Source organism: Cornus florida, unplaced genomic scaffold, assembly GCF_030987335.1.
Source record: "Cornus florida cultivar Cherokee Brave unplaced genomic scaffold, ASM3098733v1 CherokeeBrave_3.0.0_Hap2_Chr09, whole genome shotgun sequence".
Classification (NCBI taxonomy): domain Eukaryota; kingdom Viridiplantae; phylum Streptophyta; class Magnoliopsida; order Cornales; family Cornaceae; genus Cornus; species Cornus florida.
The window spans coordinates 82,786,282-82,849,958 of record NW_026775579.1 but is presented as its reverse complement, the minus strand read 5'-3'; the positions used below and the strand labels follow the sequence as shown (position 1 = coordinate 82,849,958).

Genomic DNA, 63,677 nt, shown 5'->3' with positions numbered 1-63,677 from the left:
TTGCTTGAATTCACACAAGTCATTCGAGGGTTCTTGCTGGAATTATAGAACAGGAAGGAGCTTCTCACAGCAATTTCTGCTTTTCGAGTCAATTCATTGTTCTCTAGTGAAGAGCCTAAGAGGTTTGGCGTGCTTAAATTTTGGCATGTCATAGCTATGATGAGAAACACTTGCATTATCATATGATATTATCTTTACATCTGCAGGGTATTGATATAAACAGGTGAGATCTGATGTATGCCAGGGGGTGGTTCTCTTTTATACAATCCCACTTCTGTAAACTTGGTGGGTTGTGTGAAAGGAAAATCTACTTTTAAAACCCTAATTTCTATTCCAAAGATTCTGTGGTTGGACTCATTCCAAGTTTGGCCTCACCATTTTTCAGTATGCTACTACTTCACCATCAAAGTCGTTGGATGGAGAGGCTGACCTAAGCTTCATGTAACTTTACGATCCAACGGCTACAAGGGTGAGCTCACTCAGACTCATAGTAGACTCGCTCATGAGAATGTTACCTAACTTTTGATGTATCTTGTTTTCTTTCTTGAATTCTCATAGTAGACTTGCTCATAGTGAACATGTATCTTGTTCATTTCACAAGAGTGAAGAAAAATTAGATGGAAAGAAAATAGGAAAGGATGGAAGAGGCATCTCTTTATTTCTCTTGTTTGGTTGAGCAGAAAAGTAAGTAATGAGTCCAGCGGGAAGTGGTAAATTAAAAAAAGGTGTGTGAAAGCATGTTTTCCGTTATACACAACGAATATTCTTCTCCGTAAAGCAAATTGGTGGACTAGAGGGCCTTCAAGCCATCCTCATCCCTTCGTTCCATCTCCCTCTGTAAGCTTGCTCATAAAAGGAATATAATTGATTTTTTTTTTTTTTTTTTTTTTTTTTTTTTAAAGTCAAGACATTGAAAGATAAATGAGTTATATGTAGACTACACACAACCATTGGTAATATAATTGAATTCATCCCATAAAAAAGTAAATAATTGAGATCCATTTACTTTAATTTTTTCCCCTGATAAATAATAAATAATAAAAAATAAAAACTAACTTCAATTTTTTGGACACCCCACCCATTATATCTATCGTGTCTTGTGTTCAACTAAATAAAAGTATGAAAACATCATCCCTGTCCTACATGGAGGGAAAATACACACATGCATGCGTATATATAATTACATGCATGTTCTAAGAAATATATAAAACGCACAAAAGAAAAAATGGAGAAAAAAAACAAATGACAACCAATAATAAAGTATTGAGTATTCTTTCTCTTCTACTTTTTCACTTTTTCACGTTTACGCTATAATCTTGAATGAAATGATAATTATAATCCTAACTTTACAAGTAATTGATTATTACTTTTAAAATGATACAACTGTCCTAGTTGATTATTACTTTTTAAATGATAAAATTATTCTTTCAGATTTCATGTGCTAATACCTAATCTTTAATATTTAGGTCTTTTTTGACAAGAAAACTAAAAATATATATATGTTGAATAAATTGCCTAAAAGAGTGTATTTATTGAAGAAATTGTCTCTTTTGTCATGATTCAAAAAATTAAATAAAGTACCAAAAAAAACGATAATTTTTTATATTTTTATTTTTATCTCTATTGAATAAAGTATCTCTTTTGATAAGACAAAAAAAAAATATATATATATATATATATATATCAATTGAATAAATTATTTTTTTTTCGGGACCCATCAAAAATTACTAAAATAAAAAAGGTTACCTCTTTTGATAGGACTGAAAAAAGAAGAAGTTAACTTTGTTGACTAAATTATCTGTTTCTATTGTTAAAAAAAATAAAAATAAAAACTAATATAGAATAAATTTTCTCTTTTGACTACTAAAGATAAAATTACTAGTGCAGAATAAATAATTTCTCTGAGAGGACCTCAAAAAAATAAAAAAAATAAAAAGAAAGAAAGTATAGCATAGAAAATAATAGCAATGGAAGTAAATAAGGTATAAAAAAAAAATAAAAAAAAAGGTTAAAGTTATACAAAGAGTGGTTATGACATTATAAAATAAAGAATGATACATTAATAAATTCAAGGATGTTCCTGTCATTTCCTTAAAATAAAAAAAATGTAAGTGGAATGCAATTGAAGAAAAATGGAGTGCCAATATACATAACGTGGAATTACCCTCCTATGGCTCGAAACCTCCCCTTACTTTTTTCAATTTGTGCAAATAAGGATAAATCATAATTTTGGCAGTAAACTTACTAAATTAACTTTACTTTTATCATTAACAAAAAACGGAAGAAGAAAGGTAAAATGCAAAATGTCAAAATTATCCTTAATTTCATACGTTGTATATGATTTTTCTTCTCCGCCTTCAACCACCTTTATCTTTTATTCCATATCTATAAATAAACTCAACTATTTATAAAAGATTAAGACAACATTGCTTAACTAGTAAGGAATTACATGTCCTATACGTACACAAGGTTAAAATTTGAAGAAGAAAATATGTAAAAATAAATATTTGAAGATAAAAAATAAACAAGTACGTCCATACAAATGAAAATACTTGTAGAACCAAACTTCTTAATATTGCTTTGATGTTGCCTCCTCTAAATACAAGAATTATTATTTTTATCTAATTTTTCTCTATTTTTCATATATCATTTTTTATGATTTTTATCTATTTATACCAAAACTTTGTAACTGGTTCTTTTTCTTCTTTTTTTTTTTCCCTTCTTGAAGAGATTGGAATTGGATTGCTTAATTTTTGGTATCAACAGGTACTATGAAATTTCTTAGGGCTTGCTTATTCTGGGAGCTTTGTTTTAGAGAGAGAAAAATAATTTTAAGAGAGAGATTATATTTTCTTATAGAGGGAAAGTTCAAGGAATTGAAGGAAAATATATAGAATTAGAAAAGAATATTGGCAAGAAAGATTATGGTTATATATATATATTCATACTCCACTTTTCTCCAATTACACTTCATTTACCTTTTTCTTTTAAATGAAATGACAAGAATGCCCTTAATTTATTAATGCACCATCTATGTACATCCTTTAATTTATAATGTCATAACTACCCTTTATATAACTTTAACTTTTTTTATCATTCTTTACTATTTTTTTCCTTTCTTTTTGTTTTTCCCAAATTTCCTCTCAAATAAAATAATATATTATATAATAATAATTTTATTTTTGGCAATCAAAAGAGATAATTTATTCTTAACTTTTTTTCATCAAAAGAGGTAACTATTTTTTTTTTTTTTTGGGTAATTTTTTTATGGGTCCGTTCAAAAGAAATAATTTATTTTATAAAAACATATATATTTTTTTATCTTGACAAAAGAGATACTTTTTTCAATAAATATATATTTTTGGATTTTTTTTTTTTTTTTTCATGTCAAAAGAGATAGTTTTTTTAATGGTTACTTTTTTGGTGCAGTCAAAGAGGCAATTTATTCAACACAACACACACACACATATATATTTGGTCCTGTAAAAAAATACATATTCAATTTTTTTTTTTTTTTTTGGGTCTAGTCAAAAAGATCTAAAATATTAAATATTAGAAATAAGGAGAAAATTCTTGAAATGATAGTTATGTCATTTAAAAAGTAATAATTATTTATTTGTAAAGTTGAAGTTATAATTGCCATTTCATTTAAAATTAGAGTGCAAACGTTAAAAAGTAGAGTGCTGATATCATATCCCTAAATAATATTCTAAAAATTAAAAATAATGTATAGATTTCATAATCTCACATCACAAACCATATGAAATATGGTATCATAATAAATAAATAAATAAAATTATGTCTTCTTATTAACAAATTGCTAACGGCAACATAAAAATACTTTAGAGAAAGAAAAAAATATTAAAGAGAAAGATTTTCATGAATATGTCTTCAAGTATATCCAAACAAACCCATTCACTATTTAAATATGTACAAAATTAGTAGCGACATTCTTGTTACACAAAAAGGGTACTTATGGATTTAAAAAAATAAAGAAGCATCACCAAACGTATATTTTTTAACAGATTTACTCAATAGGGGCTATTTGCTCAAAAGATAGATAATATAAAGATTTATATGCACTTTTTTTTCCTAACAGGGATGTTTCTTTGCACATTTTTTATATAGCAAGTGAGTTTTTTACACTTAACCCTATAACAAATAATATATATATGTGTGTGTGTGTGTGTTTATATATAAATGAATAGAGTAATATGTTGTAGAATCACAATAATAATTAACACTTTTTTTATTCTATATTTGAATTTTTTTATAAAAAAATAAAAATGTTCAGTTAAATGGGCCACAAATAATATAGCTTATAAATTACACCTTTAATAACTATAAATATAATTTTTTATTTTAAAAAAAACGAATAATGCTACTTAAGGGAATGTCCTCTTCAATGCATTGAAGAACTCTCTCTTTTTAGCCATTAGGAATATCGGGACGCGAATTTGCTCCATTTCCCCTCTCACTGGAAACTGTCTATTGAGCATCCAATGGCTGAGATGCAGCCACATGTCATAATCTTGCCATGTCATTGCTGAGTCATGCCACGTCACTGCCAACTCAGCATATCACTAATAATTTTATTGAGTTACGTTATATGTTACCATACTTACAAATACTGCATACTTTATACATTATACACTATATCATATACAATATTATTTTATTTCCATATATATTTTTTTCTTCTCTTAAAATTCCAAATCTCTCCTAGAAGAAAACCCCTTATGTATGTACTCGCCTCTTCAGACAACGGCCGGCGATCAAAGGAAACCAACACTGAGAGTCACCTCATCCCCTACTCTCTCTGTTTTCTCTTTCTAGTACTGTAGCTGGGTATTCAATTCTTCACCCAATTAAACACTACACAAGGCATCAAATTTCATTTTTTGCCATGAACCCGATTTGTCGACGCCAGACTATGAATCCTTGAATCTATAAAATGTTCAGAACCAGATCCAAGGAACTCTCAACCCTTAATAAAATCCAAACATATTAAGCAACAATAATTCCAAAACCCATTTAAATTTTCAGACATTAAAGAAGTATAGACAAACCCCAACTCAGCAAAAATGAGAAAAAAGTTGGTCTGTAACTGGAAACATGAAAAGCAAACAGATCCATATGGCAATGAACTCTGTAATAGATCAGACGCAACTATTTGATTTATACAATTTTATGAATGAGATTTCTTTGTAAGGTTGGATTGGAGATAAGATACTACTCTCTTTTTGGTGTTGAAGAATTTGACATAAATTTTGTTAATTCGTTATTTTTTTTAGTGAATTAGCAAGTCATTTATAATATTCTTATGCCGTTTTAGAAAAATAACACCATAACGATTTTATAACTAACATCACAACTAAATTTTATATAGTGTAGAATCACATTTGTAATAAATATCATAACTTATTTCATTCAATGTAACTTAGATTTGTAAATTTAACCAAAGTCAAAGGAAAACGAACCATGTATTATTACTAATATCATAACGATTTCATAACTAATATCACAAGTAAATTTTATATAATGTAGGAATACATTATATAAACATTGATTATGTATCGGTACAGTTCAGTATCCAAATATAAATTTATTTGAGATTTTAATGTTTTGAAATAATTAACTAATTATATAGATTTTAGAGTTGTGGAAGTTAATTTTTTTAACGTGTTAGAAAAATATGTTGATGCTATATGCAATTCATACATGAGACATGTTTTAAAAAGTTGTGATAATAATAATTTGATCTCTCCAACTTTTGTGTTGTATGCTTTTACAAAAAGTAGGTGATGGAATATGCAAATCTTCCTACATATATGTTAAAAGTATTTGTGTTTTTTATTATTAATTTAGAAATTATGAAATTGAGTTGTCGAAGTTAATTTTTTTTAATCTGTGTTAGAAAAATATGTTGATGCTATATGCAATTCATACATGATACATTTTTAACCCATTTATCAACTCAGCAATTTACCCCTCATTGGACAGTTGCTAGTGAGAAGGCAGTGGAGACGATTTTTTTCCCTGAGATGGACATTAGTTTCCTACCACGTAATGCTTACGTTTTCTAAAGAAAAATAATAATAATCAAAATTGTAGTCATTCAATTGGGATTTCTTCAAATTTTCTTTCCTTATATTTCCCTATTTATTAACTATATATATAACAGAGACATAACATAACATCCCACACAATTCAAGAGAAATATCAAAAACAAAATGGCCTCCTCTTTGAGTGTCTCTTCCTCGTTGTTGCTTCCAATCTTCCTATCATTTCTATTCATCAACCACACACATGCTGCAACAAATGAGTTGATCACCAGCATCTGTTCCAGCACCACCAATCCTTCCCTGTGCGTGCAGTCTCTGAAATCCGATCCCCGGACAGCCAGTGCAGACCTCAAAGGCCTCGGAGCTATCTCCATTGACATAGCTCAATCCAACGCCAAATCCACCTTGAACATGATCGTCTCCCTCGTTAAACAGACGACTGATCCTAAATTGAAAGGACGATACGACACTTGTCGCGAGAACTATGATGATTCCGTTAGTGACTTTGATGAATGCAGGAAGTTCTTGAAGTCCGGTGACTATGCGAGCTTGAACACTTATGCGTCGTCCGCTTTGGACGGCCCGGATACTTGCAACGACGGCTTTGAAGGACCACCGGCTGAGCCACCGCAACTTCAGGCTGCAAATAAGAAGTTGGAAGGTCTTTGCAGCATCGTTTTGGCTATTTCTAATCGTTTGTGAAATTAGATTTTTTTTTGTTGAATGGGTAAGCCTGTGAAATTAGATTTGCTATCAATGTACCTCTTTTATTCTAATAAAGAATTAATTATTATCTATATCTATGCATTTTTAATTATTTTTGTATTGTTTTATACTACAATCAACTGTAATTTATAATCGTGGAAATCCTCTTTTTCTTCATTATCAAAAGGGATAAAAAGTCGTTGAATTTCTTCTCACATGAAAAATTATGTCTCGATATATGGTGAATATTTGCCAACATTAAACATGCAACAAAAAATTGTTAAAATGCACTCAAAACACTCATTTGTCTCTTGATATACTTAATATTACACATTTATTGGTTAATTCAATTATAATAATTAAAAAAATAAAATATTTTAAGAGTAGTGATATTTGCTTCAATTTGTTGCATTGAATTACGAGATGACCAATTAAAGTAGGTCTACAACAAATCAGTGAGAATCATTTTCCTAAAAATAATAATAATAATATAAGTCTCTTAATATGCTTAATATAATACTAACACGATTATTGGTTCATTAAAGGTTAATAATTAAAATTTTAATTCATAAAAATATAGTATAAAAATGTATATAAAAAATTAAAATTACTTACTACTTTTAATAGTAGTCCAGATATATTAATACAAGTGCATATGATGACGCCATTGGTGACCTTGACACAGTTCTTGCAAGCATTTAATGATTAATAAATATATTTTATATCTCCCAAATAAGGAAAATAAAAATAAAAAATGTGTGTAATTAAATTTACTCATCAGAAAATAAATGCTTGCAAATTTGATTATTTAATAAAGGAATTTTAATTTGCTCCAAACATCAAATTGGAATTAGGGATAACCATAACCTGATTTCGCAATTAGTCATTCAATTGGGCATTTATTCCCCTTTTTTTCCCATAATTAATCAATATTTATTCTAACCATCGTAATCTGATTTTAAGAATTTCATTGATTTATAAAATCTTAATGGTAGATACTCAATGGCATTTAACTATTATATATATATATATATATATATATATATATATTTTACCAATTAATTGGCATTTATTCTACCAAATGCATAGCAAAAATTCTTGCCAAACATTTAATATCTTACATTAGATTTCCCTCTTAAATAACTACTATATAAGAGAGGCATATATATATATATATATATATAACATCCCTCCCCATTCAAGAGAAATATCAAAAAGTTGATTGAAATATCAAGAGAAATGGCCTTTTCTTTGAGTGTCTCTTCCTTAACATTGCTTTCAATCTTCCTATCATTTCTATTCTTTAACCACTCACTTGCTGCATCAAATAAGTTGATCAACAGCATTTGTTCCAGCACTCACAATCCTTCCCTATGCGTGCAGTCTCTAAAATCGGATCCCCGGACCGCTAGTGCAGACCTCAAAGGCCTCGGAGGGATCTCCATTGACATAGCTCAATCCAATGCTAAGTCCACCTACAACATGATCCTCTCCCTCATCAAACGGACGACTGACCCTAAGTTGAAAGGTCGATACGACACTTGTCGTGAGAACTACGATGATTCCATTAGCGACCTTGATGAAAGCAGGCAGCTCTTGAAGTCCGGGGACTACGCAGGCTTAAATATTCATGCATCGGCTGCTCTGGACGGGGGTGAGACCTGTAACGATAACTTTGAAGGTCCACCAGCTGAACCAGCTCAACTGAAACAAGCAAATCAGAGGCTGGAGGATCTTTGTAGCATCATTTTGGTTATTTCCAATCGTTTGAAGTAAAATTAGGGTTTATTTTCAATGTACGTACTACTCATAGTGGCCTCATAAATAAACATGTTCACATAGTGCTTAAAGAATCAATAAATATCTATATTATAGTTGTGTTTTGTAGTCTTCTTCTTTTTGTTTCTTCTGTATATATTTATAAAGATCTTTTAGCATTGTTTTGGATATTTTCAAGCGTTTGTCAAAATTGAATTAGTTTTATTATATATGTACAGTGTACTGTTTACGCCTAATAAATCAACATGCTCACAAGTGCTAAAGATACGTTTTGTTTTAGGCATTTTGTTTTTAGCTAAAATAAAAACAGTGTTAAACAGACAACTGATCCTAAATTGAGAGGGCAATACGACACTTGTCACGAGAACTACGATGATTCCGTTAGTGACTTTGATGAATGCAGGAAGTTCTTGAAATCCGGCAGACTATGCAAGCTTAAACACTTATGCGTCGTCGGCTTTGGACGGCCCGAATACTTGCAACAACGGCTTTGAAGGACCACCGGCTGAACCACCGAAACTTCAAGCGGCAAATCAGAAGTTGGAAGGTTTTTGCAGCATCCTTTTGGCTATTTCTAATCGTTTGATGTCAAATTAGATTTGTTATCAATGTACCTCTTTTATTCTAATAAAGAGTTAATTATTATCTATATCTATGCATTTTTAATTACTTTTATATTGTTTTATATCAACTAAATTACAGTTCATTATCAAAACTGAGAAAAACTCGTTGAATTTTTCACACATGAAAAATTATGTCTCGTTATATAGTGAATATTTGCCAACATTAAACATGAAGCAAATTTTTTTTATTATTCAGAACTACCAATGTTAAAATGCACACTCAAAACACTCAATTGTCCCCGTAGATGTTTACAGAATTAGTAAATTTATATTGCATGGATACTCTATGACGACACTCTTTGGCTACATTATTTATTGTGGAGGTCCAATAAAATTAAAAATTTGTTATCAAATAAGAAATTTATATGATGGGCAGAAAATTATATCTACTTAAAAAATATATTTTATTTTTCTATTGACCTCTTCAAAAATTGAAATTAACCTATATAGACCTCCCAAATTACTTGGACCTCCCCTAAAATTGAAATTAACCTACACCGACTTCCCTTCTGTTACTCATCTCCTCTCTCTCACAGTCACACATACAAAAGGGTACTGCAGTCATTTACCATAACAACTTGAGGGTATTTCAATAAATTAGACAAATTTATTAGTGCATTATATTGCTTTTATTCAATAAAGTCAATTATTACGTATATTGCTGCACATGTAGAATGTTGGTAATAAAATATCAATATAGGAAATAATTGCTTCTATTGATATATATTAAAAATAAAGTTAATGGTATAACTATTGTTTCTTTTTTTCTTTTCTTTTTTTTTTTTTTTTTTGAAATGGTAAGCTTTGTATAAATAAAATAAAATAAGAATTTACAAGGACCCAAGGCAATACTATACTGCCATAGGCACTACCAGAAAGTTCCAAAAACACAATGAGATTGCTACAACTAACCAGAAGCCACTAGTGGCAGCAACAAACATCCCTAAATGTGACCAGTAATGACATCTTGCAGCAATCCAATCATACTAGCAATGTAACATTTCAATATAATAGCATTCCATCTTGCAGCTGACATCCAATATAGCAGCATTCCATCAAGGAAAACATCATATTAGCACCCAAACAAAACATAGTTTAATTGAAACCAAAAGCTTCATTCTGAGTAATGGCGGGGAGAAACATCAACAAATAACCCCAAACCTGAAAACCGAGTATGCAGAGGCCAATGTGGCTTAATCAGTGAAACACCAAGCATGTCCCCCAGCATAAGCACAACCATGAAGAAAAAGTTGAAGTAGATCATCTTGGCTCCCCAAGATCCTCAGCTCAGCACCATTCTTCTCCTTCTTAAATAGTTTCCGTAATCCTTATATTCTAAATCTATAATTAGTTTAATCCCAAAAATATCACTCTATATATATATTAAGTTATATGCATGGACATTATACTATATATATATATATATATATATATATATATATATATATTACGGTGTACAATATTACAAAATGTGCTCCTCCTGAACAAATTTTCTGGCTCCGTCCCTGGCTTTCAGTGATGAAAATCTTGCTCTCAAACAACTCTTGATATGACATATTAGTTGTTGAGGTGAAGAAGACCTATTCCTGAAGGCTCTTGAGTTTCTTTCAATCCAGATAGAATAAATGACTGCAGAGAGCAATAGCTTATGATCAGTAGTAACTTGATTTGCTGACCAATTGTGTGAACACCAGGCAATGAGTTCCTCGCAATTGTTTGGATGGATATAGGATCCAGCAACATGCTGAATGAACTCCCAAATGATGCAACTAAAACTACACTTGAAAAAGAGGTGATCCAAGGATTCAGAATCTGAGAGGCACAAGTAACAAGCATTAGTGTAATGCTTTTTCCTCATAAGCTTAGTGTACGCTGTGTACAATTTGCCCCTACAAGCCAGCCATGAAATAAGACTGTGCTTTGGAATCTGGTGTTTAAACCAAATGATGGAGGACTGAAATGTAGGATGGTGTGCTTGAATGAGTACTGCTTTGTTAGACCTGGGATCCATTCCACACAATCAGGATCAAGTGATGAAAGTGGTAAACTTTGAAGCTGAGATATGAAATCATTGGAACAAAAGAATTGGATATTCTGTAGTGTAGGTGGAACCATCCACTGAGTAGTGGAAATTAGGCTATCAATTTTGACATTGTTGTCCAGTTAAAGAATTTCCACCTCAGATAACTATTGTTTCTTGATATGCTAAATATTACACATTTATTGGTTAATTCAACTAAAATAATTAAAAAAATAAAATATTTTAAGCTAGTGATACTTGCACCAATTTGTTGCACTGAATTACGATATGGACCAATTAAAGTAAGTCCACAACAAATCAGTGCAAGAATCATTTTCCAAATAATAATAATAATAATATAAGTCTCTTAATATGCTTAATATAATAACACATTTATTGGTTCATTAAAGGTTAATAAATAAAAATTTAATACATAAAAATATAGTATAAAAATGTATATAAAAAAATTAAAATTACTTACTACTTTTAATAGTAGTACAGATCATGGTTATCAAAATCGCGATTCTGAGTCGTAGAATCGCACGATTCTATGACTCAACTCTTAAAATCGACTCAAATCAGATCAGAATCGCCCAATTGGTAGAATCGGGGGTAGAATCGGTAGAATCGTTGGTAGAATCGTACGATTCTACACGATTCTACCAAAATGTGTGTTTGGGCGGGCTTTTATACTATTTGGTCTTTGGGCCTTTATTCTTTTAGTTGTTTGGGCCAAAGCCTGGCCCAAATTTTGTATAGAAATTTACTAAATTATATATTCTTAAATCATAAAATACAAAACCTACTCTATTATAATATTAGAAACGAGGACCCTATCTCAGAGAGGAGAGGAGTGAAGACTGAAAGGAGGCGGCAGTGCAGAGGCTTATAACGAGCAGATCGGAATCATCGAATCCATACAGCAGCTTGCAGGTTCGGCCAGGTATGTTCTTCCTTGATCAAGAAATTTCTAGAGTTTTTTCTAATCTCTATAACCCTTCGGAGCTTGATTATTCTAAGATTGTTCTAACCTTGATTATTCCTTGATTATTCTAACCTTTTATCTACTTGTTCTTAGAAATTATTCATCATGTTTTGATAATCTTTTGCATTAATGGTCTAATTTTAGTTTTAATTTTATGTTCTGAGTCTTCTGATTGTCTTTTCCAATTTCTTTAGTTTTTGTTTTAATTTTACCTGGCCATTTAAATTTTTATCACTATTTTTTAGCACTATTTATGAAACTGAAAAAATTAATAGAAACTGAAACTGAAAAAATTAATAGAAAGGGAAAAATAAGCAGAAAATCACTATTTATGAAACTGAAATAGTGATTTTATGAAACTAAAAAAATTAATAATGCGGAGGATGAGTGCGCAAATCACTATTTATGAAAAAAATTAATAGAAAGGGAAAAATAAGCAGAAAAAAAAAGTGAGTAAGAAGGAACAGTGTAACATTGCAATACTTAAAAGTATGTGACAAAATGAATTTGATTTGTAATATAGACATTTGTTTCATCAGTGTGAATATTCCAAAATCATACGAAGTGGACTCCACCACAAATGCGGATTCTACATATGCCCTAACTCTTTGGAAAGATTTTTTAATTTGGGCATCTTTAAATTGGAAACAAAAATTAAAGAGACGCAGGGTCATGATTTGGAAGCTAACCTCAGCTAGTAATGTGTGTCATATTTGGAGGGAAATGAATATCAAATAGAACCTTAACTCTAGGACAAACAATGAATGATGTGATCAATTTTGTGTTACATCTTCTTTTATTTATATTCAGACTTTGAAATATTTTCTTTTACTTTTATTTATATTCGGACTTTAGAATATTGTTAGGATTTGAGATTTGAAGTCATGGATATGTAATATGGTGTGTTTTGGCCTTATTTTGGTTATATTTTACATATCTTATTGTTTAGGAAGTTAGTTTCAATTATTTTTTTATAATTTGGTGGAATCTTACGATTCACGATCCGATTAAACGATTCCGATTTTACGAAGCCCAAAACGATTCTACGTAGAATCCCGATTTTAACAACTTTGGTACAGATATATTAATATAAGTGCACAAGTCTCTTAATATGCTTAATATAATAACACATTTATTGGTTCATTAAAGGTTAATAAATAAAAATTTAATACATAAAAATATAGTATAAAAATGTATATAAAAAATTAAAATTACTTACTACTTTTAATAGTAGTACAGATATATTAATATAAGTGCATATGTTGATGCCATTGGTGACCTTGACACAGTTCTTGCAAGCATTTAATAATTAATAAATATATTTTATATCTCCCAAATAAGGAAAAAAAAAAAAAAAATTTGTGTGTAATTAAATTTACTCGTCAGAAAATAAATGCTTACAAATTTGATTATTTAATAAAGGAATTTTAATTTGCTCCAAACATCAAATTCAAATTAGGGATAACCATAACCTGATTTTGTAATCTTAATGGTAGTTAGTCATTCAATTGGGCATTTATTCCCTTTTTTTCCCATAATTAATCAATAATTATTCTAACCATCGTAATCTGATTTTAAGAATTTCATTGATTTAAAAAATCTTAATGGTAGATACTCAATGGCATTTAATTATTCTATATATATATTTTTTCTTTTAACAATTAATTGGCATTTATTCTACTAAATGCTAGCAAAAATTCTTGCCAAACATTTAATATCTTACATTAGATTTCCCTCTTAAATAACTACTATATAAGAGAGGCATATATATATATATATATATATATATAATAACATCCCTCACCATTCAAGAGAAATATCAAAAAGGTTGATTGAAATATCAAGAGAAATGGCCTTTTCTTTGAGTGTCTCTTCCTTAACATTGCTTTCAATCTTCCTATCATTTCTATTCTTTAACCACTCACTTGCTGCATCAGATGAGTTGATTAACAGCATTTGTTCCAGCACTCACAACCCTTCCCTCTGTGTGCAGTCTCTAAAATCCGATCCCCGGACCACTAGTGCAGACCTCAAAGGCCTCGGAGGGATCTCCATTGACATAGCTCAATCCAATGCTAAGTCCACCTTCAACATGATCCTCTCCCTCATCAACCAGACGACTGACCCTAAGTTGAAAGATCGGTTCGACACTTGTCGTGAGAACTATGATGATTCCATTAGTGACCTTGATGAATGCAGGCAGTTGTTGAACTCCGGGGACTATTTGGGCTTAAATATTCATGCATCGGCTGCTCTGGACGGGGGTGAAACCTGTAACGATAACTTTGAAGGTCCACCAGCTGAACCAGCTGAACTGAAACAAGCAAATCAGAAGCTGGAGGATCTTTGTGACATCATTTTGGTTATTTCCAATCGTTTGAAGTAAAATTAGGGTTTATTGTCAATGTACTACTCATTGTGGCCTCATAAATAAACATGTTCACATATTGCTTAAAGAATCAATCAATAAATATCTATATTATAGTTGTGTTTTGTAGTCTTCTTCTTCTTTTTGTTTCTTCTATGTGTGCGTGAAGATCTTTTAGCATTGTTTTGGATATTTTCAAGCGTTTGTCAAAATTGAATTAGTTTTTTTTTTTTTTTTTTTCCTAGTTAAAATTGAATTAGTTTTATTATATATGTACTGCTTACTGCCTCATAAATCAACATGTTCACAAGTGCTCAGAGTGGTATGATGCCACTCTTAGTCTTATCCATCTCTCTCCCAAATAAACAAAAACAAAGAAAAATACATATGTGTAGTTAAGTTATTTATCAGAAAATAAATGCTTACAAATTAGGATGATTTCATTAATCTGAGACCCTATCCTACATGTTCAATATCAATACCTTTTTTTTTCCCTTTCCTTTTTAGCACCATATCAATACTCAATATAACATTAAAAGTTACATATTACTTTATTATATATATAAAATAAAGGAATTTTAATTTGATATTTTGAATTAGGGATAACCATAACCTTATTTAGAAATGCCAATATATGACTTCTATAATATTAACGGTAGTCATTTTTAAAAATTATTATTATTAGTGGTAATCATTCAATTGTCATTTATTTCCTTTTTTTATATGTATAATTAATTGGCATTTATTCTAGCCATAATAATTGATTTCTATAATCTTAATGGTAGTCATTCAATTTGGCTTCTTCTAATGGTAGCAGAAATTTCGGTTTGCTAGCCCCCCAAAAAAAACCTTAATTAAGGTCTATCCTTATATTTCTCTCTTTAATAAACTATATATATATATATATATAAAAGAGAGGCATAATCTGAAGAGAAATATAAAAAATAAAAATAAAAAGTTAAGAGTGAAACAAAATAAAGAAATGGCCATTTCTTTGAGTTACTCTTCCTCCTTGTTGCTTTCAATCTTACTACTATCATTTCTATTATTGAATCATGAGTCAGATGCCGCAGCAAATGAGTTGCTTAACAGCATTTGTTCCACCACTTCCAAACCTGCCCTATGTGTGAAGGCTCTAAAATCCGATCCCCGGACCGCTAAAGCAGATATCAAAGGCCTAGGCGGGATCACCATTGACTTGGCACAATCCAATGCTAAATCAACCAAAAACATGATCGGCTCGCTCATTAAACAAACGAGTGATCATAAATTGAAAGGGACGTATCAGACTTGTCATGAAAACTATGTTGATGCCATTAGTGACCTTGACCGATGCAAGAAGCACTTGGAGTCCGGCGACTATGCAAGCTTAAACATTCATGGATCAGCTGCTTTGGACGGACCTGATACTTGTAACGATAACTTTGAAGGACCATTAGCTGAATCGTCCAAACTGAAACAAGCAAATGAGCATTTGGAAGGTCTTTGTAGCACCATTTTGGCTATTTCCAGTCGTTTGAAGCCAAAGTAGGTCAAAGTGCTCAAAGAATCAATCATACGTGCAAGCATGCATGCATATATATATATATATGTATCCCAACTTTGACAAGCAAATCAGAAGTTGGAAGATTTTTGTAGCATCGGTTTAATTTCCTATTTTCAAGTGTTTGTAAAAATTGAATTAGTCTTATTATTTATGTGTTGCTCATTCGCTTGTTTCCTAATAAATCAACATGTTTACAAGTGTTAAAAGAATCCACCACACACGAATTTATATTATGCATACAGACACCACAGAATGATATAACAAACATTGATGCTCAAGATCAAGCTTGTATCCTTATGTGGTGGATGATCCCCTGTTGTGCTATACATGTAGGATATAGATATTCTTCGGATACTTTTGGATACCTGTACGTTTTTAAAAGTATTTATAATTTTAAATATATTTTTTTAATTTCTAACAAGTATCCAATAATATAGTTTTAATAAGTTTGGAACATTAAAATGTAACATTTTTAACAACAATAACGCAGTATAATTGTTAAGAAAAGTTCAAAATTTATTAAATAATGACTAAAGATGCTTGTGTTTGTGTTTTGAAAGATTTTTTTTTTTATTTCTATAAAAAAATGTATTTTTATTTTTTATTTCGTATTTTATTTTTTTAAAATTTGTAATGTCACCGTGTTCATATCGTATCAGCGTCTCATATCCATATTCGTGCCCATCCAAGTCTTGTAAAGCATTGTATCCATATTCAAATTCATATATATTCATGCCCCATCTAAATCACTGTGTCCATATTCGTGCTTCCTAGAGAGGACATAAAGCATTGTATTTCAATTTTTTGATCATTAGATGATGTATAGGGCCTTCGGCCAAGTCTTTATTTGTGGTTACCCATCTAAGTCCTGTAATGCTCTTTTGGGCCCATTGGGCTAGGTATTCTTCAGCCCAAGCTAAATCACATTGTAATTATTACTGGCACATATAAATATAGAATTTGCTTAATCTTCTGGGAAAAAATAAATAAATAAATAATTATATACATATATATATACACACACACACGCATTGAAGAAAATATTCATCGGCTAAAATTGAAAAGCTATCCTTTATGAATGTGCAGACAAGTTAGGGCACATGGAGTTTTTTCTTCAAAAATTCCACAATGTACCAAATATATAAGTTTCAAATATATATAGAATTCCACAATTTATCAAATATTTAAGTTACAAGTTAGTCACCATTTTCTACAGTTTTTTTTCTCGTTAGCCTTCAGTTGTGGAAGAATGTGGAGCCTTACTTCATCAGCTATCTTTTTTTCGTATCCTTGCATCCGACTCACTCACCTTTATTGGCCATTCGCTGATCGAGGTTCCGTTTGTTCCTGCCATAGTAAAATCAACCAAATATATAAGTTTCAAATATATATATAGATATATGTCATTATTGAAGAGATTGTGACAAATAAATTTATTAAATGTTGGATTTTGTATAACTGAACATTTTGATACCAGTATGTTTCAAAGATGTTTTTTTATTAATTATTAATTCTATAAATAATGCTTGTTGACACAATTTTTTGCAGTTTATATATGTTGATTCCCTGTATATTCTATGTTCAATGTTATGGTCCTCAAATAAATGATATAAATTTAATTAAATTTCAAATATATATATATGCCATTTAATAAATGATATAAATTTAATTAAATTTCAAATATATATATATATACGTCATTTAATTGCCAATTGTATAAATGCTTGATACTTGTGACGATAACTTTGAACAGCCACCAGCTAAAAGTTAAAACCACCCAAACTGAAACAAGCAAATCAGAAGCGTGAATATTTATATAGCATCATTTCAGTTTATTTCGAGTCGTTTGTCCAATTCAAATCATTGATTTTTTTTTAATTTTTTTTTAATTTTTATTTTTCTACTTGTATATATTGCCACACAATTAACTAAGCATGTGGTTATTTTGCTCTTGAGAACATTAAAAACATTTTTGTTAATGAACATACCAGTATGCATTTGTGTATTTCTTTTGATTTTGATAACAAGTTTATCATTTGCTTGAAATACATTGTTGAGCCCATTTCTTAAAACCTTTCATTTCTGGGGGCAATTGGTACTTTAATATGGTATCTGAGCGCTCCATTTTTATATTGGTTACTCGCGAGTAAGGGCGTAGGCTTCATACAAAACTTCCAAAACTGTTTAAAGTTAGAAGCCATAGATAGCATAGAATGTACAATTCAGGATTAAGAAACACCATAACTGCTCACAAATTAAGCAACGAAAAGTTTAGGAGTTAAACATCTGACACGATTAAGCCACTTCACGTCCTCTCATTTACAAAATTAGTCATAAAATTGGGGACTAAATTTTAATTTTAAACAATAAATAAAAAAGGAGTAAACCATGATGACCAGATACAACCTGATAGTTTCCACAGATTGATCCCCATCATATATATAGGTCAGATTATGTTTACTCACTAAAATTACTTGAGGAAGTTACTTGACTACAGTTTATAACTATTCTTGACAAGACCTAGTTGGGAGAGGTCCTGCATGTGTACAGGCTTTCCATGAAGATGATATACATTGCAGATGACACCATGTATGTATATGTACACCGGGATTATATCTACACATTGCTTTCCTCTGCACCCTTCACCCTGTTGATGTTTACCGATATTCTGAGCTGTGTCCTATTCAGCTCTGATGGTCCTCGGACAACTCTGAACGGAGTAGTGCACTGAACAGACCATCATGGTATTGTGTTTGTCAAAATGCTTTCTCAATGAACCCGAAGCATAGCATTTGGTAGGACAGGAAATAACAAAGCTTTCAGCTCAAATCAAATCCAGCATCCGCATTTATGGCATACAACAATTTCTGCTCCAGTTGCTCTTTGCTGCACCATGAACACATTTTGTGACCGTGAACATTTTTAGCGAGAAATAGGTTTACATAGAGAATGAGGACCCAAAATAGTCTAATAATTCAACAAAATAAATAAGCAATAAGCCCAGTAAATAGCGTAAAAGACAGCTCAGAATGCATGGCTGAACACTACTTTCAGATGCAGAGACACAAATTTCAAGGGAAGGAGAATGATAACTTGGTTTGGCAAAAAAACCTTTTTCAAGTATTTTACAAGAGATGTAAGCCCATGAAAATAGGTTTTGCTAGATATCAATTTAGGCCTTAGGTCTTTAATTTGACAACCAAGAGTGCAGCGCAATATGAAATCAAGAAGCGAATGAAAAATTGAAGTAATCTCTAATGTATTAAAACATGCAGAATGTGTTTACGCACTCATTTACAATTTTGAACATGTTTCAAGTCAAGTCACATATCCTGCAATCAGGAATTCACGGAGGCCTGATGCTACCAGCACCCAATACACAAACTCAAGTCCATGTATCATAGAAAATGACAGGTGCAAAACAAAACAAAACAAAAACACAATAAATAAATAATATAATCTTTTAAATAGAGAGAACAAAAAAGGATCGATATCTTGCACAAAAAATTTTAGGTTTTATTTCAACGACACCCCATATGTTTGGCCAAATATCACCCTCAAACATCTTTCGAAAATAACTATTACTTAGGTCCATTTTTACTTTTCTGTCACGGTCTCCGTTAAAAACATAAAAAAAGGCAACTTTGCCCCTAATTTTTTAATCCCATTTATTCCTAAATACCAAGTTACTTAAATGACCATTATACCCTCATTATTAAACCCACCTACCACCGCCACCCGCATACCCGCCAATACACGGATCCAGCGAAAAGATTACATATATATATAATATACATATATATAATATAATATATAATACTATATAACATACTATATATATATATATATATATATATAACATAAGAGACAATAAAGATATATAATATGATTTGTAAATTTATAAAATATTTAGGGATATTTGTCTTTGATCTAATTATTTAAGTTAAAGAGTTGTTTTGACAAAGTCAAAAGATATTTAAGTCATTTTACATTGTGTCAGAACTGTGCAAGTAACGGTTGGGGTGTGAGTGAAAAACGGAGCAAAAGTTTGTAATACGAGTGATAGTTATTTTTGAAAGAAGTTATAAGGTGATATTTGGCCAAACTTGAGGGGGGTGTCAGTGAAATTAACCCAAAATATTATCTTCCAAAGAACTGCACAAAGAGTTTTTATATAAAAATCAGTGAAGAGCTATAGTATGTCTGTCTCTCTCTCTCTCTCTCCACACACATGTGTGCGCGCGCTTGCCGCTTAACAGTATATGTTTCTTTTCATCAGTGGTATGCCGGTACACTTTTCAGGTAAAATAGCAAAAAGTAAAGACTGTTCTTCTTGTACAAGATATTAGAGCAGTGACAAACCTTCTGTATGGAGGAAGCTTTAGAAGATTCATACAAGTAGCTGATGTTGGCAACCGGTCAAGACTTTCTTCAGAAGCATTACCAGCAGTCCTATGCAAAGAAATAATAATAAGAAAATAGATCATAGAGAACTGAAGAAGTTACATAGAAAAGTTTTTTTTTTTGGGGGGGGGGGGGGGTTGTTGGTGGTGGTGGTGGTGGTGTTGTTTGGTTTGGAACCTAAACTGAACTAAAGATATTGCACATCACCACCTTCAATTATAAGAAGTGATTGCAAGATGCCCTGCTCCGAACAAAAAATCTTGCATACTTTTAATAGTTGAGGGGGGTAAATTTCAATCCGAGGGTAGACTTGCATAACTTGTATAGTACAGGGTTTTTAAAAAATAAAATAAAATAAATCATAAACTGAACATCGAGGAACCTCACATACAGCACTGTTACCTTTGTATGCAGAATAAGGGTTCCAGGTATTTAAATCCAAGTAAAGGTCCTCGAGAGCACCCAGTCACAAACCTTGCAAAAAGGGAAAAGGAAAAAAAAGCACAAAATAAATAAATTAATAAGGGAAGAGAGTAAGGCATGGTCAGTTCCCATAGTTCTTGAAGATTTTTAAAAGCTGCAAGACAAATGTAAATTAGGCTATTCATGCCAATGAAATGTATTAAAGCAGAAGCTGTATCTTATACAATGAAATGCAAATTACTAACACTTAAAATTGGCTTGGAAATCACATCAGATGGCTCCACAAACTATGCAATCCAGGAAAGTTCTCAAAATCCAAATAATTATCTTCAAAAAAAGAACCTGCTTCTTTATGGCAAAGAAGTTAATTGACTAATAGAGCTAGTTTTTTTTTTTTTTTCACCCTCCCTCGATATGTCAAAGTAATACAAGAATGGGTGGGTGCCAAAAGGACATGCAACCCAAGTACACAACATGCACAATGTCAATAACTAATTATCTAATTGGTGTAAGTCAACATAAATAACAGAGCTCATTTCCAACTACTTGGGAGTCAACTATATGAATCCTATTTTACATTTTGCTCTACCTCATGCCATAACTCCAGTCAAACCACATGTTATTGTATTCTTTCCTTAATTACTCTACACAAAACAGAACTTCATTACTACCTCCCCAGAAAATTCATCATGCCAAAAACTCCCACAAGTCACACTGCCTGTTTAAATGTTTATCATTTATGAGACTCATGCAACCACTTTTATAGTTACTTCTCAAAGAAATCCACACACTAAGAGCTGTGCACCTCCCTTGTGGTCCAGTCACCTCTTGTGACCCCAAATTTCCTTCAGAAACTACTCTTTACAGTGAATCTTGGTGGCCCCTTCCCAAGGATGCTTGGTTGAATACTCTCCCGATCTCCTGCTTAGAAGGGAGAGCACACAACCTATGCAATCAAGTGATATTTGAATTCTTCTCCCAAGTGGCCCTCAGAGACAAATTAGACAATCACTTTGTAGCATATCTATCTCCATGCCAATAACTCCATAATAGTGAGAATACGTGTAACAGTGGAGTCTAAAGAAAGTTCTTATAAGTTACAGTGAAGTTAATCTATTGCTTTTAATTTATAAGTAAAATTAATGTACTGCTTTAAGACAACTACTCTATTCAAACCCACCAATCTCCACTAAAACGTCTCTTCTATAAATGCTTGCAAAATGCTTTGGAAGGTCATAGAAACAAGTTTCTAGAATCTTACATGCTTCGTAAGCCTTTTCTCGGAAACTACTACAATTTCCTTACAAGTTTTTACCTTACTCTCAAAATTTAACAAATTTGACTTTTCTATCATTCATATAATGTTTATCAAAGTTTCTAGAAGGACTTGTATATGTTCCTTATTTTCTTCCTACATCATCCCCCCCTCCATTTTTTTATCAATCTTTTGATAAGAAGTTTTCTTCTTCTATTTTCCATGCAGTTCTCCACCTCACAGTCTATAAAACAACTGTCAAGAAGGTGATTAACCACGTTTTTTAGGACTTGGGACAATTCTTAACTGGAAATTTATCGCCAATCTACCAGTTAGTGTTCACTATGCTAATTGTTACAGGGTCAAATTACACAGCAAATTTTTTCCTCAGTAATGGCACTTGAGGCCACCAAGTCTCAGCCAACACAACACAACACAACACACACACAATACACAAACACAAATATAGGCACACAGAGTGACAAAGTCCCAACCTTTGATCTTATTGAACAAAATACAAAGGACACAACTCATTGAATACACAACAATGTACACTCTCTGCCTAATCCAAACCCCCTGTAACCCAATTTATAGGAACTTAGATAAAACTGCCCATAACTGGCCTGTATGTGTCTATATCTAGACACAATAGGAAAGGTTGACAAGCTCAACTATAATGAGAGGGCGCTTGTCCATTTACTCAAAAGCTCAAACTGTTAGATAGTGTTGCATACCCACCCATTTATACCCAATCACTTTTCCATCCGGATCCGATATGGGATAAGTCTCCCCTTGTAACATTCTCCCTCAACCAAGCTCGCAACGCCCTCGTTGCGGTAGGGCCACCCTGCATACCTGGGAGGCCCACCTGGAAACCTTCCGAGCCGGGCGCTTTGCGTGACTAGCTCTGATACCAACTGTAACATGTGGGCGCTTACCCATTTACCTAAAAACTCAAGCTATTGGGTAGTGTTGCATACCCACCAATTTATACCCAATCACTTTCCCATCCGGATCCGATGTGGGACAAGTCTCCCCTTGTAACACTAATCTAGTTGCACCATTAAACTAACTCAACATGGTTAATCGAATAAAACAGGATATGTTCCAGCATTTACATGGGTTCTTAAAAACTTTCCATGTTCATTTTATTAACCCGTGTGCACAAAGAGAAGCACACTGATTAAAGATACTAAAAAATATAAGATTCCACCATCCACACCTAAAAAGAACAGAGAGCAAAAAATGTACGAAAAAGAGACTTATCCAAAAAAAAAAAAAAAATCATGGAAAAGAGAACCAAGTGAAAAAAATATATATGGTGTGAAGGTCGGAACAACTTGGAGTGTGTGGAGGACATTACAGAATAAAATCATACACAAAATCACTGTAACAGCCACACAGTGTAGCATTTTATACAGCCCAAATGTCAGAAGGGAAATAAACAACAGATGATAGAACTCACTTCAAGAACTTCAGCTTATTTTCCATCGAAAAGTTTTTGAGAGCTTCCCAGAACATTTCAATGACATAGTGCTCCTGCCAATAGAAATATTAAATACCAATGTTAAAAGCTTGAGATTCTAACCGTAACATTAAACCTTTCATAATACAAAGCCATGAATTTTATTTGTAAACACAGACCTACATGAGTTAGACCAAAATCTAAATGTCTTAATCCAGCCACTGAGCTATAAAGTATATTTAGTCAAGTTTCCATTTTAAAAACAAAACCGGGAGAACAGTTCTTTTTCCAATAAATGCTAAAACAGTCGATGTGGATTTAAACAGCACAGATTTTAACCCCAAGAGGTTGGCTCAAGTGGGTAAGTCACTTGGCTCTGGCGCCTCATGAAGCATCAAGTCTAAGGTTCAACTTCTCTTGGATGCAAACAATTCCCCTTGGAAAAGGAGGAGCGGGGAGTATCAACTAATAAAAATATATATATATCACAGATTTTTTGTTGAGTGGAAGCCTGGCCAAAGCATGGAGAATGGAGCCATTGAAAGCTGACCAAAACACCAGAAACTGGGACTACCCGAGCTAATGATAGAGGCAAGAACACTTTCTTTCCGGCCAGGCCCTTACTATAACCAACCTCACAGATCCAACGAAATCTTTTACACTGATGTATAGTACTCTCTCGACCAGGTCATCATAAGAAAATGCTGCTCAAAAGCTGTTGCTGTCAGGTGATTCATGCCTATAAAGAAGCCAATATTGTGCAGAGTGGCTATTGATTTCGGTCTGGAATAAGTTTGGTGGCTTGGTAACATACTTCAACTTGGAAGAAATCGTACATTTCACCCACCTTTGGGTCTTAGGCCCGTTTTGCTTTTGACGTTATAAAGGTGTCCTCCCTTACTCTGTTAATGTAAAGATTGGGCCTAAACCAATCTTCCCCTATAGAAAGTATTATAAAATTCCTTTTACTTCCCAAATACACATTCATCACACGCAAAAAAAAAAAAAAAGAAAAAGGGAGAGAGAGAGAACTTACTTTATGGTAGCCACCCACATAATTAGTATGAGCTCGGAGGTCATCAATATCGAAACCATCAAGTGAACCTGATATTAGAAGCTAAATAAAGAAAGAAACATATAAGGAATACGAATACGAGAGAAAAAAGAATAAATCAAGGTTCTAAAAACTTTTCTCAGAAACAAAAGTCGCAAAAAATCCGAACATCAACATAAAACAACTAGAATTTAAAAGGATTAATTTCACAAATCCCCCCTAAATAAATTTCTATTTATTTTTTCATATTGCTCTCTTGAACGAATTTGTGTCATCAATTGATCCTGATATTAGAAGCTAAATAAAGACAGAAACATTTATGGAATATGAATATGAGACTCAAAAGGAATAAATCAAGGTTCTAAAAACTTTTCTCAGAAAGAAAAGTTGCAAAAAATCCGAACATCAGCAGAAAACAACTAGAATTTAAAAGGATTAATTTCACAAATCCCCCCTATATATATATATATATTTATTTATTTATTTATTTATTTATTTTTCATATTGCTTCCCTTGAACGAATTTTGGGTCAAATAAACATCTCAACCATAGAATCTAGAGCCAAAAAATTCCCTTTCCATCAATTTGATGTTTTAAAAGTAATGGCAGCTGTGAAAATAAATTTTTGTGCTGAGACAATAATGGCCTGTTTTGTTGACCAAAATGTCCATGGAGGGCAAGATGAAATAAACATAGTTCAGGGAAGTCTTTTTTTTTTAACTACACCCAGAAATGACCTTTTCTTCTTCAGTCCCACCCCCCAACCCCCCCACAAAAATAAAAAATAAAAAATAAAACATAAAGGCAAAACTATCATCTCGGATTTAGTCAGTTCTTTGTATTAATTCACAGTGTTTAATAATGCATCAGTTGCAATACAGAAAGAAAATAACATCACACTCTCTTACCCCTATGGGGATGGGAACTCGAACCCACAAACCTTCCACTTTGGGAGGTAGAGTAGATACCACTGGGCTACAGCCCTTGGTGTTTCACAAAAATCACCCAGTTCCAAATTAAACTATTTGAAAAGCTACGGTGGTCGTCACGTAGAAAGACAAACAAACCCAACAGAAACCAGAGTGCATTGCACTAAATGAATGATGTTACCGTGTTTTGAATTTCAATAAGAAATGTACTTTGGCTAATAGTTATATGTTTATATAGATCTTTTAGCAACCATGCAACTATTTGAGTGAAAAGTAATCATGAGATGCAATCAGCGAACACTTAATGTAGACATGGACGATCACAATACCTGAAGCTCATGCTCATTAAACATGTCAATCCAATCTTTCTGTATAAGTTGCTGAAATCCTCTCAAGAAATGAGAACTTTGTTGGCGTATCTGAAAATAATATAACGTCATGATAACATGATGATGATAAAATTTAAGAAGAAACTAAACAAAAACAGAAATAAACAACACAACCCCCCACACCCCCCCTCCCCCTTCTCTTACCTGAAAATTTAACCGATGGTTGGCTACAAGATGAATAAATGTGATGACGTTTTCATTAGTGACACGTATGTTTTTTCCTCCTGGAAGCAGCTCTTCTTCTGTTTGCTCCCCATATTCATTGTTCACAATAACAAAGTACAATTCTAACCCCGAATTGTCACCTTCATAATGCTGTACATCACAACCAAGAAAAAATGTTGGGTCCAAAATAAATACTTATAATCATAAGAAATCACTACACCGCATGTTGCAAATCATTTTAAGCAAATCCATATTCTTACTCATGGCACGTAAGTCCATTCTACCAATGGATGCAAAGAAGATCGTTTTAATGGATTTCAACTTCTCAAGAAATGATATGATCCCACCTTTGATACTGTGATTTGTGTCACTAGCTCCATTTCAATTTTATTAATGACTATTCAAGAAGGTTGATTTTTTCAAATGCCATGGAAGATAAAATGGTTCTCTCTCATTTCATAAATATTTGATTCTCTCATGTCTTTATATGCATACTTACGTTTATATACATAAGATAATGAGCAAGAAAAAAGGAATTGGATGAAGGGAAAAAAAAACAAATGAATCATAATGGATTCACTATAAGCTACAGAGAATCAAGCAGAGTGGAGACAGAGACATCACCTTCAAGAAAATAAGGTGGCGATATAATTCTGGATCCAGGGAAGGCAAATCATTCAAATAATTGTACCTAAGCAACAAAATCAAGGATACACCAAAATCAGATAACAAAGAGCTACATGCCAAAATGCTAACAAATAAAAATAAGTCGAGCAAACAAAATATTCTCTAAGAGATCATATCTATTAAAAGGAAAGTGGAATGTTAAGCACACCAACAGTCCAAATACACTCAAATTATTTCATGCACCAATTAGTTTTTAAAAACTAAAATTCAACTTTGGACAATACAATGCTAATATTATAGATCTTTGGCAACATAAATTCTTCAATAACACCAAAAGATGGTTTGCAAACTCAATGTACATACAAAACCTATATACATGTATGAGTACTCGTGTGTGTGAGAGAAAAGAAATTTTACAATGCTTAGCCTTCATTCAATAAATTTAGGCTTTTTGAAAAATAAAAAGTTATTGAAAGAGTGAAAAGGGCTAAACTTTACTGATAGATGCAATGTGAACCTTGACCCAACAAGATTGCTTATTTTAAAAATTCTATAAACCACAAAGCATTTAGAAAACACATTAATGCACCGTTCGGTAGGAGGGATGGAAAATTGGATGAAGGTAGAGGGGGAGAGATGGATGCTCCATCCCTAGGTAAGGGAAGGTATCACCCTCATTTTTTGTTTGGTTGAATGGAAGGGAAGGATGGATGAGGTAACACCTTTCATTGTTTGGTTGGAAGGAAATGAGAGGATTTATATTTTTTTTTTACACCAGTACACCCTCATTATATAAACTAATGAAAAACAAATATTCATTCCAAATTAGTAGGGCTAAACAAAGTAATTTAGTAAATAATTAAGGGGTAAAAATAGTATTCCATATTTATGGAGCAGTTTATCCTTCTTTCCCTCCTCTCTTCCGTCTAATTTTGGAGGAATTATAAAATGTGGGCCAAGAGGGATGCTTCACCCCTCTCCATTCCTCCCTCTCTTCCCTTCCTTCCAACCAAACGATGGAAGTATCTTCCATCCTTCCTCCTTCCTTCCATCCAACCAACCAAAGTATAAAAATGGAAGATACAAGAAATAAAGAGACAGCTTGAAAAGAGAATAGAAAACACAAAACAGTGCTAAAGCTCATTTAACTGTTAGTTTTCTTTAAACAAAGTTGAAAAAACGCCTAATTCCAAAGAAGTAAACCAAACAAAGCACAAAATAACTCTTACAAGAACTGTTATCTTACTAAATTCATATTGGTCAAAAAAGGAGACTTAGATTCAAAATTCGATGCATCTTTCACAAGCATATCCAAATTAAGAAACTATTAGAATCAATGATTTTTTTTTTTTTTTTTTTTTTTGGATAGATCTAGAATCAATGAAATATGGACTATCATAATTACAAAAACAACAAAGAAGACTTTTCCCAACTACTTGGGGTTAGCTACATAAATCCTATTTTTCCATTTTGTTTTTTTTTTCCATTAAACTCTATCTAGGGCCATAACCAGAGTCAAACCATATGTTATCTATCTATTCTTACTAACTCTACCCCATGTTTTTAAAGCATTACCCTCAAAATGAACCATGTCAAATGCTGTTACCTGACGATCTTTTTTGCATAACTAAATTTATTATACCAGCCATATTTTATGGGACAAACTGTTAAGTGGCAAAATAAAAAATTAAACAAAATTTAAAATAAATAAAATATTCCATAAAATGGGTGACAAAAATCTGAATATTGGGATATGTGTGGCAAGACCAAAAAGGATAAAATTAGAAATACACACATCATGAGATGATTGAAGTGCAACCGATAGGAAATAAAATGAGAACCAATTAAAGATGGTTTGGACATGTGCAACAGCAACCAATAGTTGCTGCAGTTGGGAAAAAAAATGATATCATGTGCTTTATCTGAGGCCATGAACTTGGATAGAGTGGGGTAGAAAAGAAAAAAAAAAGAATTCATGTAGCCAACCTTAAGAAAATGCATTATTAAGTTCTATTGAGTTGAATTGAATTTAGTATTTTGGCACGTAGGTGTATTATGTCATTGAACTTGCATTCCCAAGTAGAAATCATTATGGTATTAGTGTTTTCTAGTAGCTTTATGTTTATAATGCACACATCTTGCTGGACCCAGAAAAAACGTAAACCTTCAATCCTCTACTAAAACCACTAGTGTAGGAAGACTAAAAACATTGTAAATCTTGAAAAATACAAGAGAGGACAATAGCCTTATTAAAATTTAATGAAACAATTTTTATTTTTTATTTTTTTATTTTTTGTAGTTTTCCAAGACTAATTTTTTTAGTAGTAAACTTACTATTAAAAAAAAAGGGGCCTATATGGGGGGCTAAGATTAGTTCTATGAGAGGATTTTAAAGAGGACTCTCTCTTCAAAAGTTATAACTCAACGTTGAGAAGAATTAGAAGCTACTGCCTCAGATTGCTCTCGTAAAAGGTAGCATATTAGAAGCCTCGTATGTAGAAAGTTAAGGCTCTATCATAAAGAATATGCCAGGGAGCACGAATGAAGTAAAAGACTATTCCATCTCCAGCCCAAACACCAAATAGTGTACTAATCTAAATTATTTCTAATGTCCTCATTGTAAAAGGTATCCTCTTGATGGAGAGGATATTTGTCAACAATTTGTTTATGATCCAAAAACAAAATGGCAGCACCCCTTTCAAGTAAAAGACATATAAAAGGTATAAATATCATGTGGAGTGTGGACCAAATTTGCATCTTAAAACACTGTTATTTACAATGTAGTAAACCAATGCTCGTGGACCTCAATGCAGAAAGTAGAAGCAAGTTATGAAGCAAAATATTATGGTGTGTGAGAAGTACCCATGCTACGCAAACACCCATAACACCTACTTCTGTGGTGAAAATATGATATTAGGGAAACCAACCATAAGAGGTAAAAGTAAAGTAAAAAAACACAACATAATTAATAAAGAAGAATAATCAAACTTGCATAACTATATCTACATGCCCGCTCTCTTTTTCTTATTAAGATTTGAAAATTTTTTAGATCTAAGAAAGAAGAAACTGCATAATTTCTTCATTGTATGCAACGTTTTCCAGTTGGAATTGCCTTTCCTTACTTCCTAGCAACTATTCCATAGATAAAACTTTTTGTAATACTACAGTGCTCAGACTTATCTCAAATTATATCAGTGTTATTTTATGAAATATAAACTGGAGAGAGAGCTTCACTTAATGTATAGAATTCCTGCAACAAAGCCTGGTGCATCATTTTAATAGTGAACTCTGAACTCCAATATTTTAGGAGTCAACTCTGAACTCCAATATTGGAATAGAACAACAACATAGTTCAGCAATAATTTTCATATCCTAGTAAAATAAGTCTAACTTCTGCAATTCAAATAAATAAATAAATAAGTTCATGAAAAATAGATGTTCAAAAACAGCTAGTGTAATTAATATGTCAATGAAATGCTTGTATAGAAAAATCAAGGTTTCTAATACAAGAATTGGATAGAGATTAGTTTATAACTATAGGCAGTTTTCACAATTAATAAATATGAAAACAAGGAATCAAAGTGCTGAGACTGGGCTTCTGAAACCTTACTTTTGCTTCAATTTGCTCAAGAAGAATGTTGCGAATGGTATATCAACAAGAATGCCTTCATACATTGCCTAAACAACGAAAGCAACACAGCCGTGTAAAAGGACCATAAGAGAAACATTTGAGAGCACATCGACCAATTAATGCGACATTGTAAAAGCTAAGTTGCAATCAAACAGAGATGTTTGGTTGATAGAATATATATAAAGAACATGAGAAAGGATATGATAAGCTTACTAATTCAGAATGGTGATTAGTAAGAAAAAATAATTATGGAAAAACTAAAGTTGGTATCAAAAGAACAGCCAAACAAGAATCTACACAAAGTTGGTGCATAAAAAAAGTTCCACAAGAAATGACAGTTTGGGTAAGATAAGAATTAGTACATGGCAAAAGAATCAAATGGCTAAATTAACAAGCTGTGGCTGGAGCAGTTAACCTTTCAAAGTGATACTTATCATAGCAAGATGATAATTAAATACATGCAGACATGAGACATCGTCCATAAGATACTCCTTGGGAGTTGATTTTTTTCCGATCATTCATTCCCAGCAAAGCACTTGTTGAGAAATTATGGGATACTGGCCATGAGTACACCCTACAACTCAAAACTTCCAACTCTTTAAGGTTGGCTGAAACGTTTTTTAATGCAACTCTACTTATCCAGGGCCACAATATAAAAACAATTCAAATGCACAAAAAGAAAATAAATACTCCCTCCATCCCAAAATAGTTGGGTACTTTGGGAACTGTGATGTCACAGCTTCCAAAGTACCCAACTATTTTGGTACAGAGGGAGTACCTTTTATTATTTACATTATAAGAAATCCAGCATAAAGTTTGGACACAAAAAGAAGAAAACTAGGAGTTAAAAAGTCATATACTCATATTCTTGTAGTAAAGTGCAGATAATAGCTATAAATGATTTTCAAAATTCAACTCATTGAAATAAATAGAGTACATCTTGCCAAACAAAAAATAATAACCTCCAAAATTCATAAAATGATCGTCACAAAACAAAAAGTCGTAGAGTGACGATTCTAGGGTTGGTGTAGGCATGTTAATGCTTGGTTTCTGATCCTAATCCAATTCATTTATATGATATGGTAAAGGACGTTGCTCTGATAATCTGATAGTGGGTCCAAAAATCCATTAGATTTATTAACAAAAGGTTCAAATGTCAGTTATGTATGATCTGGTCCAGCCCTAATCCATCCTATAAGAGCACTCCCCTCCCCCCACCCACCAACCAACCAAAACACACACACAGCCCACCTTTAAATGATAAAGACTACTTCATAATATGTATATATATACACACGCAGTTATCAAAAAAATAATATATATATATATATATAACGTTGTCTCATTGTGACCTAGAGATCACAGTTTGCAACGGAAACCACCTCTCCGCATGCAGAGGTAAGACTGCATGCATTTGACCCTCCCTAGACGCTGCAATGGCGAGAGCCTCGTGCACTAGGCTAGCCCTTTATATATAAGTCTCTCTCATACAAGCAGTAGGGATAATTAGTGACATAAATAAGATATAAAAGATAAAATCTAGATTTCCTTGTTTAAATATTCAACGATGAGAGTCAACTCACTCCTCTTTGATTTTTAACCAAGAAGGCACTTCTATAAAATGTCACCCAAAGTTGGACACGGCTCGAACATAGCAATTCATGGATGCTCCTGGACACGTGTTCGACACTTCATGAATGTGCCTTTAATTATAATTAAATATAATTATTTCAAACACTTACCCGACACATCATGGACACTTAGTTGACACATCTTAGACGCTCACAACACAAGGCTTATACAACACAAACATGTCTAGGGGTAGCCACATCTGACAATCTTGGAAACAATATATTCCAACCAATTTTCTTCAAGAAAATTTACATTACTCACATGGCCGCACCGGTCGAGCGAAAAATAACACTTTCATTTATGACAAATATATATAATTTGTAATGACAACATAGGAGAGTAGTACCGTATGTAATATAATATTTCTTATGATGTTTCATCTTCTAAATTATATCTCTAAGTATATAAATTAAAAATTACTATAAATAAATAAAAAATTATATTTAAATACAATTGTGTCCAACAATGTTCGCGTAATAATTTTTTAAGATTTGACATGTTGGCGTATCCACTCATTATCGTGTCCATGTCTGTGCTACTTAGATTCTAAATGAGAGGTTTCTGGCCACTAATGACATAACCAAGCATCAACATTTGGCCTCACTGTACTTTATCTCTCACTGCTTCTTTTGCTCTCCCTCAGTGGCTTGCTCCATTCCCAAACATACTTTCATATGTATATGTATACATTGTACTCCTTTCTTGTTTTATTTCCTTTTTTCCCACCTTTCGATTCTCATCTATCACTTTCTTGGATTGGACGGATTAATGATCATACATCCAACAGTTAAATAAATCAGATTTGGATTGAGATCAAAGAGATGCAAGGAATACAGATTGGATCCGAATGAATGTTTTTGTTAACAGGTCATATTAGGATCAGCCCTGATCCAGTCCAAATTCAATTTTTTGATTGCCAAGGTTGGGTACAACATATTTGGGAGCCAACAAATGGTAAACTTTAGCTGCCCATGTTAAGTTCAGGTCAGACATGTTAATGTGTTTGCTTCATACATAACAAAGTAAATGGCACACAAATTACAAGCAGTTGCACTCAAATTTTCACACACACCAAAAAAAAAAAATCACATTCTGAGTATAAGACATAGAAGGCAAACATCATACCTTTGCAAGAACAGTTCCAAGAAAACGAAAATACTGTAGATGTTGTTCATGTATCATTCCTGATCCAGGATTGGGGTACAGTAGGTGATCAGCTGTTTCCTGAATGTGAGCCCAGGAGGAAAATTAAGAGAACTTATATACCCAGGAAAAAAATTAAGAATAACACAAGGACAGTTCAATAGATATGTACAAGTATATAGTGGTCCATATACCGATATTCCCATTACAGGTTTTAAAACAACTAAGCATACCATTAGATTTTCAATATTAAATTTTACTACTCAAATATGATATTCCAAAGAACTTTTTACAAATGCAACGGCTTTTGTTAATGGCTACATCAGAGACCACACCCACCACCCCCCCCCCCCCCCCCCCCCCCCTAAAAAAAAAACTGTTGCCCTGATCTTTCCCCATTGGAATTCAACTTTTTTGAGTCATCATTTTTATCCATCAGTAACTGAGATAGGTTTTCTGGGGCCAATAAATAAAGTGTACTTAGTGTTCAAATACCTGAACAACTAGGTAAACTAAGGTAAAAGAAACTCTCCCCAGAATTTCAAATTCCTATAATGCGTAGAGCTTTTCTACCTCCCACATACCAAACCTTTATTATACCTCAATTACTGGAATGAAGCATTGATAATAATGCTGATATTCCCTTAATCTGAAGTCACCTTGGATACCTTCATCAACCAATTTTTGATAGTTTTTTTTCCCTATAAATAGTGTGTCCATCGTCAATATCGTGGTCTCCCATCGTCTCCGAAAATACATAATACAATTTCGGAAGATGTTACATAGATGACTCAACAAAAACTTATCAGCAGTAGGCACGAAAGGAAAATACCTACTCGTTGACAAATGACACCGTAACAAGCATGCACCACTCGGATAGTAACATGGCTACCACATGGTCATCCGCTAGGCCATAACAACTAATTTGCTGATTCCATGAACCAAACTTTAATTTCTAATTCAATGACAATAATCACCACATAATTTCTTAAGACTATATTTTTGAGTTATACTACTACACCATTTAGGTAATTGGATCTTTCCGAGTATTAATTATTTGGTTGGTGTCAGCTCCAGCCAAAACCAAACTTCACATTTAGCAACAACTAACACAATCAATACGCCAGCATAAAAAAATAATAATAAAATAAAAACCTATGAAACATAACAAAATTGACATGCTTATCTCATTCCATTTAAGATTCTATATAACACAAACAATTCAGAGATTGTGTTGTGTAACATCAAGTGATTCCTTTGTAGAACTAGCATGCGTCAGCAATATGCAGGTTTGCATATATCCCAGGCCCCATTCATAAAGATTCCCAACCTTGTTGAATCAAACAATTTGAAAATCAATGTAAACCAGATTCTCAAAAAGAGTGATTAATTGTTCAGGTTCCAAATATTGAGGTGGCTAGAAGAAACATATTATGCTAAACAGATAAACCGACACAACCCATTGTGCTAATCCAATTCTCGACTTAGAAGAGATCCCTAATGGAAAATGCTTTTACAAACGATCCAACATCTAATAAAAATATTAACATATTGCAGAATTAACATTTTGTCTAGCTTTTGCAAAAAAAAAAAAAAAAAAAAAAAAAAAAAAAAAGAACTTGGTATACTAAAGATTCTTCCATTTTCAGATCTATAATATCATTAATAAGGATTCATCAAGTAGATGACTTATTATAATCAGATGAAGACAGACAGAGACAGACAGACAGACAGAGACAGAGAGAGAGAGAGAGTTGCAGCTCTTAATACTATGCAATGGTTTTTTCAAGCTCTGCTCTAGAGCCAACATTTATCTAAAAAAAGTAATGTTTACGAAGTATAAGTAGACAATCATAGATACAGATATTATAAAACATTATTTAAAAAATACATAATATATAATAATATTATTTTTTAATATATCAGAGATATAATACATGAATGTGTCATGTTCATGTTTGTGTGCATGCATAGGGTTAATCACTTGGAGAGAAAATGCATGCACTTTGGGCATGGAGTTTCCAGAAGAGGGGGAGGGGGGTCATTAACAACCACATAAATGCACAACCTTAAATAAACCATACTGAACATCAAAAGCTGATCGAGTAATGTTCTCCATGAAATCTTTGAATATCCCGCCACCATCAATACCAGCCTCCTCAACTCCAAATTCATTCACAAAGGTAACACGAATCTGAATGCAAACAGCAGACAATCATTATATTGGTACAAAAATAAAACAAAGTACAACTCTTTTTCAAGAATACATGTGTGTGAACATAGCCAACCAGATAGGACTAGTCATATCTTTCAGAGTTGCAAATAACAGATCATTAAAGAAATAAATAAAGGTATTACCGGTCCTCGTAGATCCTCTTCAGATAATGCACTCAACTGATCAAAAGCATCTTCCAAAATATGATCTCGTCGTATTCTGAACCGGTTTCTTGTAAAAACAGAATTAGACCCATGTCTCTGCTTCACTGCTGCTAACTGTGACTAGTAGATGCATTCAAAACGAATAGTCCAAGAAAAATAAAACAAATAAGTGAAACAAAAAAAATTTAATGGATTGAATAGCTTGCTTCAAAGAAAATTAATTCTAGAAAAAAAAAAATTTAGACAATAATGCCATCCATAACAGCCATGGTCCATGGCAAATCTTTTTTATTGTAGTTTTATTACAAGTAGAAACAGAATTTAAAAACAAACTTGTAATGAGTTAATCACTCACAGTAAATATTTTGACTCTGCTTGTAAATGGAACCAAAAATGGAGCTTGTCTTAGTATGTCATATGCCCTAGTATTTTCTATCATAGCCTGGAAAAAAGATGAAACCATATTAGAACGCCAAAAATATTTTAGTCCCTAGACAATAGATGCAATTGAGAAGCTATTATGCTATTACCTGAGAGATGAAATAATCATTGACACCATCAGCATGGAAATCACTGGGGGGAGTGAACTCCCGCCTGTTGTTCCAATCTTGCAACTAAAACAGTATGTATATACAACAAATTAAGAGCATATTATTTCATACACACTTTAACAAAGAGAAACGAGTCAACATCTCCTTTCAAGAAGCAATCAATACACTCGAGATTCACATAATGAAATTATTAAAGTAGATGGTTGTTAATATGGTATCACTGCAGGCAAGGCCCTGAGTTCAAACCTCTTGCAAGCTTAAACTTTTACAGTAGATTTTTTTTTTTTGATAAAACTTTTACAGTAGATGGTTGTTAACAAAAATCATTCGTACCAAAACAAAAAAAATATATCACTCTTACCTGCGATAGGAGCTCAGAAGCTACTAGGCTAACCCTATGCTGAATAACTTCTACAGGGTGCCTCTTAAGAGCAAACACATCAGTGGCAGACTTCAACAAGTTAGTGGGAGCCACAGGATTCACCCATAGAAGCTGCCACAAGGCCTATAAAAAGGATCAAGTCCATCCATCAAAATTATGTCAATTGAATGCCGTACTACATGATATCAAATCAACATAGCCACTTAGCATACTGTGAAACTTCATTGCTGATCTATACACTTTTCATCAAGCATTGTTTAAGAACTGAAAAAGGAAAACTAATTCCAATTTACAAGCTGATGCTTCAAATTATAATTAGTCTGTGATTCCAAAAGATATCAGCATTCCGTTTCCACAGTGGCATTCTGCCACCCAAGCCAAAGCTTCTATTACGGCAATGAAGCTATCCCATCAGCAATTTTTTTTTTTTTCTTTTGGGGTGAGTTGATCTCCAGATTCTACAATAAAGACAAATTACCTGTTTTAGGATAACAATCAAGCATCTGATATCCTTTAGTGACAGAGGCTTGTCCAGCTCATAGAACTCCTCATTGTCAACTATCATAAGCATGTGCCTGATACATCACAGAAGGGTGTTAGACTGATTCTCTGTATTTGTGCCATAAGTTCATTACCTATAAGACCAGAACAGAATATTCTTACTTATACACAGGGCAGAAAACTGCCAAAGGTAATAGCCAACCAGGTGCATCTCCAGGAAGATAAGCTGTCTGCTCAGACAAGGATGACCATTTCTGATTCTCGTGGCATCGCTTCATGAAGTTCCAAAGCACAGGAACAAGCTCTGTTCTATAAGCTAGCACAGTCATAATACGCTCTAAGGGTAAAATGTTGAAGGTTGTGTGCAGGAAAGCACAAGCAGCAACAACAGCTTCCACCTCTTTCTCATGGGGCCCTTCTTTATATGAGCCAAATGAAATCTCTCCAAAAAGAACATTTGTCTGTTCAAAAAGAAAAAGATACAAAATTTTGCTGCATAGTCAAGAGGCAGAGAATATCTTGATTAATAAATTAATGACACTTTCAAAATGGATATGACATGTTAAGATTGCATACCAACTGTAAAAGAAAACGTGAATCTATTGCATTGGTAATCTGTTGTTCCAAATCCCTATTCAGAACTTTTTCAGTTAGTTCATCACCAAGTTCCATATCATCGTCACCCACCGGAGAATCTGAAGTACAAAACCGTCAGGAATATATGATTAGACAAAGTACTGACCAGAAAACTGCAACGTTTTTTAAGGTTCTGCAATACATGTTATTTAATTGAACAAAATAAGAGAGTAGGACCACCCTGTAAGAAAAAAACAAAACAAGGAGTATAAGAAATAACACAAATACTTTTTTTTCCTTAACAAGTAATGAGACATACTTTCTGTGCTTCCTCGATCGGACGATTGCATAGGAGGAAGTGCCCCCAACAAAAATGTTGTGACAGCTGCAAAGTCTAAAGCCTGCCCAGGAGGTGGAACTTATTAGATTCTTGAATTTGAATATTCCAACAATTCATGTTGAGCAACCAAAAAAACAATATCCATGTGCGATAACAATCGTCATCAAGAAACTACTTCAAAAAAGATATATTGTATTTAGTATATAGTTGTATAACATCAAGGAAAAGGAGATACAAAAACAAATGTATATTAATATGTGGCTACAATGGAGTAAGATATTGTTCAATAAGAGCATCATCACAACAGCTAAGCATAATTCGAAAATGATAGCTTACACCACATACTTAAAACAATGCTCAGTCGAGTAAAAAAATAATAAAAATTAGGGTTATTGCAAAAGACACCCTTGAAATATAAATTTTTGCATATAACCAAACTATACTACTAATTTTTAAAATTGCAAAAGCCCCCACCGTCATCCCGTCCTTCAGATGTAGACTTGACTAGAGTATCAAGTGATGTCAAATTTTCTGTAAAATCACAAAGTATCCTTTCTCTCCCATCCCCTCTACCAAACAACCCAATATGCAACATCGCTCTCTCCTCAAAACCTATTCTGGATTTGGTACTGTGGAGACTAAAGGTAACAAGAAAAAATCTAGCAATTTGTAGCACTCTGCAATGTGGAGCCCCAATTGGTTACAGCATCAAAGTCGTTTGTCCCAACGGTGCAATCCAAAGGTTTCAATCTGCTGCCTCATCCACTGCTGGAGCCGCAACACAACATCGTGGAAAATTAACATGATTACACGAGCGACAAAGACCATGACGAGTATGGACCAAACTTTGATTCAGATTGATCACAAACACTCTTGCAAGGGAATTGTAAATCACCTCTTATATGTTGATTAGGGGTTATAGCTAATTCTGTACGTAAAGTACTTCTTGTATGACTTGAGATCGTCTATACATGGGAGCAATATCTTTCACTTTGTGTGAGATTTGTTGAAAGAGATACAGGGAGGGAGAACACAGAGAGATGCAATTTTCTTTTGTGAAATGCCATGGTATAATTGAGTTTACTATTTTTGGTTTTATAAATATCAGGGTCAGATTAGAAATTTCACGATGCAGCTAACCGCAAACTAACAGAAGTTTGAGTTTTTGCCTTGTTTGCAACTTTTCAACAGTTGACTGGGTAAATTTCAGTCCAAGGGGGTATCTTGCAAAAAACTTATAGTTCAGGGGATTTTTTGCTTCCTTTTTCTTTTTTTTTCTTTTTTTTTTTGGATAAGTAAAAGTCGATTAGAAGAGCATTCAAAAGGAAAACGCGTCCCTAATACAAAAAACGAAGTTGAACCTAAGGACCAATAGAGTCCAAAAGATCAACTACGTCATCAGACGAGAAGCAAGCGCTTCCTTTTGCATAACAGAAAATAGAACGAAGAATATGAAGTTTCAAGGTCGCCAAAGACGATTCCTTTCCTTTGAAATTTCTCCTATTCCTCTCTCTCCATATGCACCACCAAACACAGTGTGGAACTATCCTCCAATAGTCACGAGCGTGACTTTTCACTGGGCATCTTCTCCATGTGTTAATCAGTCCTATGGAGGACTACAGGACAGTGCATATGAATGTGATCCACAAACTCACCGTCTGTTTTACATAGACAACACCAATTAACAATAGTGTTACCTCTCTTTCTCAAATTGTCCAACGCCAAAATCTTGCCCCATATGGCAATCCAAACAAAGAATGCAACTCTAAGTGGAGCCATAGAACGCCATATAGTCTTCCATGGGAAATCATGACTATCGAAATTGGACAAACAAAAGAACATGGACCGAACACCAAATCTACCATAAGTGGAAAGGACCCACAAAATGTCATCACTACCTCTGCCAACATCCTTCTGCTGATACAACAGATCCAAAAAAACACATACCTCGTCCATCTCCCAAGCCTAAAAAGAACGCCTAAAACGCACATCCCACGTAACCCCACTGCTATCAAGCGGATAACAGTCAGCTATGCAGGCATGCCTATTTTCGGCAATACAATAAAGTCTAGGAAATGAATAAGACAACAACTGATCTCCACACCAAAAATCCTTCCAAAAGCGGACAGGCCTATCATCACGAACCTTGAATCTGATGTGTGAGGAAAAGACATCCCAACCCTTCAGAATAAATTTTCACACGCCGACACCTCCCGCAACAGAGACTGGACAGGAGAACCAACCACCACTCTCCTCCCCAAAACGACACGAGACAATCCTTCTCCAATGACGATGTCGTTCCCTACCGAATCTCCATAACCACTTTCCCAATAAAGCTCTATTAAAAGGAACCAACTTTCGGATGACTAAACCGCCTAACTTCAAGGGTTTGCAAACTTGCTCCTAGTTAACAAGATGATACTTGAACTCCTCCCCCCTTCCACCCCATAGAAAGTCCCTTTGAATTTTTTCAATCCTTTTGGCGACAGAGCATGGGATTTGAAACAAAGATAAAAAATAAGTAGGAAGGGAAGAGAGAGTACTCTGAATAAGAGTGACCTTCCCCCCCTTCAACAGATATTGTTTGTTCCATCCTGCCAACCTCTTCTCATACCTATTGATCACCGAATCCCAACTCCCCACCCTCCAAGAGGAAACCCCCAAAGGCAATCCCAAATAAGGGAGAGGAAAAGCACCCACCCCCACCCCCAAGAACTGTAGCTAAGGAGGAAATATCTAGAACATCCCCTACCAGGACAAGCACACTCTTTCCAATATTGATCTTTAGCCCAGAAACCGCCTGGAAACAAACAAGAATGCACCTTAAATATCTAAGTTGGGAGACATCGGCATCACAAAAAACCAAGGTATCATCCGCCATCTGATGAGCTACATCTCAGCCGACTCTGAACCCAGGGGGATTTTTTGCAATTAACCCTAAAAAGTATAATTGAGTTTACTATTTTCGGTTTTATTTATACATATTAAAATTTTCAAATATCAGGGTCAGATTAGTAATTTCACGATACAGCTAACCTCAAACAAACAGTAGTTATAGTGTTGGCCTTCTTCCAGGAGGGTATCATGCTAAAAACTTGTAGTTAAGGGGGTTATTTTGCAATTAACCCTAAGAAATTAAATTCTGTAAACCAATAAATGAATATATGACAAACTTATAGGCTAGACATTTGAGCAACAAATGGGAGGGTGTCAAAGAATTGCACCAAGTAATTTATATGTTGCATGTCATTTTAAAAAAAACAGTACATGCCTTTTCCTATAAGTATAGAGCATACACCTAATAAAGAATGCAAACTCATTAGGTAAATGAATAAAAGCCCATTCCTAAATTTAAAAAAAAAAAAAACAAAAACAAAACAAAATAAAACAAAACAAAACAAAATAAAGCAGAATATAAAATACAATAATAAAAAAATATATCTCTTATAAGAAAATAAAATAGGAAAGGAACTAATGAGTGTTCATTTTTAATTAAACAAAGCCCAAAAATATTCCCTTCATAAAAAGAGACCTCCGGGTCTAATCTCTATAATTATGAAAAGATGAAAGTCAGCAATATACGAAAATTATGATCGTATCCCTTATTATAATAGTGTATATAAGGAGCAAAAGAACAAATTCACATTACTTCCTCACCATATCAAATGAGCAGTTAGGCTGAGTAAAAGCAACTCCAACAGTTTCCAGTATATTTCCAAGAAGACAGGCATAACAAGGAAATTCATTAGAGATATCATTGGGCAGAACATTTGCATGATTTTGCACACATAACGCCATATGATGAATGTAGTGTTGACTCAATCCAGGAGTTGCAAAAACCTAAATACAGAGAGAAAAAAGAACACTATAGTTATAACATAAACAAGTTTGAATAGCCATAAAACACAGAAAAATCCCTTTCATGGACTAATGTCAGTGAAAGAATGTTTAAAGTTTCTGCAGCAAGATTAAATATGGATAAATTGGCAAAAAATAATCACAGAAGCCAATATCATATCTTCCTGTTGTAGTTAACCTGGCAAAAGATTACTTATTAGCACTCCCTGGCAGGCTAGCACACTCTAAATATCAGCAAGACATAAAATACGAATGCATAATTTCAAAATGGTGGCGAAATATGTGAACCAAAGTACCTCTTTTAGGTAAGGAAAAAGATGCCACAGAAAAGGAATTGTAAGAATCTGGGATGAGAAACTCCATCGGGGATCAATATTTGCACAAATACATGGGGTCTGACTGATATGAGACATGATAAGTGCTAGGACACGCTCCAATGAAGATGCTTCACCAACATAACCTTGAAGTCTTACACTTCCCTGCAAAATCAAACTGCATCATTACTTACCAAAATAAATATCTGAAAAAAATACACCACATCATTAAAGCACCTCATCAATTACACAACAAAACATAGAAAGAATGACAAAGATTAATAGCTAAATCTCTGAACTAACAAAATTACGTAATATTATACTAAAAAAATTGATAAATTACTTTTTAAATAATTTAAATAGTGCAAGTAAAATAGTGCAGATGGGGCTATAGCTCAGCAAGAGCTCCATTGCAACAAAACAGCAGCCTTTATATGACTATTTTGATCTAATAAAGAGATCAAGAAACCATGAAGTAGACTTCCTAAAGTAACTGAGGCTCAAAAACCTGATAGTGTGACAAACAAAATTCAGGCCCCAACTCGGAACTTAATAAAAATGAATATCAATACTTTGTTCAATATTTGCTACACAATCACAGTCATCACAACTTGAACACCACTGATTTCAAATTACATTGCATGTCCAATTCGCTCTTGAAATTCACACTGAAATATCACGCTGATTTGAAGTTCAAAATGCTAAATTTGTAACATTATGTTCAATTTTTTTTTGCAATCGATCTCAATCTAAACAGTTTTTCCAAGACCTCAAAGAAGTACGAACTCCACTTGAGAACCACATGGTTAATGATCCCAACAAACCTTTCACAATTGACTAGTAAAATTGTTCTACTCGTCCAATGAACATTAGTTTTGACCCACAAGTGTCACCAGTTCATTAAATAAACAACAATTAAAGATCACAAAACGAACAGAGCATAATCAGATTATGGAACAGGATAACATGTATCAGCCAACAAAATGCAATTCCAACCACACCAAGTGCAGAAAACATCACCAAGCCTACAAAAAGCAAAAACAATCAACAATTCAAGCGAGCTACATAGAACCCTCCACATGTCAAAATTGTATAAATATAACAATTTTGTTGCAGTACTCCATGCTCACTAGAGTCAGGTTAAGCACACAAGGAAAAAAAGATGTCCGAAACAACTTTAAACCTGAATTAAGCTGCACCCATATAAGGCCGCCAGTCTCCATCTTAAAATGTGCAAATGAACATAAAATAGAACCTTGAGAAGGTTTCCATCTTATAATGTTGCCTGTTAACTTGCAGGTAGTTAGAAAATGAAGACGGTGCACAAACTCCTTGGGAGACTATAGCCATTATCCGGATATGATCTCACCAGATATTACCAGCAAACCGGCGGCATCTACAATCAACCATTACAAACCAAGCATTGAAAATAAAGGTCGTACAAACTCACTGGAAAATCCATGAGCATATATATATCCCAGAACACTGGAAATTATCAAGTTTGAATTTTCAGCCAAATTTTGTCCAGAGTGCAAACATTGTTATTTTTCGGAAGTGTACAAAAAGGTCTTCTTTGGCAAGTACAATTTAGTTTTACGGTTGTATCTTCCCCAGAGAGCAGAGATTTCACAAGAGGGAGGGGAGGGGGTGGTGTAAACAAATGGAATGGCTGTAATTGTCAAAAGAGAGATACCATGCAAGGAAGTTAGTTTTCTTCTTCTCTATAGTGAGAAACACAAAAGAAAAAACGTTTGAACAATATCTTGTTCCACTGCATTTGTTATTATGATGTGCCCATCTCTTCTTAAGCATCAAAGAGAAGATCTATTAACAATCCCATTTAGAGCAGACAAGAAGTCTTGATTCACTTAGTTCAAATTTTCAAAACAGAAACTTAACACTGAAAAGTCATGATATAAAAAAAATAAAAAATAAAAAAATCTTGACAAACTCATGATATCACCAAATCCTGAAGTTCAGGGTACCAAATGGATCACATATATTGTAAAAGAACATCCCAGAGCAATGCCCTTGGAAATCTCAGGTTTTACAAAAGAATTATACATTTTGAAGTTATACATGCCTTTCACAACTCTCCAATTCTCAATCAGAGAACATCCTGAAAATGCAAAGACACATACCTCATCCAAAACCCATACTTTGAGAGACATTTCATTGCAAAATATGCGTACTCGAGAAGAAAGTTCAGGAGACATGAAATAAAATATACAAATGATAAACGAACAAAATCAATGAAGGGATAGATGGATGAAAATATACCTTCCCAGTAAGAATTATCTCTCTCAAAAGATTGTACGTATTTCTTTGCAGGAGATAGCTGACTATCTTACAAGCCCATGGAAGTCTGGGATCAATCAACATCACTACTGCCTCCAGCAAGAAGGTTGTTGATGTACAGGATTTCTCGGGCATCAAAAAAAGTTGATCTTTCAACTGATTTCTGTTCAAAGAAGCACAAAAATAACCAGTTCTTCTGTTAAAATTACTTTAAACAAAAACTTGACAAATAAATTCAAGGTCCCACAGCAAAGAGAACAAAATAACCAACTCTCAACAGAACTGTATAACTTGGAGCTAAAGAAACTTCAACATCAGAAACTTTAGCATCATACATAGACAAAATTGCACATCAACAAAAGATTAAAACAACTGATTAGTAGATAAGAAGTATATATCAGCTTTATACATTATATTTGTTTTAAATTATAAGAATAACAACAGAAATGTGAGCAACAAAACCGTATGATGAGAAATTCTTTCAAGTTTTATGCTTTAAAAGATAATGGTGGAGGATCAACACTTTAAAGTGTGTTCTTGGAGAAAAAAGGAAATCATATAATGCAGACCAAACCACCAAGAAGTGGACCCACAATTGGCATCACATAATTGGGAACCACTTTTAGGTGGTTTTAATTGAACTCGTTTGGCCGTATTACTGTTTTATTAAAAATAGTTTCCATATCCAGGGGCATCTCAATAATTATATATTTAAGGTATTTTCTTAATTTTATCTTTTTTTTGTTACGAAATGCAGCAAACCAAGAACAAATCACGAATCAAAACAGAAAGGTAAAGACGCCACCAGTGTTATTAAAGGCGCAAGGCGCTACAGATCCTTTGGAGCCTAGGCGCATGGTGAGGCACGCCTGAGTGAAGTGAGGCGCACAATTGAGAAGAGAACTAGACGAAGAGAGAGATGTAAACAAAGATAAGAAGAGAGGAGAAGAGAGAGAAGAAGAACTGACCTGGCTTCATCTCTGCAACTAGGGCTTCGTCGTTCGTCTCACGGTCTCGCTCTTTCTCTGTTCGGTTCACACTTTGACTCTTGGGCTTTCTTATTTGTTTATCCTTTTGAACAGAAGTTTTTTCTCTCGTACGCTTGGGCTTTCTTATTTGTTTATTAAGTTGCCAAAAGTACCCTTTTTAGCTTAAGAAATAGAATAATCATAGTTTTAAAAAAAAAAAACAGTGGACAAACAGGATGAGGCCCAACCGAGGCGCTCACCTAGGAAGCATTAGTGAGCCTGGTATGACAATAGGCGCTAGACCCGTGCCTCAAGCCTAGGCTCGCCTTTAACAACACTGCACGCCACACAAAAGATTTAGCGTGATTCAACACAAGTTGTGTCTGCATTCACGGTGAAGATCCGGCGAAAGTTTTCACTATGCGAAAAATAGGAGATTACAAGTTTCAACACCCTAACCCTAACTCTCGCTCTCAACAATCCCACTCCAAACCCTAGGCGCCCTTATATACTGGGCTACAAGAGTACTAAATAGGATCCACAACCCATAAGCAAAAAAGGGGGTGGGGGGTTCAAAAATCTCAATCATCAGGTTGTCGGGTCGTAACGCAACCCAAAACCAAATTCAGGCCACAACATCACAGTTTTTCTTTTATACTAGTAATGTTAGGTAATGAGCCTTGTCTAGTCCACTTATGTAATTAGTTCACGCAAGGTTTAGGCATCAACTGATGACACAAATCCCAAAGCTAAAGGTTCTAGGTTTTGAAATGAAATTTTTTTCTATATAAGCAAGCTTCTAGAGACAATTAAACAAGTTTGAGTATAAGAACTCTGTAGATTTTTTATGTAATGGTGAGACTGCATAAAATGCCCCAAGAAACTCTAAGACTATGGTTTAGACTTCAAATTTTGATACAGATCCCATAGCTAAAAGTTGGCATTGTTGTATCTTCTAATGAAGAGCTTTTTCCTTTTCATGCAACCGCAATTCCAACATGAACTTTTGCAAGAATATCTATAGCGCCAAAATCTATGCTGCCAAGAAGCAGTTTTTTGTGCCACCAAACACTAAAGGTGAGTTTTCAAATCAGAAACACTTTCAATTCGTCCCAGCACTGCTTTGCACTATTAATATATAGAACTACCCTTCAATTACCGTAACTTTCTCCCCAAAATCCGAATCCTTTTATCACAAACATTGACACTTTTTTCTCCACCATTCTAGCCCTAAGGCCCCTAACCCTTTAATTTCATTTCCTGTCCACAAATTCCAAAAAGCAGTATCCATCATTTTCATACCAAAAACACCCCCATCCCTTTACCAGTTTAAGCATAAATTAAACCTAACCTCACCCTAGTACTTGATCTCAGGGCAGCCTCAATCTCCTTCTTAAGGCCTCATCCAAAATCAGATTCAAGTTAACAAGGCAACCCAAAAACTAGCTCAAGCTAAACATGTCATCCTAAGTCAGGATTGACAAGGTTAGCTTTTGCAATTTAAATTGAACCTCACTACCACCCAAGATTTTGGTGGACCCCATCCATTATGAGGAATGGGTGGTAAAGGGTGTCATTCCAATAAACTGGTTAGAAAGAACAATATTAGTCCTGAAGCATCATACTGACTTTTTCCTCAGCCAAAATCATTTCTTGACTGGTATTATATGGAAATCGTTCAAAATACTAAAAAATTACTGTAGCAGGTCTTTATTCATGCTACGGTAGTAAAATATCATTTGCATTACTGTAGCAGTGAGACCAAGAGTTCAAATTAGTTTCATTCAAGAAGATCAGTTCTTAACAATGAGTTATTTGTAAGCACTGTTTCGAACTAAAATGGATATATACTCAGTACAAAAACATAATAAGCATCAGAACCCTAAACGAAAATAACTTGGGATAGGACAACGTGGCCACTGAGTCAACTCAATATTCTTATAAAGTAGTAAAATGCAAAATAAGTAACACAATTCATAACATGAACAGTTGAACAACAGAAGAACACATACCTAAAATTACTTTTTTGGAAAGAAAAAAAAAAAGAAAGAAAAAGAAAATATAATTATAAAAATAAGAATTGAAATCACTTCATTAAATAAGCATTACCAAGTTTTTTTTTTTTTTTCCCCTTCTCTGACAAGGCATTATCAAATATATTCTTCCCTTAAAAGTTTAAACCAGTCTCGCAATGGATTTCCAACAAAACATTTCTTAAAAAAATTCCATTTAAAGAAGATGAACCAGCCAAACAAAATTTCTTTTATCCTAGCAACCATCGAATTGGTTGTCGTGATCAATTATCTGAAAATTAAACAACTTTTAACACATAATTTCATTTATTTCTGGACCTCATTTTCTCTAGTAAACATAGATGAGGCGCCGGCAGTAAAAAAAGCAAGTTATCATTGTTTTACATAATAAATCATTACTACGGAATAGAATGAAATCAAATTCTGACAGATGTAGGAGTAAAATGGACAGAAAGAAAGTGCCTTAAACTCTCATATGTAACAATTACAACTAGCTTAAAGAAGAATTGCGTTACTAACCTAACATTCATTAAAAGAATAAGGCCGACATACATGCAAAAAAAAATCAACAAAGATAGGCTGTAAATCTGAAACCTAATTACGTTATGAGTCCAATAAAGTTTAAAATGTGGTATCAACACAGGTGCAAATGAAACAGACCTATTTTCATAAACAGCCTGAATACAAGCATATGCTACTTGCTTAACCCTGTAGTTGACTAGAGGGTGCTTGGAAGAGTATTCCACGCCAGCAACGAGGTTCAGAATATCACCTGTTGCGTGTAGATATTGTCAATGCTAGTAAACAAGTCTTTAAAAATGCAAAATAAGATATGCACAACTACTGACAAGGTAAACAATTAGTTATAGATGAAGAGACAGTGAAAAATGCACACACAAACACACACACAATGAAAAAGTAGAACCATGAAGCAGAGATGCCTATTTTCACAAAGAAGATTAAAAAATGGTTTCAGCACATACTTTGTCCTTGGATAAAATTAAAATGAACATGAGATCAATTCTATCGCAAATGGAAGCAATAAGTCATTTTATTTTAAAACTATAGCATATCACTATCACAGAGTGCCACAACAATCGTCTAAAGAAAAAAGCATGAGTAGTGACCCCAAAAGCCAGAACCTGGATTAATTATAAAGCTTAAATTTTTTTTTAAGTATTTCAGAATATATTAGGGAGGTAACAATTGGACGCTTTTTTACCATACTCGGTATACATAGCGAAAAGAATTCATAGATAAACCAAGCATGCAGCTTCAGGAAGTTTTTGCCTCTAAATTTCATATTTTCATCATTTCCAAATAAAGTAATTGACAAAGAACAGAAAAAGCTAAGACACATAAAAATGATATTTATTGTTGAAAAAGAGATATTCGGTTTTAATAAGACCAGATTTTAGGGGATATGATAGGCGTGTAAATATAGATAGTCAATGACTAAGATTAGGAAATTCTGTTCGTGTACAGCCTGTAGTCACAGCCTGTAGTTTCCTTTTTTTAGCTCCTTGTATTTCCTATTTAACTAAAGCATTGTAAACCATTCTTTGTACGGCAATATACAGATTCTTTTCAATCTTGAAATCGCCTATTTGGTATCAGAGCATCTTACCGATTTTTCTGAAAAAAAAAAAAAAAAAAAAAAAACCCTAGCCGTCTCTTTTTTTTTTCTCTCTAATCATCATGTCTGATGCATACCTAAGTCCAAGACCAAGACCTTTGAGTCCTAAGTCCAAAACTCTCAGACACACTCGGTCCAAATTACCACAATTCGGCTAAAAAGTAAAAACTTCCTTCGCTGGTCCCGGTCCGTGCTGATGTACATCCGAGGCAGAGGCAAAATCGGCCACCTGACAGGAGAAAAGAAGGAACCGAAACCTAAAGATCCATCCTACTCAACATGGGATGCAGAGAATTCGATGGTGATGACCTGGTTGGTGAGTTCTACAGAGGAGGACATCAGTTCTAATTATATGTTTTACCACACAACAAAAGAACTCTGGGACAATGTCAACCAGATGTATTCAGACCTGGGAAATCAGTCTCAAATCTATGAACTAACGTTGAAACTCGGAGAGATCCGTTAAGGAGATAACACTGTTACAAAATATTTCACCTCTCTAAAACGTTTGTGGCAGGACCTTGATTTGTTCAGCAATTATGAGTGGAAATCGCCTGAAGATTGCAACCATTACAAAAAGAAGGTGGAAGACAACCGCATCTTCAAGTTTCTCATTGGACTCAATGTCGAGTTTGATGAAGTGAGAGGCAGAATAATAGGACGACAGCCCCTACCTTTAATCGGTAAAGTCTTCTCCGAGGTTCGAAGAGAGGAAAGTCGCAGGCTGGTCATGCTTGGAAAAAAGTTATCAAATAGTGTTGTCAAGACCTCTGCCCTGGTCGAATCTAAAGCGAATATTGGCAGGAAACATAATGAAAAGCCCCGTCTTTGGTGTGACCACTGCAACAAGACTCGCCATATCCGTGAAACCTGCTGGAAAATTCATGGTAAACCAGTGAATTGGAAGAGTAAGCAGGAAGGCAGATTCAACCGAGCCCCATCAGCTCATGAAGCCGAGGCACTTCCCTTCAGCAAAGAGAAGATGAATCATCTTCTAAAATTGCTGAAATTCAATTCCTCATCTGGTACTCCTAATGTTTCTCTTGCTCAAACAGGTTACAACCCGAAGGCCTTATGTTGTCATTCAAATTCCAATGTTACCCCATGGATCATTGATTCAGGGGCTTCTGACCATATGACAAGTTTTTCTCATTTATTTCAAACTTATTCACCCTGTTCTGGCTCTGAAAAAATCAGAATAGCCGATGGTTCTTATTCTCCTATTGCAGGCAAAGGTTTAGTAAAACTTTCAAAAATTATTGATCTTAAGTATGTCCTTCATGTCCCTAAGCTTGCTTGTAACCTTTTATCAGTTAGTACATTGTCCAAAGACTCTAATTGTCATGTTATCTTTTTTGAATCCTATTGTGAATTTCAGGACCAGAGCTTGGGGAAGACGATTGACAGTGCTAAGATGATAGACGGTCTCTACTATTTTGAAGATGATATTTCAAGTAATAAAAACGCTCAAGGTCTGAGTAGTTTTCGTTCTATCCCTGTTAGAGAACAAATAATGCTATGGCATTTTAGACTAGGGCATCCTAGTTTCCCTTATCTTAAAAAGTTATTTCCTACTTTGTTTAAAGGATTGGATTGCTCATCTTTTTATTGTGAGAATTGTTTTTTATCAAAGAGTCATCGTACTGCGTATTCACCCAAACATCAAAACCATTTTATTTAATCCATAGCGATGTTTGGGGCCCTTCTAGGATCACAACTCTTTCTGGAAAAAAATGGTTATGACTTTTATTGATGATCATACACGTTTGTGTTGGGTGTATTTAATGAATGAAAAATCTAAGGTTGAAAAATTATTCAAGGATTTTTATATGATGATTGAAAATCAATTTCAAACAAAAATTGGAATTCTTCATACTGATAACGGCATCGAATACTTTAATGAAGTTTAAGGAAATTTTTAACAAAAAAAAGAATTTTTCACCAATCCACTTGTGTTGACACGCCCCAACAAAACGGAATTGCTGAAAGAAAGAATAAACATTTACTTGAAGTTTCTCGTGCCATCATGTTTGCAATGAATGTTCCTAAGTATTTGTGGGGTGAAGCCGTTTTAACAACAACATATTTGATTAACAGGATGCCTACTCGTGTTCTTAACTATTTTACACCCCTTGAAAGCCTTAAAAAATCTTTTCCTAAAACTCGAATTTATTCCAACTTGCCTTTGAAAGTATTTGGGTGCACTGTCTTTGTCCATTTACCTAATAGACTTCGGTCTAAATTGGATCCTCAGGCTGAAAAATGTGTATTTGTTGGGTATGCCCCGAATAAAAAGGAGTACAAATGCTTCAATCCGAAAACAAAAAAAAATGTTTATCAATATGGATGTCTTTTTTCTAGAAAATCATCTTTATTTTTAGAAAACTTTTCTTCAGGGGGAGAAAGAGAGTGAAGAAAATTTTTGGAGATTTCTACTAATATTCCCTTACCTAAAACTATTGTCTCACACTCTATTACTCCGAACACTGATCTTTTTAAACAGGGAAATAATGTACTAGAATCAGGAAACCAGGGGCCTCCTAGTCCTAATTTGCCGAGCCTTACTGTATCTCCAACGGGGGGAGAAATCCTACCAACGATTCCAAAAAAACCAAATCCTGAGCTTCTGGTTTATAACAGGAAAAAGACTCATCAAAAGAGTAGAGAGCCTACTATTATACCTAAGCAAGGCCGATCAGAGGTCTCGAGCAATGACTCCCTGAACACTCAAGGTACTCTAAATCCTAACTTGTCTGCAGTTGTCCCAACTATTTATGATCGTACAGAGTCACCTAGCCAAGTTCCTGCAGACCTTGATATCCCTATAGCTGTTAGAAAAGGAATCTAAACCTGTACCCAGCATCCCATTGCCAAATACTTGTCTTATGATAAACTTTCCCATAAACATAGGGCCTTTACTTCAAATATTTCTCACTTGTTTGTTCCAAGAAACATTCAGGAAGCACTAGATGATCCGAATTGGAAATCAGCAGTGTTAGAGGAGATGAATGCTCTTAAAAGGAGTGGAACGTGGGAGATAGTTGACTTGCCCAAAGAAAAGAAAACTGTTGGGTGTAAATGGGTTTTCACTATTAAGTGTAAAGCTGATGGTAGTGTGGAAAGGTACAAAGCAAGACTTGTGGCGAAAGGTTTTAAGCAAACGTACGGCATTGATTACCAAGAGACGCTTGCTCCTGTAGCAAAAATAAATTATATCCGAGTCTTATTGTCGTTGGCAGTCAATTCTAACTGGCCATTACATCAGTTGGACATAAAAAATGCCTTTTTAAATAGAGACTTGGAAGAAGAAGTGTTTATGAGCTTGCCACCTGGGTTCGAAGGAAAACACGGTCAGAGCAAAATCTGTAAACTCAAAAAATCCCTGTACGGTTTGAAACAGTCTCCAAGAGTGTGGTTTGAACGCTTTGGAAAGGCTATGAAGAGTCATGGGTATCATCAGAGTCAGGCAGACCATACCATGTTCTACAAACACGGTGAGGAAGGGAAAATTGCCGTTTTAATTGTGTATGTGGATGATATAATTTTGACAGGTGATGACATTGAACAGTTGACCAGACTGAAGAAGAAACTTGCTAAAGATTTTGAAGTCAAAAGATCTGGGAGCATTAAAATACTTCCTTGGAATGGAAATTGAAGAGAAGGAATTTTTGTGAATCAACGAAAATATGTACTTGATTTGCTTAATGAGACAGGACTACTCAGGTGTAAAACTGCTGACACTCTAATTGAAGTCAACATGAAGTTAGAAGCTGCCGAACCCGAGAATATGGTTGATTGTGAAATATATCAGAGATTGGTGGGAAGACTAATTTACTTATCTTACACACGCCCAGATATAGCATTTGCAGTCAATATGGTGAGTCAGTTCATGCACTCTCCTGGACAGGAACACTTTGAAGCAGCGTACAGGATTCTGAGTTACTTAAAGGGCTCACCGGTAAAGGACTTATGTTCAAGAAACAAGGTCATTTGCAAGTGGAGGTGTACACAGATGCTGATTGGGCAAGCAGTATAGTTGATAGACGATCTACCTCGGGATATTGCACCTTCGTTGGAGGAAACTTAGTCACGTGGCGAAGCAAGAAACAAAATGTAATAGCGAGGAGTAATGCAGAAGCCGAGTTCAGAGCACTCGCCCATGGGATTTGCGAAGCTATGTGGTTAAAAAGACTCCTTGAAGATTTGAAGGTTACTGTTTCTCCTCCAATGAGAGTCTACTGTGACAACAAGGCTGCCATTTCAATTGCTCATAATCCAGTCCTCCACGACAGAACCAAACATGTGGAAGTTGACAAACATTTTATCAAGGAAAAGCTTGACTGTGGTATGATTTGCATTCCTTATGTCTCTACTACTGAACGAGCTGCAGACATCCTTACCAAAGGACTACACAAGAGACGGTTTTAAGTTTTAAGAAGCAAGCTAGCTATGGAAGACATCTACAAGCCAGCTTGAGGGGGAGTGTTGAAAAAGAGATATTCGGTTTTAATAAAACCAGATTTTAGGGGATATAATAGGCGTGTAAATATAAATAGTCAATGACTAAGATTAGGAAATTTTGTTAGTGTACAGCCTGAAGTTTCCTGTTACATCCTGTAGTCACAGCCTGTAGTTTCCTTTTTTTAGCTCCTTGTATTTCTTATTTAACTAAAGCATTGTAAACCATTCTTTGTACAGCAATATACAGATTCTTTTCAATCTTGAAATCGCTTATTATATATAGAGAGAGACACAAAGAGAGTTCCTATCTATAAGAAATTTTAAGTTAGAAGTACAAAAGTAAAAAATATCAATACTAAAACAAGATTAAATGTTTACAATGTAGGCATGCCAAAGGTATTCCCAGTTTCATAATAAGGACTATGTATTATATATAAATTCTATATGACATCGATAAGAGATTTCATGAGGAAGAAACAGTGATAGAACACACCACTATCTCGAACAAACTGTTGAAGTAATCGGCATATCTCCACGAGAGCAGAAAAATCAGCAACATTTTGCGCGTTAAAGAAGAAAAGTAATTGGCGGAGAAAATCCGAATCCGGCCCAAAACAATGCCTGAATACAAAAATATTGCACAAAATTATAAGATCAACTGATCAAGGATGATAATGATGAATGACTTCACAAAAAAGTACCACATCAGAGACTACATGGAGATCAGGAGAAACCAAAACAGTAGAGAAAAAAAAAAAAAAAAAAGGTAGAGCAATGGCCACCTGTTCCAACAGTTCTACCTGTTAACATTTTGGCAGCGCTGCCCATAGTTCAGAAAGAACTGCTCTCGCACCTTAGAACGTTCAACTTTCACGGCCTTCCTTCCTCTGAAGCATTTCTGTAACTAGTAATTAGTCAAACTCCAAAATTCACAATAAATTCCTTAACAAGTTTCTAAAAATGCTATTCTGAAGAACAATGACCCACAACAAAACATATACAGTTGCCTGCACTTGAAATTAGCATAAAAATGGATTACTGCACACTGTCACTAATAGTTTGTATTCATATTCCTTTAGCCTCTAATTCCCTTATTAAAAAACCAAAAATTAAACTTGTCTGTGAAGCACGCATCAGCAAACATTAATCTTGACCCAAAATGGGTGGGTGACAACTTGGCGTAATCACATATAATCAAGTCAGGGAACCAAAGGACAGAAAAATAAAGTAATGACGTACATGCAAAAACTATCATTGAAGAAGTTGCGTGAAGAACATAAGAAATAATGGGCACAAGACTCAGCTTTCTTATAATCTTACCTAATTGTTACAATGTTACGTGAAAAGAAATTGTGGTTATCATTTTAAACTATATAAAGTCTAACCAAATGCCATTATCTAACATATATAAACAATATTATACTTGATTGCATATGTTCAAACGAGCTCAGGTTAGATCAGATTGCTCAAGGCCCCAATTCAAACCAACCGACCCTAACGTCTGATTGGCGTTCCCCAGCTAACCCTATTATAAAAAATGAGAATGAGTTGCCACTTAAGTCTTTACAGTCCAAGTTTCATATTCAAACAAATGGAGCAGTTCAAAATTTAGCTATATCAAGTATATAAAAAATTACAAATTTTAAGGAGGCCATTAACAAACCATGCCAATTACATATTTGGAGAAAAAAGGTTAAAAAAAATTCAAGCATATATTTATAAATATATATATATATTATTAGTAAACATATATTTATAATATCAGTAAGACAAGCAAAGACAATACTTGAGTATATAGCTATTGTGTATTTTAATAAATTAAATAATACAAAAAAAAAAAATAGGAAAGAGATTATATATATTTTAAAGAGCATATTTTTCTTTTTATCTAGCATATTGCATTAGATGGTGAGTTATTATTTGAAGTGCTGATCATCAACTTGACAAGTTAATATCGTCATCAACACCAAAGTGTTTCTACACAACAAGAGAACATTATTAATCATTGGAGATCAGGATCAGAAGTACATGCAGAAGCAGATTACTTGAGGAACAGGTCTGAGTTCAGTAGGAGCAAGGTGATTATATGGTGGAATCTGGTAACTTAACCGTAACATCTTTCTCCCATACCAATTTTTGATCTGTCTGAATTAAGTCCCGCAATTTTCTCCATTGGAGTTTTTACAAAAAAACGTGTTTGCGTGTGATGGCTTAATTTAATAGTTTTTTCTCTCTTTTTAAATAACTTATATTGTTGCATTATAACTATAACTGTTTGCCTTAAGAATCAGGCATTGTTGGTTAAAATCAAATAAGATCTATTCACACCAAACTAGATCTATTCTGGATTTTGCACTAACTCCATATCAGATTTTGCACTAACTCCATATCAGAGCCTCAGATCAGAATCCTATATTTCACAATGCACATGTCCCAACCCACCTTACCCTACTCGGACGGTCTTGGATGTGTGGTAATCGGGGTAGATACAGGTTGGGATAGGTAAGGAAAATCCCATCCCATCCTATTTAGCTAAAAAAAAATAGATTATCAATCAGAATTTGTGGATTGCTAAGGACAAAAGTAATAAATTTCGTTGGTAACAGCAAAGTATCTTTTTATTTATTAGGATTTTTTACTATAAAAATATTAAATTTGATTAAAATTAATTTCATTCGAAATTGTGCATTGTTAGACCACCAGCACCCAATCTAACCCTGAACCAATCGCGATCATTTAATATGACTCCCGTATATTTTACCTTTTCACAAAGTCATTATACATATATCGTATAAACTTTCATCCGCAGAAACACTAGATTTCTTGTTAATTCCCATTCTGCAATTTTCACAATGTCTTGCTCGGTTTCAGTTTTTTTTTTTTTTTTTTGCTCTCTCTCTCTCTCTCTCTTTTTTTTTTTTTTTGCTCTCTCTCTCTCTCTCTCTATTAGCAAGTCAATGATTACTAGAAAATCGCACACCCCTTAGCAATTTCCAATTTGAAATCCCATCCCAGAACATGGCACCCCATTGCAAAACAGTAAACATAAAATATTTGTTTCCTCAATTCTTTAATCAGGTTTATACTTTATAAGGTAACATAACATTTCATTGAAATTTAATAAAATTGGGTTTGTTGTTTGTGAAGAATATTTTTAAGGAAAGAGCCATAATACAACAATTGTACACTAACATCTCTTTTTTATATCAAATTTTGTACAAGACAAAAAATCATCTCCCTTTGTATTTTTAGGCATTCAGTTGGGGTTACAAAATAACTTATCAAATTCTTATTTAATGCATTATAAACACTTCTGTAGATATGTACTTAAATAAAGTAATTTCATAATCAAGTATATATAGTACATATAGGCATCAAACACACATGGAAATGGCATTTAAATATGCACATATATTAATTTGTATATCACAGTAATTTGCAAATATATACAAGATATGATGTTTAAATACATATATATATACATGTTAACTTTTTAACATTAGTTCCAAATTATTTGGAAAAAAAAAAAAAAAAGAATGTTATTGGTAGGTTGTGCAAGCTATTTTCACTTTCCATAAAGCTTCAATAAAACATTTTACAATCAGCCAACACTTAACAATGCCAAAAATATTTTGCAGAAATTATTTTAAGTCATGAAGCATAGTAGTATGGTTTTGCAAAATCAATTCCAATATAACAAAGTTCTAACAGACAATAGAGAAAATGTGGTTTTTAAGAACATTACATTTTATTAGTCAATACTTGTTAATAGAAAAACTGCTCTTGTATGAAATTCCTTGGCGCATTTAAGCTATGTGATCCTTATAAGCCTACTCCAACGTCGCCATGTCTTTTATTTGTGTTCATTCTTTAGTTTTGTCATGCCCAAGCATCATGTGGCATGTTCACTGCTTTTATGTACGACACATGTCAAGATGAATCATCCAGATCCCCTCAAATTAAATACATTTCTTCATAATGGACATGTCACGGAGCATTTTTTGGCTTCAATTGACCGACATGTTGCATCATGTGCTTTTATTCATAATTTCACAAACAATAGCTAATTTGTGATCATTTGATGTTGCCACCGTATATTTTAAGTATTTCATTAAGTTGATACACATGTATCATATAAAGCTTCATGACAACAAATAAAATTTGTTCATTCTCTCTATAGGTTTATTAATATGTTCCAAATTTTAGTTTTTACAACTTTCGAGCCTGTGTTTATATTAAATCTACTTATCACAAATATGTATATATATATATATTTGCCAAAACCCCATAATCAAAACCCAGGAATCAGGCAGTATTTTCAGCACTTCTAGTTGTGACACAAACCGAGATAAAGCACATGATTCGCTAAAATTTATTGCATTCCCTTCTTACTGGACATCTCACTGAAGATCATTTTTAAATTGGGCCCACCTCTGGCTACATCCAGCTAAAATCAACTCTCAGTTAATGAAATTTCACAAAATTCCATAAACTATATAAGAAGCTGATCGTTGCAAAACGTATGAAGAAACCAGTTCCATAGTTCTTCAAATTTGTCTATATATGTCAAATCTAGCAAGGTGGATTTAGGAATGTATGTGACAATAGTGTGCACAAATGAATAAGTATCCATCAGAATACTACTTTCTATATATGATTCCTAAATAAGCATCCACCAAAATACTACTTTCTATATATATAAGGATGTCATTATCCCAGAATAAATGGGTGACTCCGATCTCACATGCAGTCAGCAGAACACTGATTCAGGCATACACTATTTGTTCAATAGAAAAGCCAAATGGCAATCTTTACCCCAGAATAAACGGGTGAATCTGCAGTCAGCAGAACACTGATTCAAACACACTCTAATTGTTCAAGAGAGGAGCCAAATGACAATCTATTCCATTCATCCAATTGTGGACTCCCCAAGCCAATCCACCAATCAACAAAAAGGCAAAACAGCCATGCATGCCATTCTTATGGCTCTGTCTACAACTATGCACCTCATGCAGTAATCGTTAACATAATTACCCCCAAAATTGGAGCAACCTTTTTTTTCCCTGGGTGACTAGAAAATTGGACTTGGAAGTTGGACTTAAGCTTTTCTTCTCCTTTTAGTTTATTTTTCTTTTTTATTTGTGAGTGAAATTTGGAATTAAGCTTGAAAATAAGAAAATCCTTAACTTGTCAAAAGTTGGGCATGGAATGCAGCAAGTACATATTTCAATTGCGTAAAGTCGCCGAAGTGAATCTGATACCCATCTTCTCACGAAATCACCAAATGCATGACACCAAATAAGCATACACTTATTAATGGATTAACAAAATCAAGCAAACATAGACATCATACGATACATATGTATAACTGTGTGTGAACATCTATATGTGCGAGTATGTAACCTGGATTACGATCGCGGCGGAATTCTGTTGTCGCAACCACAATCTGCGATTCCTTTCTAACCTCGTCTGCTCCAGGAGTTTCTGTCGGTCCCTTTCTTTCGAACTACGCCCTCCTAAATCGACTCGCTTCCGAGTAGATGAATCGCCGGAGAAGAACATTCTTCGACCACAATTTCACCCTAATTTATCAAAATGCAACTCAAAAAAAACTCTCCGTGAATCTGATTCCAATAATCGATCGAAGTGTTTGGATGTTCTCTAGAGGTTTGCTTTGATCGGAGGATTCTTTGCCCTAAAACCGAGAGAATTGGTTTCGGTGGAAAAGTGGTATTGTGGAGAGAAACGGAATTGAAGAAAGAATTGTTTGGATCGGAGGAGGGTGAGAGAGCGAATTGATGTGGGGAAAGTGGGAGTATTTTCTAGTGCTTCGCTATCGCTCTCTTTTTGTGTTTTCCTTTTCCTCCTAGTTGGAGTGGAGAGGAGAGAGAGAGAGAGAGAGGAAACCGAGTAAGAAATTAGAAGCGTATGGAAATTTGGCCTTTTGTTATGATCAAAGGCTTTAGGCCCCGTTTAATAAAAGCAACTTAAGTGCATTTTCCTTTTTATAAATTATTTTCTACCGACCTCTTCTAACCTAGTTCAATGGACGTCACATTTGGACGGGAGTTCGAATCCCCCACACGCCAATTTTGAGAATTTTTTTGATAATTGTTGAGAGATAAGGAGATCAATATTTAGATTTGGGAGCCAATTTAGTATTATGTAAAATTTTATAAAAATTGTAAATAATTATAATATAATTTTTTATATAAATATTGATCTTAGTAGGTATGTAAATATTTTTAATATATAATAAAAAAAAAAGTGCAACTTAACAAAAAAAAAAATTTCCTAATTGGTACTCACACACATATGTCTCTTCTGAGACTTGAATCATTAACCTCTTTTGGGAGGTAGGAGGCTGATACCGCTAAGCCACTGGCCCATTGGTATGCAACTTAACAAAAAATATATAAAAAACTAATATAAGAAAGAAAATCAAATTTTCTTTACTAATTGTTTCAAATTTTAAATTTTTCATTTTTTTTTTAATACTTTGATTCTAATTTGCCAAATAAATATTATCATTAACTTGATGAAATATTTAAAAACTTTATTAAGTAATTCTAACTAAACAAATCTCACAAGTTTTAATAAAACACAATTATTATGATTAAAATAGAGAAGTACTTTAATAATTTATATAATGAGTAGCTATAAATTTTTTTATTTATAACTAAAAATATTAACATATATAATAACATTATTGTTGTTGGCATTCTTGTCGTTATTCTCTCGTAATACTATAGTTTTTCTCTTTATGTACTCCCAAGACTTGTTGATAGACATTTATATATAATTCTAAATAATTTTTTTGTAAACACCATCTTTAACCTTTCTTTGGTTAGATGAAAATAGTAAGAAAATAAATGAAATGAAATTTTTTAAAACATTTTAGGAGTTTTGTTAGCAGGAAAAAGGGAAATTTTTTAGGAAAATCACTTTCCATAACCATTTAATTTTTTGATAATTTTTTTTTCCAAGATTCACAAGAAATTTTTGATTTATTGATAAAGTTTTGTGAACTCACAATATTAATGTCCTTTATTTTATAGAAAATTACACGCTATTTTACAAAATTTTCTTGAAATTTTTTGAAGTGCTAACTAAATTGACTTGGAGATTTAATTTTCTTTCATTTCACTTTCTTTTACTTTCACATTCATAGTGTTTCACTTAATGTCCGTGAATTTTTTTTTATTTATTTTATTAGACATGAGGGATATTGGTATAATTTCTTTTTTTTCTCTCCTAAACTCATATAATGAATATTATACATATTTATATGCAAATGAAGTAACAATTTTTTTTTTTTTTTTTTTTTTGTGAGTAGGAATTGCAATAATAATAAACTTACTTTTTATTTCACAAGATTTTAGTTTTCAAAGTATGGCTAAAAGATTCCAACTTGATATTCTATGAGTTAAAAGTAAAATAAGTTAAATTTATTTTAACTCTCTACTTTTGAACTGATAGATAAATATTTTTGGGGGGCCAAATTAAAATTTAGGAAGGAGCTATTCGCACTCCACTTTTTTATATTTCACAAGATTTTACTTTTTTATATTTGCACTACAATCTCAAATAAAATGGCAATTATAACCTTAATTTTACAAATAAATGTAGTCTTACTTTTTAAATGGCAAAACTGTCTTTTTAAATTTTATTTCTTTATTTCTAATCTTTAATATTTTAAGTCTCTTTTGGAAAGGAAAAAAACATTTGAATAATATTTTGTTTCCAGAACAAAAAAAAAAATACAAAAAATACAAAAAATTTTAAAAAAGTAACCATTAAAATAATTATCTCTTTAGACGGGACAAAAAAAAAAAAAAAAACTCAAAAAAAAAAAAAATTTATTGAAGAAATTATCTTTTTGTCAAGATAAAAAAAAAAAAAAAAAGTACCGAAAAAAGAGGATTAAAATATATAAATATATATATTGAATATATTATCTCTTTTTATAATACCATAAAATATATATATTTCTATTGAATAAATTACTTATTTTGATGGGACCATAAAAAATCATAAATAAATAATGTTTCCTCGAGACTGGAAAAAAAAAAGTCAACTATGTTGAATAAATTATTTATTTTGATTGCACGCCAAAAAAAAAGTCATGAATAAATTAACTCTTATCCGTATGGAATAAATTATTTTCTCCGAAAAGAAAATATAGCACATGGAAAAAAAAGGAGAAAAAATCACATAACCCCTATGTACTATCATTTTCGTCTAAAATGTCCACACTAAAATTAAACACCCCTGAACTAACAAAACCCATCAAGTTGCCCCCAAACTGATATAAAATGACAAAATTACCCTTATAATTTAATTGTTAAATTTAAAACTTATAATATTATTGTAAGTTACAAAAATATCCCTCAGTCTCATCGACGGCAGAGGAAGGCGAGGGAGAGAGAGAGAGAAGCGGTGGTGGCGGCCCCACCGCCGAAGGAGGAGGGAGAAGGAACAAAGAGAAAGAGAAGCGGTGGTGGCGGCCCACCGCCGGCGGAGGAGGAGGTTTATAGTTATTAATGCAACTGGTTTGATGTGTTTTTGTCATTAACTAGGTTGGAGAACTTTTGATAGAATTTGGAAGTGATTTTGGAAAATTGAAGGTGCCTCTTTTGATCAATTTTAAACCCTGGAACTAAAAAATTAGAAGGCTTTTCTACTTCAAACAATCATTTTGATATGGGTTTATCTCCTTTGTCAATTTGGCTAACGGGGCTTTGAAGACTTTGGCTACCTTTGGTGACAGTGATTGCAGCAATTGAATTCCTCCTTAAAACTGATATATAGGTGGGTGGTGGTGGAGTTGCTGCCGTAGTTGATGGCAATGGTGGAGCTAGAACTGAGACCAGTGATGGACGGAGGTGGAGAGACTGCGGCGATGAGGATGATGATAGCGATGGCGATGGTGAAGGTATACAGAAAGGAGAACATGAATATTTAGGGGTATTTTTGTAATCTTATAATAATATTATAAGTTTTAATTTAACAATTAAATTATAAGGGCAGTTTTGTCCTTTTATACCGATTTGGGGGCAACTTGATGGGTTTTGTTAGTTTAGGGGGTGTTTAATTTTAATAAGGGTATTTTGGACAAAAATTATAGTACATGGGGTTATGAGATTTTTTCCCGAAAAAAAAAAAAATAGTAAAGGAACTAAATAAGGTAAAAAAAAAAAAAAAAAGTTGCATAAAGGGTAGTTATGACATTATAAAATAAAACATAGTATATTAATGAATTGAAAGACTTTCTTACCATTTTCTTTAAGGCTTTGTTTGGTTAGGTAGAATAAACGAGAAAAGAAAGGAAAGTGAAAATTTTATAACTTTTTTAGAGTTTGGATATAATGAAAATGAAACGTTCTGGAAAATTTAAATTATCGCAACCCATTATTTTCCCTAAAACGTTTCCTGCCCAAAAGACGCGAAAATAAAATTTTCTCGTGAAAGCAATGTCTTTCTATTTTGCACTCCTATTTTATCCACCAACTATATCGATAATTGTAAGCCACCAATAACTATTTTATTTTATTTTATTTTTTACTGTATTTCAAAGAATTACAAACCAACAATAACTTTATTAGTGGTAGAGTTTGAATTAACTTAGACTTCTATAAATAGTAATTTGTAAGTGTCAATTAATCGAAAACTATATCACTTTTTTTTTAGATATATATTACTATTAATTAATTATTTATTATTCTACTATTTATTTTATTATTTTACTGTTTCTATAAAATAAGAAAAATATAACATAAGGACAATTTAGGCAAGTACAAATATTTTTAGTAACTTTTATGTTCTTCAATAAAATTTTCTTCAATAATTTTTAGCTTAACCAAATGCATGTTAGAAAATAAATTTTCTTTTCATTCACTTCACTTTTCTTTTTATTTTCCATTTCTTTTCTTTTCTTTCTAGTTCTATCTAACTGAACGGAACCTAAAAGAAAAAGATAAGTATAGTGCGATTGGAGAAAAATGGAGCGCGAATATCACCTTCCTAAAATTTATTATAAATTTTGAGACCATTGGTGTGGGGTACCAACTCCGCCCCTGCATGTTAGGTTAATATAATAAATATATATATATATATATATATATATATATATATATATATATATATTGTAAACGAGCCTGTGATAAATTAAT

At 33.3% G+C, this 63,677-nt stretch overlaps 5 protein-coding genes across 6 annotated transcripts; 4 read left to right on the top strand and 1 right to left on the bottom strand.

The window, feature by feature from the left end:
- The first annotated feature begins 6,233 nt into the window (after positions 1-6,233).
- On the top strand, positions 6,234-6,767 carry LOC132272993 (pectinesterase inhibitor-like). The gene has a single exon (XM_059774040.1). The coding sequence runs from the start codon at positions 6,234-6,236 to the stop codon at positions 6,765-6,767; it is 534 nt and encodes a 177-aa protein (XP_059630023.1).
- A 1,242-nt stretch (positions 6,768-8,009) lies between these two features.
- On the top strand, positions 8,010-8,546 carry LOC132272992 (pectinesterase inhibitor-like). Its single transcript, XM_059774039.1, has one exon. It carries the CDS (start codon positions 8,010-8,012, stop codon positions 8,544-8,546), a length of 537 nt encoding a protein of 178 aa, XP_059630022.1.
- A 5,480-nt stretch (positions 8,547-14,026) lies between these two features.
- LOC132272991 (pectinesterase inhibitor-like) lies at positions 14,027-14,563 on the top strand. The gene has a single exon (XM_059774038.1). The coding sequence runs from the start codon at positions 14,027-14,029 to the stop codon at positions 14,561-14,563; it is 537 nt and encodes a 178-aa protein (XP_059630021.1).
- Positions 14,564-15,470: 907 nt separating this feature from the next.
- Positions 15,471-16,250, top strand: LOC132273391 (pectinesterase inhibitor-like). Its single transcript, XM_059774348.1, has one exon. The coding sequence runs from the start codon at positions 15,528-15,530 to the stop codon at positions 16,074-16,076; it is 549 nt and encodes a 182-aa protein (XP_059630331.1). The 5' UTR covers positions 15,471-15,527; the 3' UTR covers positions 16,077-16,250.
- A 2,069-nt stretch (positions 16,251-18,319) lies between these two features.
- Positions 18,320-59,456, bottom strand: LOC132274680 (E3 ubiquitin-protein ligase UPL6). Of its 2 annotated transcripts, XM_059776005.1 has the most exons (26): positions 58,909-59,455; positions 54,306-54,403; positions 53,999-54,126; positions 48,069-48,180; positions 44,390-44,570; positions 42,092-42,274; positions 41,595-41,777; positions 37,917-37,998; positions 37,598-37,716; positions 37,184-37,482; positions 36,999-37,095; positions 36,500-36,643; positions 36,118-36,201; positions 35,943-36,029; positions 35,567-35,707; positions 35,277-35,402; positions 33,191-33,289; positions 30,413-30,480; positions 26,800-26,866; positions 26,155-26,325; positions 25,951-26,040; positions 24,675-24,755; positions 23,639-23,712; positions 20,898-20,969; positions 20,454-20,543; positions 18,320-18,977 (listed from the first exon to the last, which is right to left on the bottom strand). In XM_059776005.1, the coding sequence occupies exons 1-26, from the start codon at positions 59,065-59,067 to the stop codon at positions 18,911-18,913; spliced, it is 3,102 nt and encodes a 1,033-aa protein (XP_059631988.1). In that variant the 5' UTR covers positions 59,068-59,455; the 3' UTR covers positions 18,320-18,910. The 2 variants fall into 2 exon arrangements, with proteins under 2 accessions (XP_059631988.1, XP_059631989.1); XM_059776006.1 differs by lacking the exons at positions 18,320-18,977; positions 20,454-20,543; positions 20,898-20,969; positions 23,639-23,712; positions 24,675-24,755 and adding an exon at positions 24,921-24,989 and having other exon boundaries at positions 58,909-59,456.
- Between the last annotated feature and the right edge of the window lie 4,221 nt (positions 59,457-63,677).

Coding starts and splice junctions, on each gene's coding strand:
- LOC132272993 (XM_059774040.1), top strand. CDS start 6,234: ATGGCCTCCTCTTTGAGTGTCTCTTCCTCGTTGTTGCTTCCAATCTTC.
- LOC132272992 (XM_059774039.1), top strand. CDS start 8,010: ATGGCCTTTTCTTTGAGTGTCTCTTCCTTAACATTGCTTTCAATCTTC.
- LOC132272991 (XM_059774038.1), top strand. CDS start 14,027: ATGGCCTTTTCTTTGAGTGTCTCTTCCTTAACATTGCTTTCAATCTTC.
- LOC132273391 (XM_059774348.1), top strand. CDS start 15,528: ATGGCCATTTCTTTGAGTTACTCTTCCTCCTTGTTGCTTTCAATCTTA.
- LOC132274680 (XM_059776005.1), bottom strand. CDS start 59,067: ATGTTCTTCTCCGGCGATTCATCTACTCGGAAGCGAGTCGATTTAGGA. Junction 44,571..48,068: donor CAGGCTGTTTATGAAAATAG/GTCTGTTTCATT, acceptor TTCTTTGAACAG/AAATCAGTTGAAAGATCAAC. Junction 36,644..36,998: donor TGATTGTTATCCTAAAACAG/GTAATTTGTCTT, acceptor TCCTTTTTATAG/GCCTTGTGGCAGCTTCTATG.